Raw genomic sequence first — 72,089 nt, 5'->3', positions numbered from 1 at the left:
GTAAAAATGAATTTGGAAACTTATCTTGTACCATACACTAAAAATCAACTTAAATGGATTAAATACTTAAATATAAGATCTGAAACCATAAAACTTTTTATTTTTATTTTTACATTTGTTTTTGGAGAGAGGTCTGGCTCTGTCACCCAGACTGGAGTGCAGTGGTGTGATCACAGCTCACTATAGCTACAACTTCCTGGGTTCATGCATTCCTCCTGCCTCAGCCTCCTGGGTAGCTGAGACTATAGGCAAGCACCATCATTTCTGGCTAATTTAAAAAAATTTTTTTTTATAGAGATAGGGGTCTTACTATGTTACCCAGGCTAGTCTCAAACTCCTGGACTCAAATTATCCTCCTGTTTCAGCTCCTAAAGTTCTAGCATTACAGGTGTAAGCCACCATGGCCAGCCATAAACCTTTTAGAAAACAGAGAGAAAAAATTCCTTGGAATTGGTCTTGGCAATTATTTTTGGAATATGATCCCAAAAGTACAGGCAACAAAAGCAAAAGTGAAGAAGCAAGACTGTATCAAATGGTAACATTTCTGCACAGCAAGGAAACAATCAATAAAGTGAAAAGACAGTCTACAGAATGGGAGAAAATATTTGCAAACTTTATATCTGATAGATGGTTAATATCCAAAATCTATAAGGAACTCATACAACTCGATAGTCAAAAGCAAGCAAGCAAAACCCCCAAATAACCTAATTTTAAAATGGACAAAGGACCTGAATAGACATTTTTCTGAAGAAGACATACAAATGGCCAGCAGTATATGAAAAGGTGCTCAGCATCACTAATCATCAAGGAAATACAAATCAAAATCATGAGATACGACCTCACACTTGTTAGGAGGGTTATTATCAAAAAGTCAAAGATAGTACGTTGGCAAGGATGTGGAGAGAAGGGCGCACATGCACACTGTTGGTGGGAATGTAAGTTGGCAGAACTATTATGGAAAATAGTATGGAGCTCCCTTAAAAGGTTAAATAAAACTACTGTATGATCCCACAATTCCACTTCTGGGTATACAACCAAAGGAAATAAAATGATTGCCTCAAAGAGATACCTGCACCTCCATGCTCACATCAGTATTATTCATAACAGCCAAGATAGTGAAAGAACCTAAGTGTCTGTTCGCTGATGAATAAAGAAAATGTGTTATGCATGTATGTTTTTATGATATAGCTATTTAATAGGATATAATTTGGTCGTTGAAAAACATGGAATGACCCTGAAGAACATTATGTTAAGTGATAAGCCAGACACAGAACGACAAATACTGCAGTATCTCACTTATATGTGGAATTTAAAATAGTCAAACTTACAAAATCAGAGAGTAGAAGGGTAGTAACCAGGGGTTGATGGGGACACAAGAAGTGAGAACATGCTGGTTAAAGGATACAAACCCTCAGTTATAAGGTCGGTAAGTTCTGGAGAACTAATATACAGCAGAGGGAAAATGACAATAATGATATATGGTACATTTGAAATTTGCTACAACAGTAAAATTAAATATTCTCACCATACACACAAAAATACTTAACCATGTGAGGTAATGGATATATTAGTTTCATCGTGGTAAGCAGTTCACAATATATAAGTGCATCCAAATATCACTATGTACACCTTAAATATACAGTGTTTATTTGTCAGTTATACCTCAGTAAAGGTGCACAAATGAGGGAGAAAGCAAAGAGGGCCTAATTAGCCAATATTGTCTTATTTTTCTGTCTCTGAATCCACTTTTACCTGGAGTCAGCTCTACTGTCAACTTTCTTAGTTTTGATAAGAACCAGTCTGGCCTCTTGGAAAAAAAAATTCTGTTTAACATATCTAACATCTGCGAGGCATTGTTACTTTACACTTCATGAGATTTGTTTCTTTGGTAATTAGACACATGAGCATATGTGCACCTGTGTGCGCACGCGCGCGTGCACTTACACACACATGCACACACACACACCACTAACAATGAGGCCATCAGGAAAATTTATTTGGCAATAATAACTTTGATATTTAATTTATAACACATCTTCAACTTTCCTTTAAAACTCCGATTTTATAAAACAAGATGTTTTCACACCTAAAAGAAATTAAACACGGTTTAAAAGTACTTTTTTAAAAAAGCCATGATTTATTACACAATTAATATGTGCCAAAATCTATGCTAAGTGCCTTTCATTTTCAAACTTCACACTAACTGTTCAAATTCAGATAATAGTGAAGCGAACTAGAACACAGAAAAATTAAATAACTTGCCCAGGGCCACCCAGCTAGTAAATGCCAGATATCAGTATACACTCCACAATATTAAAATAATTAAAACCAGGATAGTCACTCAGTAAAACTTTAATACTTCACTCACTAATTATCAACTGTTGCAAAGTCGCTTTTGCATTTCCTGAAGATGAGAAAAATAACTTAGCTTGTTTTGGTTTATCTGTATCATTATTCACATATATTCTTCAATATATATATGACTTTACATAAACCTAATCATATTTTGAGCTTATGATATAAGGAGAGCTTTCTATTCTATGCTACACTATGCGATTCTATCACATTTTCAGTGTGTCTGAACATTTAATTCCAAGAAGGTAAAGCAATTGACATGATATGTAGAATCCACACAGACAAAATTGGCCGTGAAGCCTCTTAAGAGGCAAAAGACATTTTTTATGCTTATTACTGAATTCCTGATGCCTACTTTGATCAAGAAGGGTTGAATACTTTAGATAAACATTATTTATATTTTGCATTTCAAGAAAAGTCATGTTCCTACTTGATGTTACAACCACTAACTTGTATATTTTGATTATTGATCATTCCAGTTTCTCCTTATTATGTATGCAAATATTCTTATCATAACAGCCTACAGTGCTGATATGACTTCTTTGGGGTTTAGGAAAGACAGTAAATGTATCCCTCATGGTTATTCAACATAGCTGACAAGGCCTTACTCGAAGAATGACAGCTTACTCCCGAAGAGATATATCCCATTTGTCTTTATGATTCCCATCTGCACTAACGAGGATTTGAAATAGCAGATGGCAACTTTACAAGTTCAGTATGTGAAAAAGGCCTCGCCCCTCAGAAACTTCATTTCAGCACAGTCGTATTTCTTGTAACAGCAAACAGAGCCAGTACAATTTTCACTGAACGCTAGTTCTGAATAACAAACTCAGAATTTAATAACATTTCACATTTTCATTTATTTAGAAATACCTAGTTAACATTTATTAAGTTAGGCACCAGCGGTGTAAAGATGGAAAAGCCACTGAATTATGAGAAAGCTGGACATAAAGACAAAAAAGTGACATGTAACCAGTGCTCCTGCAAAGGCCGCCACACAATGCCATGAGCTCACCTAATGTAAGGAGAGCTTTCTATTCTATGCTACACTATGCTATTCTATCGAAGGATAGAAGAAGGATCCAAGAAGAAGAAACTGAGGAGGCCACAGGTCTTCAAGGAATCTGGCAGCCTGTGGAGTAGAAAGTCATTCCAGGAAAAGAACAGGCAACAATGAATCCTCCCAACGTAACTTCATAAGGATAGAAGTCATGAAAGGTTAGAGGGGACAAGAGCTGTTAGGCAGGTCTGGAAAGTGTCCAGTGAAAAGTTAGGCCAGCCTGAACCATCAAGTGGCAATGGATGATACAAACGGCTCGTGCTTGTCTGCCAGCTAGGTACAGTGTTATTTCATGAAAAAAGTCCTAAGAAATACTACTGAGATTCAAGTCCAGAGCTAGGCAGTTTCAGGCAGTGGTCATCACTGCAGGTGTCTCCAGTTCTCCCGGGGTGCCATAGTAAGGGACCCCTTGAACACAGGAGTGTGTTCCTGCAGGGTGGACGATGGCTGGGGAGTGAAAGTGTAGACTGTCATTGAAAAGCAGCAATTTCAGCCTCAAAGCACTTGTGGTGGTGGCCCTGGCACTGATGGCAGCAAAACTGGGGGAGCTCCACCTTCCAGCAGCCTTCATCCCAAGCGAGGCTGGAGGCTATTCAGTTGGTGCAAAAGTAATTGCGGTTTTTGTCATTTAAAAGTAATGGCAAAAACCACAGTAACATTTGCAGCTACCTAATAGAACTTGCTCTGATCTGGCCCCTTGGCATTTTCGGGAAACAGCTTAGTGTATACATGTGTGGGGTGTGTCGAGGTGGGGTGTGTGTGTGTGTAGTGTGACTCTAGAGAGCTATGTCCCTGAAAAGCTGTAACTTTGAGAGTCCGGAACGATGGTAGCTGACCTGTCCCTAAGAAAAACTGAAAAATGGGCATTCACTCTGGACCTCAGTTGATCTATGAAGTCAGCGGATAGGAAAAACATCAGGCTCATGGGTCTCCGGAAAAACTCCAGCAGTTACAGAAGTAGCCGGAGAGAACAGGACTCATTCCCCCACTAGGAAGGGTTGTCAGTTTTCCCTTCCACAAGCGCAAGAGACAGGGGTACTTCCTCACTGTGAGGAAATGCTCCAGGGTTTCCTGTGGTTCTAATTGGTCAGGGACTCCAGGCAGCAACAGCGTTTTCAGAATGGCCTCATTGTATTGTTAAAAGAAGTATGACCTCTTTTGCACCCTGTGCTAGTGAAGATCACATGTCGTTTACAATGGCAAGCCAGGACAGAGGTGATGGAAAGGGGCAAAAAGCTTGACTCTCATGAACGTTCCCCATCATGATTTGCAGGGACTGTGGGACGTTAGAGGGAGGATTCAGTGCTAAAGGAGAGTGTTTATGGATCGCAACTCTGAGTCTCATAGGAGAATCAGGAACACAGTATGTTACTGTGGTGTGTAGATGACTATTTCATGGTAGATTTAGACAACATAGAGAATCTGTCGCTTTTACTCAGAAATTGGCACGGGCCTGGGAAATATATTCATTTATTCCACAAACACTTGTTAAGTGCCTGCTGTGTACCAGGCACTGTTTCAACTGCCATAGGGAATAATACTACTCACAATGAATGATACCTATAGTGAATAATACATGTAGTGAATGATAGCAGTGAATAATATAGTCAAGCCTCTTTAATAATCTATAAACCTTTTCTTGGGACGCATCCGTGCTACATAATGAAGTAGAAAGAAGTTGGGAGAATAGTAAGGAAGCATTTGTAAGAGTCCATGTGACAAATCACAATAATTTGAATTACATAGAATAAGAACTTTGGAAAGATGCTCTGAAAACAAGCAATAAGAATGTATTTCTGTAGAGAGGACCTGTGTGGCTGGAAGTCAGTTGTGAGCGACAAGATGTTCACTGTACATAAGGGGATGAGAGCAGTAAAGAGAGAGACTGGGCCCCTTCCAGCCTATGACTTAAGAGCGTTTCCATAAAGGTCTGCATGGTCTATGGTTGTGACTTAAAACTAAGGGTCAGGAAAAGAGAGGAGAGGTAAAGACTCAAACTGAAGCAAAGGGCTACTTGTTACAGTTTTGTGGGTGCAGTGACTCCAGAGGCAAAGTCCATATATGAGGAGGATATAATGTGTTTGGGGGCATGGCCATTGGACTCTTTAATTCATATTCTAGGCTACACAGATTTTTTTTTTTTTTTTGAGACGGAGTGTTGCTCTGCCCCCCAGGCTGGCGTGCAGTGGTGCGACCTCGGCTTACTGCAACCTCCGCCTCCCTGGTTCATGCCATTCTCCTGCCTCAGCCTCCCAAGTAGTTGGGACTACAGGCACCCGCCACCACGTCTGGCTAATATTTTGTATTTTTAGTAGAGACGGGGTTTCATCATGTTAGGCAGGATGGTCTCGATCTCCTGACCTCATGATCCACCCGCTTCCGCCTCCAAAATGCTGGGATTACAGGCGTGAGCCATCGCCCCCGGCCCGCTCCATAGCTTTTATGTCCAAAAGGGTCTGAGCTCCAGGACAGCTCTCTTGTAGGAAACAATGCCAGATGAGGTCACTAGAGAAGGACTTGCTTTACCACAGGGAAATGGTACCATTTCTCTCAGGTCAGTTAGGAGCTTTCAAAGAGAAATATCATAGATAAAGCTCCAATGTTTCAAGGCAGACAAAGTACAGTCAGGTGCCATCTACCATGCTGTGAGGGGATACTGGCATTGATGGTAAGATTATAATATTGACATTGAGAGCCAAAAATATTGAGAAATTCTATCAAATATTTTCTGGCTCTCCCAGGTATTAGTCATATAACAAGAATCCCAGCCAAAGAACAAGGGGTGGCTTGTTGTACAGTAATTAATTTGGCTGATCTTTTTCCCTGGGACCTGAGAGGAGCCCTCTAAACCCCTGAAGTTTCCTATGATAGGATTATATTTTGTTACAGATGGTGGGTCTGACAATATCTGAGTTTATGCTGTGGAGATGACCCAGGATGGGGCCCATCATGCCAGAAGGAACAACTGTGTGATTCGAGGGTTGGGCTTTGAAGCATGTGCTATCAGCCCAGCCTTCTGGGAGGAGAGAGAGGCTAGAGGCTGAACTCAATAATGTGGCCAAGGATTCAATCAGTCATGTGTCCACAATAAAACCCTGATAAAAACTTTGGCCACGGAAGCTCAGGTGAACCTTCCTGGGTAGTGATACACATTGATGTGTCAGGAGGGTGACTTGTCCTGAGGAACCGGAAGTTGTGTGTCTTGGGTCCTCCTAAACCTTACCCTAAGGCTTTCTTTCTTTGGCTGATCCTGATTTGCATCCTTTATTATAAAACTGTAATTATAACTACAGCGTTTTCCTGAGTAATGTGTTATTCTAGCAAAGCTGTGTATCCAATTTGAGTGGGCAGTGGGAATCTCCAACTTTGCAGCCAGTTGGTCAGAAGTGTGTGTGTCTTGGAACCTCCCCCTCCCCTGCTTGTAGCTGATGTCTGAAATGAGGGAGGTCTTTTGGCGCCCTGTGCCCTTGGCCTGTGAGGTTTGACCTAACTCTGTGTCGATAGCATGACAATTGCATCGCATAGGACAGATAACCACCCCACAATCTAAAAAGAGAGGTGTAAATAAAGAGACACTGCAACTGATAAAGCCTAGAGATGCGCTTCAGACAGCAGAAGCCTCTAGAGCTATTGGTCGAAACAACGAAATGACAATTTTAACAAATTGCTGGAGGAGGAGTTTCTTAGGAGGCTCCTTCCAGTAACCTCACCATGTTTTTATGATAAGAATCCCCAAAAGATCCCTTCATGGCCTTTGCAGAGGAAGGAAAGAGTGACCATTGTGAAATGTAACCAGAGCCTTCTCCAGGGGAAGGACTTCACCCGAGCTCTATTCTGATACTTGATCCAAGCTTGGGAAAGGAATCCCCCTCACTTCAGGTTCCTTAAGCCTTCTTTCATTACATAAGGGGAAAAGTAATCGTCAACAGAGAGAGTGCTTCATGGAGATATATTGGGAGCTCTGCAGCCAGGGAAAGGAGCTGGAGGGTGAACATGCTACTGGAGGAAAGGCAGACACAGCTGGGATAGCCACAGCCTGAGCTACCGGCCTAGGAAATGACCCACGCTTCATCAGAAGGTTGGAGAATCCTTATGGTTTTCCACATCAATGATCACTGTTATAAAGCTTGAGTTTAAAAACAGTGACCACAGCTGTTTTCAGCGGAATGAGCTGAAAGACACAGACTTACTATGAGGAGCAGTGCAGACACAAGCCACGAAGCCAAGCGGGGAGCCAAAGACAAAGACACTAAAGGAATTTGGAACCTCTGATATTTACGGCTACAATAAACATTAACCATGGCTTAACTCTCCACCAAATTAACGCGCAGTCTCACATAAAGGCCTATTTACCTCCGTTGTCACTACCTAACGCAATATCTATCTTTTAACAAAAAATTATAAGACATGTCAAAGGCAAGAAAAAACACAGTCTGAAGAGAAAACAATCATCAGAATCAAACTCAGATACGACACAGATGTTGGGGTACCAGAGAGGGAGTGTAAAAATAACTGTGATAAATATGTTAAGGGCTCTCCTGAAAAAAGTAGACAATGTACAAGAACAAATGGATAATATCAGCACTGAGATGGTAGCTTCCAAAAGCCAAAGAAGAAATCTCACAAAGTGTTTCAGAATAAATGAAAATGAAAATACAACTTATCAAAATGAAAATAATTTATAGCACTGTTTCTGTATGCATATATCAGAAAGAATTAATATAATATAAATATTATATTAGAATAATAAATATTATAATAATATAAATATTATATTATAATAATAAATATTATAATAATATAAATAATATACAATTTTTATTAAAAATTATTTATAAAAATATAAATAAATTATGCTTGCCCCTTAGGAGCTTGATAAAGAACAGCAATTTAACCCTAAAGAGAACACAGAAAAGAAATCCATGCAAATTAGAATATACATCGGTAAAATTTTAAACAGAAAAACAATAGAAAAATTCAACGAAACCAAAAGCTAGGCTTTCACAAACATAAATAAGATTGATAAACCTCTTCCCAGGCGAGAGTGTAAGATGAGAGAAAGAGAGAATACAAATCACCAACATCAGCAATGAAAGAAGAGTCATCACTACTGATTATTGATACTGTGCACTTTTAAAAGATTCTAAGATTCTACAAGCAACTTTATCCTCATACATTTGATACCTTAAATAAAGTGGACCAATTCCTTAAAAGACCCAAACTAATAAATTCATGCAAGGAGAAACAGACTAGCCCTATACATATTTTCTTTCTTTTTTTTTTTTTTTTTTGTGACAGAGTCTCACTCTGTCGTCCAGGCTGGAGTGCAGTGGTGCGATCTCAGCTCACTGCAAGCTCCGCCTCCCGGGTTCACGTCATTCTCCTGCCTCAGCCTCCCAAGTAGCTGGGACTACAGGCGCCCGCTACCACGCCTGGCTAATTTTTTGTATTTTTAGTAGAGACTGGGTTTCACCGTGTTAGCCAGGATGGTCTCGATCTCCTGACCTTGTGATCCGCCCGCCTCAGCCTCCCAAAGAGCTGGGATTACAGGCATGAGCCACCGTGCCCAGCCGGCCTATACATATTTTCTAAAAATTAAATTAATATTTAAAACTTCCCCAAAAAGCAACAGGTTCAAGCTCAGATGACTACACTGGTGAATTATACCAGTGAAAAAATTATTCTCCGTATTTTTTTCCAGAAAACAGAAGCAGAGGGAAAACTTCCCAACTCTTTTTATGATATCATCATTACTCTAATCCCCAAACCAGATAAAGACATTACAACAATGAAAAGAAACTATACATCAATATCTCTTATGAACCTAGACACAAAAGCTTCCACCAACTACTAGCAAGTCAAATCCAGTAACGTAGAAAAAGAATAATATATCACAACAAAATGGAGTCCATTTCTGAATATAAGAAGGATTCAATATTTTAAAATACATCATTGTACTTTATCATATTAACATTAATAGACTAAATAAGAAAAATAACACAATTGTATCAATAGAAGCAGGAAAAGCATTAAACAGAATTCAAAACCTGTTAATGACAGAAACTCCACAAAGTAATGTGAACTGTGGATTTGGAGTGATAATTATGTATCAGTGTATGCTTATAGTTTATAACAAATATACCACTCTGGTGTGGGAGGTTGACAGTGGAGGGTACTGTGTGTGGTGTATATGGGAACTGCATGTACTTTCTGCTCAGTTTTTCTGTGAACCTAAAACTGCTTTAAAAAACAATAAAGCCAGCCAGATGCTATGGCTCATGCCTGTAATCCCAGCACTTTGGGAGGCCGAGGCGGGCGGATCATGAGGTCAGAAGATGGAGACCATCCTGGCTAACATGGTAAAACCCTGTCTCTACTAAAAATACAAAAATTAGCAGGGCGTCGTGGCCTGTAATCTTAGGTACTCAAGTGGCCGAGGCAGCAGAATTGCTTGAACCCAGGAGACGGAGATTGCAGTGAGCTGAGATGGCACCACTGCACTCCAGCCTGGGCTACAGAAAAAATGTAGGTGAAAGTAATACCTACCTAATATTTGAACTTAAAGTATATATTTAAAAAAATGTATCCTTATCCTGTTGCCATTTTGAAGCTGCATTTGCTTGTCCAACCCTGGCTTTCAATTTAAAAGAACTATACCTAAAAAGTTAACAAAACAAACGCTGTACTTATGACAGTGTATATGCTGTGCTGAGAATGGTTAGGTTAATGAACCTAAATTAGTTCATTTTCTCCCTTTTACCAGCCCCATGAAATAGACATATCTTCCTCATTTTACGTATGAGAAAACTGCAGCACTGATAAGTAGAAGAATCTACCTGAGTGGATTCTTAAGTTTAAAGTCTGTAGGTTAAAATTAATTCTACCTATTTCCAAAACTTGTGACTTTTCATCTTGGCAACCTCACCTCAATCATCTACTATAAACAATAAGCTTCCACTGTTCTTCACCTCTTCTTTCTTTAAATGAAGGTTCCATCAAAGAAACACCTTGGAAGCTGAACATTTAAAAATTTATTATACTCTGAGCTAGTCCTGATGAATAAGAACGAGACCATCACTACTTTAGATATTTTTTCTCAAAACATAAACATATTAAAATATGACTTGCTGAAGGATAACATTTTTTAGTTTAACAATTGCCACTGGCCGGGCGCAGTGGCTCAAGCCTGTAATCCCAGCACTTTGCGAGGCCGAGACGGGCGGATCACGAGGTCAGGAGATCGAGAACATCCTGGCAAACACGGTGAAACCCCGTCTCTACTAAAAAATACAAAAACTAGCCGGGCGAGGTGGCGGGCGCCTGTAGTCCCAGCTACTCGGGAGGCTGAGGCAGGAGAATGGCAGGAACCCGGGAGGCGGAGCTTGCAGTGAGCTGAGATCCGGCCACTGCACTCCAGCCTGGGCGACAGAGCGAGACTCCGACTCAAAACAAACAAACAAACAAACAAACAAACAAACAAACAAACAAACAAAAAAACAATTGCCACTTAATTCACATACTGTAAGTATATATTTTTTTACCTACTGAATGCATTTTGTTTTTAGTCTGTGGTTTTAGAATTCCTTTTGAAATGCTGAAGCTCTTTAGGCTGTTTCTCAGTCATTCCTGGTCTTTCTGTGTCTTTGGTTGCCATCCAGTGGCAGCAGCCATGTACTTCAGTTGAGTAACAGAAAAGAGAAACCCTCTACTTTCCAAGCTGACTGTTTTCTCATTCAAAAGTGAACAATAGGTGTATTAGTCCATTTTCACACTGCTATAAAGAAATACCTGAGACCGGGCCATGTATAAAGGAAAGAGGTTTAAACGACTGACAGTTCTGCATGGCTGGGGAGGCTTCAGGAAACTTACAATCATGGTAGAAGGCAAAAGGGAAGCAAGGACCTTCTTCACATGGCATCAGGAGTATGAGAGAAGAGCAGGGGAGACCGCCACTTATAAAACCATCAGATCCCGTGAGAACTCACCCACTATCACGAGAACAGCATGAGGGAACACTATCACGAGAACCCCCATGATCCAATCACCTCCTTCCAGGTCCCTCCTGTGACATGTGGGGATTACAATTAGAGATGAGATTTGGACAGGGACACAGAGCCAAACCGAATCAGTAGGTATTCATTTTGTGTACCTGATTTATGAAACTTTAGCCTAAAATTAGTTCAGTATTTTCCCTTTTACCAACTCTATGAAATAAGTGTGTTTTCCTCATTTTATATGTGAGAAAACTGCAGCACAGATAAGTAAAAGAATCTACTCAAGTTTGTATAATTATTAAGTTTCAGGGTTATGGGTTAAAATGAATTCTGTTTATTTCCAAAACAGATGCCTTTCTTAAGGAAAGCAACACACAGATAAAGTAAGTAAAAGGTAATATGTCTTATGTTTCCTTCATCAAGAAAAATGAAAGTTTTTTTCCTAACATTTATTCTGTTTGTGGCGTTGATTTTGAAAAATATAAACTTGAATTATAAATATAACACAATTTGAAGACAAAATTTAAAGATAATAAGAAATTATATGCACTTGGTGAAGTAAAACTTTTGTCCCCACTGAGTCCAATGAAGATACACACATATCTAGATACTGACAAAAGACAGTTCTACCTAAATTTAAAAAATAGTTTTTATTTTATTTATTTATTTATTTATTTATGCATTTTGAGATGGAGTCTCACTCTGTGGCTCAGGTTGGAGTGCAGTGGCGCAATCTTGGCTCACTGTAACTTCCTTCTCCTGGGTTCAAGTGATTCCTGTGCCTCAGCCTCCTGAGTCATAGGCATGTGCCACCACACCCGGCTAATTTTTTTTTTTTTTTTTTTTTTTTTTTTAAGTAGAGACGGGGTTTCACCATGTTGGCCAGACTGGTCTCAAACTCCTGACCTCAAGTGATCTGCCCGCCACGGCCTCACAAAGTGCTGGAATTATAGGCGTGAGCCACTGCACTCGGCTATTTTTTTGTCAGAAAATACATAACCAACATTTTCCCCTTCAAAAAATCATTAAAGTATTCATGTTAAAAGTTCTGCTAAAGTCAATAATTAGCACGTCTGTATATCAGTGATTAATACCGTCAAATCAAATGCTAGCTTTCCCACATTTTTCTCAAATATGATTTCTTACCAATGGCAGGGCCTGGGTGGAGAGGTTAGTATAAAGGTCCTAAAAGAGAATTTATAATCATAAAATGTGTTTAGATAATGTCTTCCCAGATGGACAAGTTGTAGTCTGTAGTGTAGATAAATTTTTTAGGAAGTACTTTAAAGCAGAGACATATTAAAAACTATGAGACATATTAAATCAGAGACAGATTAGAAACTCTGTGAACAGAGGTGAGAAACATGTACTGCCATAAAAGAAAATGAGGTTTATTTAAGCCACTAAAAGTAAGGATACAAAATGGACAATACTGATAGTTAAAAAGTTTAGTGTTCATCCACCGGGGCCTGTCATGGGGTAGGGGGAAGGAGGAGGGATAGCATTAGGAGAAATAACTAACGTAAATGTCAAGTTAATGGGTGCAGCAAACCAACATGGCACATGTATACATATGTAACAAACCTGCACTTTGTGCACATGTACCCTAGAACTTAAAGTATATATATAAAAAAAGTTTAGTGTTCACCTATTCAAAATATAGTATAATTTTATTTGAGATTGTCTTTTTTTTAAGTTTGAAGATTTAAAAAATTGGTATCAAAAGAATTATTTGAAAAACATTCTTCATCTGAGTAAAAAGTCCTGTGTCTCTGGGTAGATACTAGTTTTATTCCAGTTGATTTAAAACGTTGTAAACTGGAGAGTGGGAGGAATAAAGCAGGAAAAAGTTATCCCACTTAAAATTACCTATTTGATTAGGATGTCAGAGAGTAGTTGATGAACTATGCTATGGTTATAGCCATTTATGATTTTTAGTTTCAGTTTGAATTCAAAGGTTGGCAATAATCAGATCAGAAAACGTATCATATGTTGTTGAACATTCAGAAGTTGCTTTCACCTCACACTGCTCTACCAAAACTTGTTTGTTTAATTGTCACCAGTGACCTCTGCATTGCTAAGCCCAGTGGTTGTTACTTGAGTATCTTTTTATTTGGCCTAGCAGCAGCATTTGACACTTTTTATTTCTCTCTGTTTTTTGGTACATTTCTTCTCCTGGCTGAAGGGATTCCACATTCTCTTGGTCGTGATTCTCACTGGTCATCCTTCCTAACCTCCATTGTTAATTTCTCCCCTTCTCTCCGCCATCTTTAATATTGGTGCACCTGAGGACTCAGGCTTTGGTTCTGTTCTCTTCTCTTAGAAACCCTTTGAAGCAGGCTTTCTAAGCTACGGCCCTACTGACATTTTGGGTCAGACGATTCTTTATATGGGGGGCTATCCTGTGCATTGTAGGATGTTCAGCAGTATCCCTGATCTCTAATAGCCTCTACCTATTAGATGCCACTAGTAATTCATTCCCCAACTGTGACAACCAAAAATGTCTTCAGACATTGCCAGCTGTCCCTTGGGGAAAAACAATTGCCTTCAGCTGAAAACCACTGACATACTCTTTGCAGTCTTCGGGATATCATTCAGACTTACGCCTTTAAATATATCAATACAATATTAATTAACATATTTATTTTATGAACCCAGTCTTTCACAAATTTCAGGGTTGTATATCCAAATGCTTACTTGGCATATTCAGCTTAATGTCTATAAATATCTGAAACTTCAGGCCGGGCGCGGTGGCTCAAGCCTGTAATCCCAGCACTTTGGGAGGCCGAGACCGGCGGATCATGAGGTCAGGAGATCGAGACCATCCTGGCTAACACGGTGAAACCCCATCTCTACTAAGAATACAAAAATCTAGCCGGGCGAGGTGGCGGGCGCCTGTAGTCCCAGCTACTCGGGAGGCTGAGGCAGGAGAATGGCGTAAACCCGGGAGGCGGAGCTTGCAGTGAGCTGAGATCCGGTCACTGCACTCCAGCCTGGGCGACAGAGCGAGTCTCTGTCTCAAAAAAAAAAAAAAAAAAAAAATCTGAAACTTCAGATGTTCAAAACAAAACCGATCTCTCCTAAACCCTTGATCTCAGTCATTAACACATTGTTATGCTAATTCCAGCTTTCAGTTCCCCAGACTCAAAATCTTGTCTTCAATCTTGACTTTTCACCTTATCCACATTCCACATTAATCTGCATTCAGCCCATCTGCACAGATCTTCTAAATACATTCAGAATGCAGCCATCTTTCACCCTGGTGTGGTACACTATCATCTCCCTCCGGGATTTCTGAATTTTTTGCTGAGATTCCATTAATTCCAACTGCTCTCCCTACTTCCACCCTTCCTCCTCTGCTCCTCCCTCTGCCCTGTGTAATCTGTTCCTAACAAAGCGGAAGTCTGTGTCAGGTCTGTCACCCTCTACTACAATAATTCACAATAATTCAGTCCCTCCTTACCTACCCTCCCTCCCTCCCTCCCTCCCTCCCTCCCTCCCTCCGTTCTTTCTTTCTTTTCCTTCCTTCCTTCCTTCCTTCCTTCCTTCCTTCCTTCCTTCCTTCCTTCCTTCCTTCCTTCCTTCCTTCCTTCCTTCCTTCCTTTTCTTTCTTATCTTTCTTTCTTGACAGAGTCTTGCTTTGTCACCTAGGCTGGAGTGCAGTGGTGCGATCTCAGCCCACCACAACTTCTGCCTCCTGGGTTCAAGTGATTCTCCTGCCTCAGCCTCCTGAGTAGCTGGGATTATAGGCGCTGCCACCATGCCTACAGGCGCCGCCACCATGCCCGGCTAGTTTTTGTATTTTTATTAGAGATAGGGTTTCGCCATGTTGGTCAGGCTGGTCTCGAACTCCTGACCTTGTGATCCACCTGCCTCAGCCTCCCAAAGTGCTGGGATTAGAGGCGTGAGTCACCCCACGCCCGGCCCCAAAGTTTTTCTATTTCTCAGAATAAACTTGAAAGCCTTAGGATGGCCTAATAAGTCCCGCAGTACTTGGTTCCCAGTGACCTCTCTGATCAACTTCCCTCCTGCTCTCCCTTCCTTACTCACTTTGCTTTTTTGCTACCTGTACATCTTTTTGAGAGTGCCTATTTGATTTTTTTAAATAAGGTTTTTATTTATTGTTGAAAGGTTTTCATATACATTATACGTTTAAAAAACCATTTCTCTAGGTTTGTGGCTTGCCTTTTCACTTTGTGTATGTGTTGTGTTGTGTTTATCATATTAAGAATTTTTATCATACCAATGGTCGTAAATATTTCTCCTTTTTTTTTTTTTTTGAGACCGAGTTTCACTCTTGTTGCCCAGGCTGAAGTGCAGTGGCACCATCTCGGCTCACTGCAGTCTCCGCCTCCTGGGTTCAAGTGATTCGTCTGCCTCAGCCTTCCCCAGTAGCTGAGATTACAGGCATGTGCCACCACGCCCAGCTCATTTTGTATTTTTGATAGAGACAGGGTTTCTCCATGTTGGTTATTTCTCCTACATCTTGTTCTGGAAATTTTTCTTCTTTAATCTATAATATTTCTGTCAAGAATCCCTTTCAAATTATGTGTTATATACAGTGTGAATTAAGGATCGAAGTTCATTTGTTTTTGCATTTGATTATTTCATTGCTTGGGGGAGAATTGATCTCTTAACTATATTGGGTCTTTCAATCTATAAATGCTTCTCCATTTATTTGGGTTTTCATCATTGTTTCTTAGCAATGTTTTGAAATTTTCAGTCCATAGGTCTGGCACATCTTTTGTTACATTTATCCATAAGTGTTTCTCTTTTTTTTTTTTTTTTTTGAGGCTATTGCAAATGGTACCATTACTTTTATTTAAATTTTCAATTATTCATTACTAGTATATAGAAATATGACTAATGTGTTTATGTTGATACTACAAAATTGCTAAAGTTTCTAATTAATTTTAATGTCTCCTTTTTAGATTCTATAGGATTTTCTATGTAGACAATCATATTGTCTGTAAATAAAGACAGTTTTGCATTTGCTGTCTACTCTGAATGGCATTTATTAATTTTTCTTGTTATTTTGAACTATTTAGAACATCAACTAAATGTTGGATAGAAGTGGTTAGAGTTGACGTTTTTGTCTGACTTTTGATTTTAAGGGGAAATCATTTAGTTTTTAATCTCTAGCTGCAATGCCACGTATATGGTCTCTATGAGCCTTTTATAAGATTCTTAGTTTGCTTGGAGTTTTTATTACGAATAGATTTGGGATTTTTTTCAAATGTTTTCTCTGTATCTGAGGTGATCATATGTTTTTAAAATTTGTTAATATAATGAATTACATTGACTGGTTTATGAATGAACCAACTTTGCATTCCTAGGATAAACACCACTTGATTTTGATGTCAACATTTAAGTAATATACTCAGTGCTAAAGTAGGGGGAGAAATAAGTTCTCCAACACTGCTGATTGGGATGGAAAGAGGCAAGACATTTTTGTAAGACAGTTTTGTCTATGTATCAAATGGCTTATACATATTGGCATCATCTCATCCAGCAATTCTGTTTCAAGAATTTGTAAGGGAAAAAATCAACTGTGAATAAATATTTATAAACATGTATATTTATGTAAAATTATGAAAAACAGAGATGTAATTTTTCAATAACAGAAGAGGGCTTAAATAAGTGACAGAGAAATGTTATTAACATTCTATCATTTTGTAATGATAAATTAAATATAAATTAAATGACAGTACTTATGTTTAAAATCACATGTATAATATGACCCCCTTTATATAATAAGCATGCATATATTTATGCATAAAAGGAACACTGAAGAATTTACCAGCTAATTTTAACCATTTTTATCTCCTGAGAGTGAGAGCTTTGTTTTAAAGCTATAATTTCTAATTTGTATTTGTATGTTTCAATTCTTTCCAATAAAAATGTATGCCTTAGACTACTTGGCCTGCTACAACAAAGTATCATTGACTGGGTGACTTAAAATAGCAAATATTTATTTCTCACAGTGTTTTGGAAGCAGGGCAGTCCAAGAACAAGGTGCTGACATGTTTAGTCTGTAGTGAGGGCCTTCTTCTGGTTTGTAGAAGGCTGCCTTCTTGCTGTAGCCTAACATGGGCACAATAGATTGATGTCTCATTTCTTCCTCTTTTTATAAGGACGCTAATCCCGTCATGAGGGACCCACTCTCATGACAAAATCTAACCCTAATTACTTCCCTAAGTCCTCACCTTTAAGTCCATCAATTTGGGGATTAGGGCTTCAACATATTGGGGAGACATAAACATTCAATCTGCAGCAATGCATTTTTTTTTTTTGCATTGGGAAAAAAATAAGAAACAAAAAATATTTTTTCAATGTAGCTAATTTGGATCAATTCATCTCCCATTTTGGTAACTGTTTTGCTGCATAATCCTTGATGGGGAATCCAGAATTATCCTAACTTTACATTACTTTGCTACTTGCTAAACAGTGATATCCACACGCTATTATTCAAAATATATCATTTTTGAGGTCTTTCTGGATTTTTAACATTTTTCATAACTGGGAGAGGAAAATTTCTGAGAAAATGTTGTTGAAGATCAAGAAATTGTGAAGTGTGTAGGTAGAGGCGGCTGGGCCTTGTTTATTACGTTTCAGAATATTGCACCAGTGGTAACACTTAAATATGCAAAACAATACATTTGGGGGGAATAAGAGGAAACTTGGTGTTACATGGTGCTGTTAATTTTTGAATATTAATAGCTTTTATTCTATGGTACAGTGCATATTGAAATCTTACTTTTAGGCCAGGCATAGTGGCTCAGGTCTGTAATTCCAGCACTTTGGGAGGCCGAGGCAGGCAGATCACCTGAGGTCAGGAGTTCATGGCCAACCTGGCCAACATGGCGAAACCCTGTCTCTACCAAAAATACAAAAATTAGCCGGGCGTGGTGGCACGGCCTGTAGTCCCAGCTACTCCAGAGGCTGAGGCAGAAGAATCGCTTGAACCTGGGAGGTGGAGGTCGCAGTGTGCCAAGATCGCGCCACTGCAATCCAGCCTGGGTGACAGAGCTGGAGTACGTCTCAAAAAGAAAAAAGAAATTTAAAAAAAGAGAAATCTTACTTTTAAGGAAATTTATGCATAATTAACTTATAAAGGTTAGTAAGAAAGTTAATATGTTTAAGAGTACTTTAATGCTTTCTAATTTATCAAATTAGAACTGTGTGTTTACTCAAAAAGCCCTTTGATAACATCATAAAAAATAATATTGGTCTGGCTGCTCAATAGGTCTGATCTTAAATAGTATTTATAATCTATCAAGGTGAGGTAGAAAATGAAAACAATTTTTCCAGATAATTGGAACTAAAAACACACAGTTATTTAGCATTAATTTTTTCCATTGTGAGAATTTTGGAAAGGAATAAAATCATTTTTTCCCCTGCTAAACTTGGCTTTATTCCCTAAGAAATGAAGAAAACACTAGCAAAACATTCAGGTAAAAATACGTGCTGACTTTCTACTATACCAACAATGTAAATGACTTCAAATTTTTAATGAAAATTATGTGTACGTGTTTTAGTTCATTTGTGTTGCTATAACACAATACTTGAGACTGGGTAATTAATAAACAAAAGAGGGGTATTTGGGTCACTATCCTATAGTGAGATAGGATAGTGAGTTCCTACTATAGGCTGGGAAGTTTAAGCTTGGGCAGCTGCATCTGGTAGCTTCTAGTACGGGCCTTGTGCTGAGTCAAACAAAACACAGCGGTGTAATAGAAGGGAAGCTAGGCGCTTTCACAAAAGGGCAGAACACACGAGACACAACCTCAGTTTGTAACAACCTATTTTGGGGGAACTAATCTATTCCTGCTAAATTAAGCCAGTCTCCAGAAAAAGACATTAATTCCTCTTAAAGACTTAATCACTTCTTAAAGGCACCACCTCCCAACATTCGCCACACTGGAGGCCAAGCCTCAGTGTGAGTTGTGGTGAGGACAAACCATAGTCAAACCATAGCAGTAACATTAGACAAGATTATTCAGTCAGTATATATATATATATGTGTGTGTGTGTGTGTGTGTGTGTGTGTACACATATATGTATATACACACACACACATATATATAGTTGTTGTTGTTTATTTGTTTGTTTTGAGGCAGAGTCTCACCTTGTCACCCAGGCTGGAATGCAGTGGTGCAATCTCAGCTCACTGCAACCCCCACTTTCCAGGTTCAAGCAATTCTTGTGCCTCAGTCAGGCACCACCACGCCCGGCTAATTTTTTTTTTTTTTTTAGTGGAGATGGGGTCTTGCCATGTTGGCCAGGCTGGTCTCGAACTCCTGACCTCAGATGATCTGTCCACCTCAGCCTCCCAAATTGCTGGGATTACAGGCGTCAGCCACTGTGCCCAGCCCAAAGTCAGTACAGTTTTATTGAAAGAACTTTACATACTGTGATTCTTTCCACTGACTGTCAAGGTCACCTTAGTTCCTCAAAAGCTTGAGTCATGATTTATCTTCAAGATAGCCCACAATTCTTTTATTTGGTCTTCTTTGATCTCCATTTCAATATGGACATATTGATGACATCTCCATTTGAATATGGACATGTTGATGACAACTTCAAAAGATTTCTAGTTCCCCAACTAGAAATCTTTGGTATCTAATTCTTTTTCATGAAATTTACCATAGGATCTGTTTTTAGTGTCAGAGTAGATAGATCTGCCTGGTTCTTGATTTCAGGAACCCTAAGACTCTTAAGAGTCACCTTAAAATGAATGACTTCCAGTCACATTTATCCCTCAGGTGTCATACTCAAGAATAGGACAGATGTGTCAGATATGTCAATACTTACAGTAAAAATAAAAATTATTAGGCCATTTGTGCTTCTAGCACTCTATGTTGTAGTTTCTTTCCATAGTTCTAACAAAGAGCTCTGTGAATAAAGCAAAACCACAGAGTTACTCTAAAGGTGTTTCCCATGATGGACATTTAAAGTGATTTATTTATTCATCTTTTTTAACTGAGGAGTAAAAATTGTATACATTTATGGTATACATCATGATGGTTTGATACGGGTCTACAATGTGGAATATCTAAACCGAGATATTTAAAATAGCGCATTACCTAAAATACTTGTTTTTTTCATAGTAAGAACACTTAAAGTCTACTCTGTTAGCAATTGTCAAGCATACAAGATATTGTGATTTTATTTTATTTTATTTTATTTTATTTTATTTTATTTTATGATGGAGTTTCACTCTGTCCCCCAGGCTGGAGTGCAGTGGTACTATCTAAGCTCATTGCAACCTCTGCTTCCCGGGTTAAGCGATTCTTCTGCCTCAGCTTCCCAAGTAGCTGGGACTACAGGTGCATATCACCACACCTTGTTTCTATGAGGCTGTCTTTTTCACACTCCACATGGATTATGCAGTGTTTGTGCCTGGCTTATTTCACTTAACATAATGTCCTCTGGGTTCATTCATGTTGTTGCAAATGACAGGATTTCCTTCTTTTTAAAGACTAAGCAGTATTCCATTGTGTATATATATTTGCCTCTATTCATGTATCCATTACTGGATATTTGTGTTGATTCCATATCTTGGCTATTATAAACAGTGCTACAAAGAACATAAGAATGTAGATATCTCCTTGACATACCGATTTCATATTTTTGGGATCTATACCAGGAGTGAGATTGCTGGGTCATATGGTAGTTCTATATTTGATTTTTTGAGGAACTTCCATACAGTTTTACATAATGACCATGCTAATTTACATGCCCACTAGCAATCCATAATGCTTGCCTTTCTCCATATCCTTTTTGACAGCCAACATTCATCTTTTATATTTTTTATAGCAGCCATTTTAACAGGTATAGGGTGATATTTCATTGTGGTTTAATTTTCATTTCTCAGATTATTAGTTATGTTGAAGATTTCTTGATATACCTGTTGGCTATTTGAATGTCTTCTCTTGAGAAATAGCTATTCAGGTCATTTGCCCAAGGCATAAACTCTTAATACTTTGTCTCAGAATAGTATTTTAGATGTAAGTTAGTGATGCTTTTCTTGCATATTCAACTTTTTCATTCATTTACTTATCATTAGCTCTTGCATTCAGACATTTGTTCATGCAAACGTGTTTATGTTTCTACTACAGGCTACACCTTCTTCTAGTTGCTGAAGATACGGCTTTGAACAAAACAAACAATGCTCCTACCCTCAGGAGCTATATTCTAGCTTATGTTAGTCGTATAATGTAGGTGATGATTTCTATGGTGTAAATCAGGACTTTAAATTTTCTATGATATGTTCAAAACATTTATTATTTCTTTGATAATCAAATAAAAAACATCTGATACAGTCTGATAAACTGAGAACTTGTAATTACTTCTCCTCAGTCCAAATATTTAATGTATATTATAAATGCAGTAGAATAGCCTCTTTGTGGTAGCAAGCTGGTTTTTGGATTCTTGAAATACAAATATATGTTAATGTATTCCAAGTAGCTATTCATTTCTTTTTTACACATTTCCTGGGATAAATGGCTGTGCTAACAACATAATCTGAGATAACTTTGTCTGAAATGCTGGTATCCTCCATACCTGTGTTTCTTCTCATTTCTTGGTGCTTACATGATCTCAAAAAACTTTACGTAAATGAAAGTGTCTTTGATAAATTTTAGAAAGGAGTGGCTCTCCTTTAGCCAGACTTGTTAACAGAGACTGGATTATTGTTTTCTATCCTCACAGTGTCAAACACAAGGTACTCACTTGTTGGCTGATTTTAAAATTAAAAGCCATGAAACCCAGAACAAAAGTGGTTCACAGAGACAAGGATTTCTATATTCGTAAAATTTTCATTTCTCTCTAACACTAGAACTGGTGGAACAAAGAGAAGAGATGGCATTATTGGAGCCCAGGGCCCTTCTGAGGAACCTGGGCTCATATTGCGTGTGCCAGGTGGAAGTCAGGAAGGAATGCCAAGGTAGAGCCAATGCTATAGGAACTGAAACCATGGAGAAGGCAGCCACTACCCAGATGCCCCCTGGAAAATGAGAAAAATAGAACTATATAACTTTATCTACCTTTATATACATGCTGGCTTCTCACATGCTGTAGCACTCCAGTATCCTCTCAGAGTCTCTCGTTGGCTACACCTACCCAGAAGCCAGCTTGCAAGGAAGCCTAGGAAATGTTGCTTGCAGGGTGGAAATGCAAGTATTAGATCTGAGATCAGGGCAGTAAAGGACTAGTGTGACCCAACCGTATTGTAGCTAAGCTTCCATTCTCATATTTCTGCCCATATTTAATTGCTTTACATCAACAATTACATGTTGATGCTTAATCACATCAACAATTACATGTTGATGTTTAATTACGTCAACAATTGTATGAGGCAACTCTCAATTGTATAATTGAAAATACTCTTTTTTTTCCACTACAAAACAGGAGAGGTCCAGCACCCTATCAGTCACCACATACATCTCAAAGTCCAGCATCTCTCTCTCTAGATGGTTTAGCAGATCTGTATGTTGTTACTCAGGACTGGATCAGGGGCTTATAATTTCTAACCCTAGAAATCAGACCTCTACTGTCTCTCTAGTCTAAGGTAAAAAGTCCTTAGTTCAACTTTCGGATGTTGGAATTAAATAAGAATTGAATAAGAGATTTACTTCAGGGAAATTATTCTTGAGGAATATGGATCAGAAGGCAGATAATGAAACAGAAGAATAACGCTGAGGCATTATTACATTACTAATAATTCTGTATAGTGGAATTTTTACTCAACACTGAAATACAATAGATACTATATTCCTAATTAAGGTACCAGACCCAAACGCAAAGTTTTTAGCAGAAAGTCTCAAACCCTCACAAGAGGGGTGATATGGTTTGGCTCTGTGTCACCACCCAAATCTCATCTCAAATTATAATCCCCACATGTTGAAAGAGGAACAAGGTGGAAGTAATTGGATCATGGGGGTGGTTTCCCCCATGCTGGTCTCATGATAGTGAGCGAGTCTCTATCTCTCACTATTTAGACTTATAACTAAATCTTAAAATAGGGTGATATAAAATAGAAGAATGTCAAAGGGAAAAATAAATAATTGGTTAAAATATGTATGTATATTCATAACTTTAATATGACACTTGTTTTTAATAGTCCTTGGTTTTTATAATTGGTTAAAAGTCCTATTGATAACTATCACTTTCTTCCTTCATAACCAATTCCATGCTTTCAGACAGTGTCTCAGGGAGTAAGAATTTTTGCTTGATTGGATAACTCAACTTTTATTCTTGAAGATTTCTCAGTGTTCCTGGCTTTATTGAATTGTTTTAGTCTTTCATTACCTTTTACTTTTGAACATGGTTGTAATCAGGGGTGTCCCCGTGAAACTGCTGGTTACAGAAGCAGTCTTTCCTGACTTCACTGTGTAGCAGCAACCCAGTCATTTCTTGATCACCAGGATCAACCAATCCATCTAGTATAGTACACATGTTAACTATGACTATTGGTTTAGTAACATAGGAGGAAGACAAAATAGCAAAATGATAGTCTCAATTTGCAATTAATTAAAAGCTCTGTGTCCTCTGGTGGTAGCATTTCTCCCATAGGGATTGATAAGTCCTAAACAAGCAGAGCCTCTGATTATGGGATTACAATGCACAAATTCTGCTGATGAGGCATTAACTATACTAGAGTAACCACTCTAACGTTCACCCTTTCATTCCTAGACCCATGTATTTTGGCTGTGAGTGAAATAGTATCATTTACTGATGGCTCATTCAAAGTATATTTCTCAGGCCGGGCACGGTGGTTCAAGCCTGTAATCCCAGCGCTTTGGGAGGCCGAGACGGGTGGATCACAAGGTCAGGAGATCGAGACCATCCTGGCTAATACGGTGAAACCCCATCTCTACTAAAAAATACAAAAAACTAGCCAGGCGAGGTGGTGGGTGCCTGTAGTCCTAGCTACTCGGGAGGCTGAGGCAGGAGAATGGCGTGAACCTGGGAGGTGGAGCTTGCAGTGAGCTGAGATCCGGCCACTGCACTCCAGCCTGGGCAACAGAGCGAGACTCCATCTCAAAAAAAAAAAAAAAAAAAGTATAAACAAAGTATATTTCTCTTCTCTATGATCACATCTCAGCCTAGCAGGGTATTGTTTTTCTAACCTGGAGCCACAGTTGTGTCTTCAGTAGCTATTCCACTGTTAGGTTAGGTCAGCTGTTTCTAAGTGAGAGTTCATGGTAAAACCAGCAAATTCCATGGACATGAGTTTTCTGCATTTCTTTGGCTTCAAATGAATTCTTTGATCAAAAGCAATTCTGTGTGGTTGCTGCATTTTGTACAGCATGTGGTTGCAGTTGCATTTTATACAGCAAGTGATTGCATTTTATGCAGCATGTGATTGCTGCATCTCTCTGAATACCACTATACTAAGTACCCTAATGTGGACAGATGACCCTCAACAGTAGTGGGATCTAGAAGAGCTTTGAAGGAAAGTTCATCTTTTTGAGGTCATTCATGTTAAACCCTTCAAGTAGTCCCATTGAAACCCTTCCCACTAGGCTAATGATAAGGAGATGTATTAGTCTGCTCTCATTCTGCTGATAAAGACATACCCAAGACTGGGTAATTTATAAAGGAAAGAGATTTAATTGACTCACAGTTCCTCAGAGTGGGGGAGGCCTCAGGAAACTTATAATCATGGTGGAAGGGGAGGCAAACACATCCATCTTCACATGGCAGCAGCAAGAAGAACTGCAGAGGAACTGCCCTTTTTAAAATCATCAGATCTTGTGAAACTTACTCACTATCACAAGAACAGCATGGGAAAAACCCGCCCCCATGATTACTGCCCATTCCAGGTCCCTCCCGTGACACATAGGGATTATGGGGGCTACGATTCAAGATGAGATTTGGGTGGGGACACAGCCAAACCATATCAGGAGGTAACATTCAACCAGCAACATGTAGCTCTCTCCAAAGAAATCTTCCTTCTTAAATCTTTTGTCAATCTTTCACATTATGGAAACTCTTTTATAAACTCTGCACAGTATGAGGGGTTCCAGAGACCCTTTTAGTAAAGCATAGCACCCTTAAATAAACCCACTGAGCATCTGTTATCCCCTTATATTAGTCCATTTTCACACTGCTATAAAGAAACTACCCAAGACTGCATAATTTATAAAGAAAGAGGTTTAATTGACTCACAGTTCCACATGGCTGGGGAGGCCTCAGGAAACTTACAATCATGGCAGAAGGCAAAGGAGAAGTAGGCACCTTCTCCACAGGGCAATGGGACAAAATGAATGCAAGCAGGGGAAATGCCAGATGCTTATAAAAGCATCAGATTTTGTGAGATTCACTCACTATCATGAGACCAGCATGGGGGAAACCACCCCCATGATCCAATTACTTCCACCTTGTTCCTCCCTCAACATGTGGGGATTACAATTAGAGATGAGATTTGGGTGGTGACACAGAGCCAAACCATATCACTCCTCTTGTGAGGGTTTGAGACTTTCTGCTAAAATCTTTGCATTTGGGTCTGATAGCTTAGTTAAGAGTACAGTATCTATTGTATTTCAGTATTGAGTAAAAATTCTACTATATAAAATTATTAGAAATGTAATAATGCCTCAGCATTATTCTTCTGTTTCATTTTCTGCCTTCTGATCCGTATTCCTCAAGAATAATTTCCCTGAAGTGTAGATCTCTTATTCAAGACTTATTTAATTCCAAATTTCCGAAGTTGTACTAAGGACTTTTTACCTTAGACTGGAGAGACAGTAGAGGTCTGATTTCTAGGGTTAGAAATTATAAGGCCCTGATCCAGAACTGTAGTAAACTAATTGTTTTGTTTTAAATGAGTCTTCCCTACCCTCCACAGACATATCCAATGCGCCCTCTGTGCCTTCGCTGTCAGCAGATACTATCTCAGCCTGTCACACGATTCTAACACCTATAAACCTCCAAAAGGGACAGGCTGTGGATTACCACCTTCCAGGAAGCTTTCCTCTTCTGGGTATTGGTTAGGGCTCTCTACTAATGTCTTCTGATTTTCTTAAAGATGTTACGTGTCTGGATGCTAAGGAATTTTAGGAGAGATAGCTCTTGTTAATTTTGGAAAATATGCTATTAATTTGCTAACAAGTAAGTGACTACTTGCTAAAATAAATATTTAAACAACTACAATAAATTGGGTTTAGCATCTAGCAGGTGAATCTTCCCTTTAGCTATAAACTCTGATTCAAGGACAAATCCTGAGTCTGCTCAAACAGTGCAGTGGGCCACTTTGAAATGGCAGTTTTCAACATACTTACTGTGATTATTAGTTTATAGGGATGTCTTCCCTATTATCCAGTGAGATAATTAGGGTAAGTAGTTTGCATTATTTATCTTTGTGTTGTAGAATCTCATTTAAAGGTCAGCTGCTGAATACAGAGTAAATTGATTACAGAATGCATGTAAGCATAAACGAAGGGAAGGAGGAAGGAAGAAAGGAAAAAAGGAAGGAAGGAAGGAAGAAGGGAGGGAAGGAAAGAAGGGAGGGAGGGAGGGAAGGAAGGAAGGAAGGAAGAAAGGAAGAAGAGTTAATTTTATTTACTGAAGAAATTTGACAAGATCAAAAGTCACTGTCTTTATGGATGAACCACAGATGTCTGCTAAGATTAAATTAAAATGAGAATAAAGGTATAAGAGTTCTGCCACTGTATGGATACTTATATATATATAGTGTTTTTATGATCACAAAACAATGAATATTTATTGAAGTTTGGCTCAGGCATTAACCGTTGATACATCTTGAAATTTAGGGAACAGATTTTATTTCTTTAAAAAAGTGTATATGGATCCATCATTTTTATTTTTTATTTTTATTAATTTCATATAAGCCATGAACCTAAAAAAATGAAATAGCATTGAAGGGTTTGTCATGGAAAGCAACAATTCCCCTGACTTACCTCACCCTAATCCAATAGGCAACAAACTGTAGCTTTCTGTTTCAGGATCATTTTGTTATATCTTCATATTATTAAATAGATACTTTTATTGCTATTTCTTGGTATATCTATTTTAGCCATGATTTGTTGATTGCTTTTGGAAGGATGCAAAGAAAAACGCTTACCTCCTTAGATCCCCTTTTTACCTTTGCATGTTTGATTATAATATGTTGACCTTTTCTAGGGTATCTGAGTCGCTTCAGTTGCTTTCAATAAAATGCTTACTTACACCTTTATTTTCTGGCTTGCCTACCATGGGTCATAGCTTGCGAGTATACTTGGCGAATGAGGTGTTGACCCTGCCCTTCCCTCCCCTACCCTGCATCCTGCGTGTTGAAAACTCACCCCTCCTTGGCTGCAATCCATTCCATGAGCATTCTGGGCTTTCTCTACCTGCTTGACTGGGCACCACTGTTCCACATGCTGTCTTTATGAAACTTGTTACAATTTTCTCTTTGCTGTTAGTGCATTCCTTATCTCTGTATTTGTGAGTTTAAAACATAATTATTTCTGTACTTCCATAGTAATAAAGTATGGGAGGAAGAGAAAGTAAATGTCTTCCTTTGATTAGATTAAACCAGAGCTTCTTTTGTTTCTTTCAGCTTTTATTCAATATTTATTGGTTTGCTTTAGGTTTTATCCTTTTTTCTGCTGTATTTGAATGGTACAGTTTGACTTGATGTTTTATCTTCTTCCAAGGATAAGAAGGCTTAATTTCTTTTGCAAGGGCATATCTAGTTTTAAAATTAGGTATTTTTCCTTTGTGTTTGTTACCTGTGCTTGGTAAGTTTCAATTTCATCCCATATATTATAGTATTATTCTACTTTAATATGTTGAGAGTAACTGTTTAACCATAATTTCTTACCTTTATAAAATATTTTATGCCACAGAGTCACATAAAGTATTCACTTTTTAAAAAGTCATTTTGATATTTGCCTAAAGAAAAACTTCATACTAATCTTTCCCTCCCCAAGGTCAGCTTAGGTATAGAAATATTACTGACCTCCAGAATCTTCATTTTTAGATTACTTCCCCTTCCTGTGTACTCTCATTTTAATATTATATCATTTAGAGGGTACTAGTTTAATTATAGTATTGTGGCAAAACTCTGTTAAAGTTTACAGACATTGTTATTACAAAAAGTAGTGGCATTTTTGCAGATGTTGAAAAACTTATTTTTTAGCAGTTCAAAGAAAAAAATTAATATAGAGAACACACCTCCCTCATAGTCTATATTAATAAACAAATAAAATTAAAATTCTGAATTTTTATTTTCCAAATGAATCATCTAAGGTTATTTGGACAAATCCCTGATCTTTAGGAATTTCTTAACTAAGGCAGATAACATTGATTTGGCCAAGATATTTAGTAAAAAGATATTTAACATATTTAACATCTAATTTAGAAAGCAGATTCTTGAAAGATGAAATGAAGAGCTCCACATCTGCCTCTATGATCCGAGTCAGCGGTTTGAATGAGTTTCAGCCACATTTGATGGCGATGGAGTGCTTTTTCTGCTAGGTGAGCATCCCGAAACACAAGGAAAACTGTGATGGTGAGGCAGAGCAGGCGCCATGCTGACAGCTGAGATGCCTGTGATACCTTCGCTGGCCCTGTGGTCTTGTTATTTGGTTATGTTGACATCAAAAGAGCACCCATGAGATTCATCAGATTGACAGCGTGGTTGACACATAGCTACAGCTTTTGTAAATATTTATATTAGGCCTCAAGGAAAAGGCTAAGTAACTGCACATTGTTGGGTGCAGAGTAAATAGGAAGGTACAGGTGAGGGAGATTATCTTGCTTTTCTGAGTAACTGACACAGGATTTCTGTGAAAGGAGTGGTTCCAAAAGTGTAGGATAATCTGGAGTATGATGAACAAATTTGCTCAAGAAGGGAAAGAAGTTGTTGTTTTAGCATCTTAACATTTTACTTTACGTATACATTTCATTTAAAAATTTCCAAATTCTTTTTCTTCAACTTCTAATTTAAGTTCTGGGGCACATGTGCAGGAAGTACAGGTTTGTTACATAGGTGTGCCATGGTAGTTTGAAGCACAGACCAACCCATCACCTAGGTATTAAGCCCAACATCCATTAGCTATTCTTCTCAATGCTCTCCCCTCCCTTGCCTCCTTCCCACAGGCCCCAGTGTATGTTGTTCCCCACCACGTGTCACAGACCAACCCATCACCTAGGTATTAAGCCCAACATCCATTAGCTATTCTTCTCGATGCTCTCCCCTCCCTTGCCTCCTCCCGACAGGCCCGAATGGATGTTGTTCCTCACCACATGTCCATGTGTTCTCACCATTCAGCTCCTGCTTATAAGTGAGAACATTCGGTGCGTGGTTTTGTGTTCCCCTGTTAGTTTGCTGAGGATAACAGTTTCCAGCTCCATCCATGTCCCTGCAGAGGACATGATCTGGTTCCTTTTTATGGCTGCATAGTATTCCATGGTGTATATGGACCACATTGTCTTTATCCAGTCTATCACTGATGACCACTTAGGTTGATTCCATGTCTTTGCAATTATGAATAGTGCTACAGTGAACATACATGTGCATGTATTTTTATAATAGAATGATTTATATTCCTTTAGGTGTATACCCAGCAATGATTATACACCCAAAAAGATACCATTTGACCCAAATTGCTGGGTCAAATGGTACTTCTGCCTCTAGGTCTTTTAGATATTGCCACACTGTCTTCCATAATGATTGAACTAATTTACACTTCCACCAACAGTGTGAAAGTGTTCCTTTTTCTCTGCAACCTTGCCAGCATCTGTTGTTTCTGGATTTTTTAATAATTGCCATTCTGACTGGCATTAGATGGTATCTCGTTGTGGTTTTGTTTTGCATTTCTCTAATTATCAGTGATGAACTTTTTTTCATATGTTTATTGGCCAAATGAATGTCTTCTTTTAAGAAGTGTCACATACTCTCATATGTTCATCACCATACTATTCACAATAGCAAAGACATAGAAACAACCTAGGTGAACATCAACAGTGGACTGGATAAAGAAAACGTGGCACATATGCACCGTGGAATACTATGCAGCTGTAAAAAAGAAAGACATCATGTCCTTTGCAGCAACATGGTTGCAGCTGGAAGACATTATCCTAAACAAATTAAGGCAAGAACAGAAAACCAAACATTGCATATTCTCACTTATAAGTGGGAGCTAAACACTGGGTACTCATGGACATAAAGATGGGAACAATAGATACTAGGGATTACTAGAAGGAGAAGAGAGGAAGGGAGGCAAGAGTTGAAAATTAACTGTTGGGTACTATGCTCACTATTTGGGCAATGGGATCCAATCATACCTCAGACCTCAGCATTACACAATATACCCATGTAACCAACTTGTACGTGTATTCCCTGATTCTAAAATACAACTTGACATTTTTTTTTAAATAGAAAAATTTCAAAATTTATTTACCTCTCAATGCATATGATTTTTTTGTTTATGTCTCCTTACCCCTAGACTATAAAATGTTTTATAGCAGGATCTATAATAAGTAACACCTGGATATATCATAGAATCTGTACTAACTGTGATACCTTCTATAGTCAATCCATATACAGCATACGATGTAGTTTGGTGTTTTGAACATTATAGATCTTCCAACAGTATTTGTTGAATACATGTATTAAAGATAATAGGTTGTTTGCAATAGATTCTAGGTAACATGATTGCAGTTTGAGAACAAACTCAATTTTCTGTTTCAGCCCGTGTTCTACTGAATACCAAACACAAAAATGAACACTATTGCTACCATAAAGGTTGACAACTTTTATAATATTTAATAATTTGTTTTTAATGGTTCAAAAAACTATGGGAATGTTAATATTGAAAACACAACTTCTTCACTCATGTTTTTCATTAGTATTAAAATGAAAGCATCAACCCGTTTTTCTTATTTCTTTTACATCTAAATAATTAAGATCCTTTCACAATTTTCTAAACATAATTTATTAAATAACAAAGTCACAGCTTTGAAATTCAAGGAAATTGACATTTTAAGCTCTGATTTATGATTTTCTTGCAGACAGCATTGGTAATCTGATTTTTTTTACATTGATGAAAAATAGTTCAATGAGAAATTTACTCAGACACTTGTACCTTGACATTATATGTAGAAAAATAAAGATAAGGCCGGGCGCGGTGGCTCAAGCCTGTAATCCCAGCACTTTGGGAGGCCGAGACGGGCGGATCACGAGGTCAGGAGGTCGAGACCATCCTGGCTAACACGGTGAAACCCCGTCTCTACTAAAAAAAATACAAAAAACTAGCCGGGCGAGGTGGCGGGCGCCTGTAGTCCCAGCTACTCGGGAGGCTGAGGCAGGAGAATGGCGTAAACGCGGGAGGCGGAGCTTGCAGTGAGCTGAGATCCGGCCACTGCAGTCCAGCCCGGGCGACAGAGCGAGACTCCGTCTCAAAAAAAAAAAAAAAAAAAAAAAAAAAAAGAAAAATAAAGATAAAATATTTGTAAATTTGTGTACCTGAAAGTGAAAAATATTTGCTTTGGATTAATGAGATATGAGATTAGTTCATTTAAATAGCTGTGTAAATGTCTGTCTCATCTAGTTTTCCTATTGTGTATTTCCACATAAAGAAACATGCACCACTATTGCTACCATAAAGGTTGACAACTTCTCAAAGGTCAGAAGTCTAAAATAGTAAACACATGTCACTCAAATTCATGATACACTCTACTAAAACCCAGAGAAAGGAATCTGTAGGAATCCTATAGATCATCTCCTAGTACCCTTCTTTATTAACTCACAGCAATCCAATTTCCTCTTATAATGTCTTCACTGTTTATGTTTTCGATCCTCTAATCATTAGTGTGGCTATTTTTGTGCAGAGTACGTAATATGCTTAATCTCTTTTGTTAATAGAGATTTTTTAAAAGACCTTTTAGATGTGGGGTTCATTTTAAAAGCAGATTGTGCAATTTTTCTCCTTCATGTATTAAAAGTGTTTTAATAATGTTTATTTCTAAAGGTTTGGATACACTTGGCAGATATTTAGACATGTAAATCTAGAGCCATGTTTCTATTTAATATTTTCCACTTTATGTGTAATAAATATACTTTACACATTTCAAAGTTGTTTTCTCATCTGTCTCCATAGTGTCTTTATAACGTAAATGGTTGGCGTATCTTGAGCTCCTAAGTATAATGTTAAATTTTGTTTCTTTTAATATTTTCAAACCACATTAACTTTTTATATTGTCATATATTTATGCTTAGACAATCTACATTCTTGTTAAGTTTCAGTCTAGACGCCAATTTTTCTGCCCTTTTCTTTTAGCTTTGAAATTCTCTTAAATAGAAGTAATGTGGGAAGATTTTCATAGCCTAGTCATTACATAACAAATATCAAGACCATTAAAAGTAAGAAAGCATGTGTTTAATCTCATCACCACTCTCTTTATGGTTTTATCTAAATCCAAACCAGATGTTGATCAGGACTAACTCCCTATGACATCCATACTTTGTGTGTGTGTGTGTGTGTGTGTGTGTATTTTCTTCAGAAATCAAAATGTTTGATCTGTTTAATTTTGTTTTTTGAAACCTCAGCCATCTGACATGGTGAACACGTTTCAGAATTTCAGAATTTACAATTGTTTTTTTGGCCTGAATAAGATCAAATTTTCTACAGAATTCATAATTTTTCTTGGCACAATTCTTCCTTGTGTTTCTTATACATGTTGTTCCCTTCTGAAAAAATTTTCTGGCTGTATCAAAGATACATATCTTTGAAATTATGGATTGGATCATGTAGCTGATGACAAAATCAAATTGATGGTTCACCAACAATAGAAACCCAAGTGGTTAATTGCTATATATCTTCATGTCACAATTTTTAAAAGCTACATAGCTACATCTTGACAGTGGAAATATTTCTAATAACCAACATTAATTGAATGCTTCCTATGTACTCAGCATTGTGGTAATATTTTGTGGCAGGGACATATATTGTCACTATTCACTACTGCTAAGTTGATGTGGACAAAGTCACATACCAAATAGTTAGTTGTACCAGGATTTAAATTCAAGTAGTTTCACCCCAATATCCACATTCCAAGTCCCAGCATACCACAGTGCCACAGGGAGGTGACAGCTCTCTGTGGCTGGACCCTTCATCATACCACATTTCTAAACAAGAAGATTATATCTTCTTTGTTGCATTTTCTGCCTTGGATTTATAGGCATGGTTAAAGCAGATGTCCCTATGTACTAAACATATAAGCATTCAATCACAGAACTATTTATTTGTGTATTTACATGTCAGATCTTATAGAGCAATATTTAAGTTATAAAAAGACATAGCATGCAGTCCTGAGTATTAGCATGATATTAAAGAAAGAACCTTGGACTTGGCAATGAAAAGGCATGGACTCATTCTGTCTCTTCTACTTGAGAAATGAATATTTTAAATAAGTTACCTGAGCATTATTGGTTCTCAGCATCCTCATTCATAAAAAGAAGATAATAATATTACTACTAATGCTTTTCTCTGACTGGATTGTTACAAAGATTAAGGGGACTAATTAACACAAAAGTAAGAGTAAAGATTATTGCAGAAAATAAATAGATGATGGTGCTTTTGCTTCCTTCTTACCAAGTAGATGTTTTAAAAATAGTCAAAATAATCTGTTGCAAGTACCCAGAACTCAAACTATTTGATGATGGGTTGCTTAACTTTTAGTAATTATGATGGAAACAAAAAATCATAATCAACTAAATGATTACATCATTTCATATTATTGGTGAGAAATCATTTTAGTACTGTAAGTATTGAGATGTTAATTTAAATGATTCACCCTGTTCATAAAATTTCTGAAATGAAGATAGTTTAAACATTTTTTAAATTTTAAAAATCACAGTCTGATTTTCAGCCGGTGAAGATGTGGCCTATTAGAGAGTGATGAAATCAATGTACATCTTATTTTAGAAAGAATATTTACATTTTAATACAAAAAGGGAGTATATCACTCATAGTTAACCTAAGTATTACTTTTGTGAAATTTTCCATTTGATTTTATACACACACAGACATACACACATCTGTATCTGGTCATATGTATGTACGTGTATATGTATTGGTTTGTGATATAAATGTTATTTCTTACCATAAATTTCACTATTTAAAAAAAGTTACTCTCCACAATGCTAGCTGTCAGTGTCCCATACACAGGATGGTGTGTTTAAAACATATGCATGTTACCCAGGCTTGGCCAATCAGAATCTTTCCTAAGATTGTTAAATTAAGTTTAACAATTGTTAGATTGTTAAATTAATTTTTAAATTAATTGTTAAATTAAATTTCCTGAAATTGTTAAATTGTCTCTTGTAGACATTCTAGAAACGTATATAACAGAGACAGACACACACATACAAACACACACACATGCACAGAGGGAGAGAGATAAGATAAGATATGAGGTGATAAGGAAGAGAAATGCAGAATAATAGAGATATGCATGAAGAAACACAGAGATAGAAAAATGCAGATACATAGTGACACCAAATTAGAAAAATAGACAGAAAGGCCCTGCAGCGAAAGAGACACAACAGGGGGACAGAGACAGAAAATGCAGAGAGATATGCAGAAAGAACTATACAGGGGCAAAGAGACATGGAGAAAAGGAGACAGATGTACAGATACAACAGAAACAGAAGAGAGATGAAGATCTCATTGAATATCTGGAACTAGTCACTTCTGAAATCAACTTTACCCTAGGCTTCCTTGTACCATGAACAAAATATATTTGGTTTTCTATCATTTAGAACCAAAAATAGTACTTTTATTGCTGGTTATGCTTTCTTAACAATAAAAATTATTCTCAATTTTTTAAAAAAGTCACTCTTGTGAAGGACTGTTAGTTTCTGATCAGGATGTTTGCTGCATGTTTCCCCCAGAAAGATGCAGTAGTATTGCTATAGGTATCATCTGTACTCACTCATGGATTTTGCTCCCCCAACATCTTAGCACATCCTCTACAATTATGACATTGGTTTTTATCCCAGTGCTCACCAGCTTGCTACCATAACACACAGTTTGGAAGAGTTTCTTGACATCTTTTGCTTAAAGCTAATGGTTTTTTTAACTGATGCAGGCTTTCTGTTACTAGTTGCTGTTAGCCATCAAAAGGAGGCTTGGCGAACTTAAAACAGAGAGAGAGAGATGAATTAATCTTTTTTATTTGCTCATTTCCCGATAATTCTCGCTAATTTTAGTGGGTTTTGATGTGCAAAAATGATCTCCTGAGAACAGTTCAATCATTGCAGAGCACATTAAAATAACAAGGCATTAGGCCGTCTTGAGTCCCTCAGAGAGGCAGGTTTGGCAGGGCAAAAGTGCGAGAAAGACCCGCCCATCACAGTGAGATTTTACTGGAGATGTGTGCATGTGAACTTCACTCAGGTTCTGGCAGCTGAAGGGAAGGAGATGAAATCTCAATACCAGACCTGGCAGGCCAGGTTGACATGAGGGCCATCTGGTTCCTCTCACGAACGTCAGGCAGCAGAATGAACAGAGAGTGAAAGCGCATTGCTGAGACCTGGTTCATTGTGAACTGATTTAGAGCTGTGGGAAAATTTTGCTTCTATGAACCACATGGCAGAACATAACCTTCACACATCTCCCTCTGCCTTTAGCAAACTGGGCAGAGGAGTGGGTGGCTTGAAAACAATGACAGAACGGAGAGGGAATGGTATGGTTGACGTTTTACTTTTAAACACATTTTTAAAGAGTATAGCTTTACAAAGTCCTCCACTGCCAACCCTCAAATTCCACCTTCCACCCCTCTGTAAAACTGAGCTGGAAATAATTAAATCTACAGCTAAAAATGAGAGGCGGGGAGGCATGTTGCGTGTGAAAATAGGGCTAAAGAAGCTTTGCTATTTCTTTGAATCCCGTGATACTTCTTTTATGCATATACTTACGAGTTGTTAGAAAGAAAAATATAATATAATATTTTATTTTCTAAATTAAAGAGTGTATTTGCTGCCATTAAGATACCATGGCTTTGCTTTATTGGATCGCTAATTTGACTTTGAATGGTCAAAGGATGTAAGCATGTATCTTGCAACACACAAGAGGTGTATATTAATGAAAGACTAAAACATACCCTGGAGTCTCTTTCTGCCTTATTAAAACATTTATAAATGGGACTTTAAAGTGCTGCTAAAATGAAAATGAAATGTTGTGTTGATTCTCGTGCCAGATGCTCTTTAGAAAATGCAGTGTGTGTGTTATTCCCACTTCAAATGATAACTTCAAATCTGACCTAGACATACTTAAAGATAATTATCTGAAGACAAGATATAGCATATAAGGCAATTAAACTAAGTCATTCAGATTTCGAGGATGGCTTTTGTACACTAGGTGGCAAAGGCTTCTAAGAATATCTCTCTAAAGTACCAGGGTTTTGTTTAGCTTTGCAAGCTCAAGCAAAACATTCATGAAAATGTTGTTCTTCAGCAGTGGACGTTTTTTACTGAAATTTCAACAGCGTGTTTTGTTCTGTGTGAACCTTCAACAGTGCAACACTTGTTAACTTTTTTTTATTTTTTGGAGACCGAGTCTTGTCTCTGTCACCCAGTCTGGAGTTCTGTGGCGTGATCTCGGCTCACTGCAACCTCCACCTCCTGGATTCAAGCGATTCTTGTGCCTCAGCCTCCCGAGTGGCTGGGGCTACAGGCACCTGCTACGATGCCTGGCTAATTTTTTGTGTTTTAGTAGAGACTGGGTTTCACAATGTTGCCCAGGCTGGTCTCAAACTCCTGAGCTCAGACAATCCACCCGCCTCGGCCTCCCAAAGTGGTAGGATTACACTCATGAGCCACCACGCCTGGCCAAATGCAATACATTTTGTGTTTAGTGAATTTATTTTTTCATAGAATAGCAGAATAGGGTTTTGATACCGTTAATTTTTAATTTAATTCAACTTTACTTTGGTTTAATTCATTTTTAGAAGCTTTTTTACTTTAACACAATAAAAAAATTCTTAAATGGCATGATTCAAATGAATGCATGGTGGGGGTAATGCCTCACATTCTTACAACACCTCTTTATTTTTGAAAGATTTTCATGTGCATTTTTAAATTTGATCCTTAAAATAACACTGTACTGTATTAGCACAATTTTACAGGACAGGAAGTAAATTTCAGACAAGGTGAGTAACTTCTCCAAGATTAAGTAATAAAGTGCTACTGTGTTTTTCCTTTCTGTTGGAGCGCAAGAACATTCAACAGAATTTTCACTAAAGAGGAGCTGTAAGTATATTAGTGGGAGTGGGAAGTGGAAGTGTCATCTACTTTTTAAAAGGTGGCAGATCCACAATATTTAGCAAGAAACGGGGAGAAGGAAAAGCCAAAACAAATGAACTGATTTATTTAAAAACATTATCAGCATTACCCTGAAACTTATCAAAATCTTATATGCTATATCAATGTATTTTTGGAACCATCTTATGGAATTATCCTTAACAGAGTTTGAATGCATTTCATGCATGCTCTTTTTTCCAGGTGTCCAAAGAGAAGTGCACCTTTTGCAATAGATTGATATTTCTCCAAGCTTGCTTCCCACACCAACTAATATCAGATTCACTTGAGTTTATTAAGAATAGACTTCTAGCTCCTACTTCCAACCAAATTCATCATAGTTTTTGGGAACTAACCCAGGTATCTTCGTTTTCAACCAGCATCTAAGACTTGACTAGTAAATTGTGAGAACAGATTTTACTTTTTTTGATATGATGTAGATGTAGGCAGAAATATCTAAATAGGGTTATAATCACCCCAAATATTTTTTTTCAATTATCATAAATTACCACAAAAATTTTGTTCCATGTGAAAAGATTACCTAATGAATGAATAAGTAACTTGGAACTTTAAATAAAGAAAATGGACAGACACTCATTCACACACGTACATAGAGGTGCATTGCAGTAGAAGAATTTCTTTTCTAGATTAATGGTTGCAAACGACCCCAATCAAATATTAGTTAATAAGGCAACACTGTCCTTTGAAAAATAATTTGAGAAATGACAACAATTTTATTTCTACTACTAATTTTTACCTCTGATTGCTAAGTGATCTAACAACCACCCATCGTTCTCCCTGTGTTTGTTTTCTAGCGTAAATTTGGTAGACGTAATTACAGGTGATAATAGCAGCATTTTTGAGGAATGACAATCTGTTGTGCATTTTCATGCATAATTATAAAAGCACTCTTGACAAATGAATTGATCACCTACACAAAATAGGCATGGGTGTAAGTGCAGGTCAATCAAATGGAAGATCAGTCATGTTAAGCAATATTTTCCAACATTTCTTTTGGGAGATATTCAGAGAAACAGCAAGGAAAGTAAGTTTTAAATGATCTTAGAGATGCTATATTTTAAAACATACTCAGTACTTTTTTGTTTGTTTTTAACTACAAGATTTCTTAAAGCAATGAACAGACCAATGTGCAGTGAATTTCTTGGAGGCAACTGTATAGTTCACTGTTGAATGTATTTGGCAACAAGACATTTTTGTAGTTATCTTGTGGGACTAGGATAGTATGGGATGGATTCAGAAAATCTGAATTTAAGAGTATACAGTGCTGATGAACCACATTATCTGTTACTTCTAGCCTGTTTAAGATCTGTCTTTCTAGGGGAAAAATAAAAATGAATTTGAGATGATTTGTATACTACATGTGGTATGGCCTATTGTAAAAGTTTAAAAACTTTCCTTTATCCTCCTTCTTCCCAAAAGCGTATATAACTCTTTTGCCTTGAGAATGAATAATGGTTTTTCTTCACTTCAGACATGATTGAATAACCTACAAAGACCCAAATACAATGGGAAAGACAGAAGAGAGTACCAATTCATTGGTTATTGATTATTGTTCTGCTGATTTTGTGCCTTCCCATCTTTGTCATTTTTATGGGTTCCAACATATTCCATTTCTCTGTGCACCTATTTCTCTGTGTCTTTGAGCTGACACTGAACACGTGGACTCTAATTAGTTCTTTTACAATTTCCTGGAGTACGTTCTTACCTGTTTGTTTGAAATCTCATGGCCTCTTGACAGCTCTTTACTATCTAGGTTGTTATACATAATTCAAAGACAGAGAAACACAGCGAACATTTAGATTAACTAACTCATGCTACAAAAGAGGAAATACAACATATCACTTCTTATCTACTCCTGCCCATGAGACTTTGCAATGTAATAATGATTTTTTGAAACCTCGCTGATTTCTACAGCGTCTCCACACCTAAATTCTCCAAAGTGATGTCTTCAAACTACTGCTTAGTACATGGCCTGTCCCTGGAGGAGAGTGAGGTACTCCCCAATCCCCACCACTCACATAGAAGCGTTTGTGGGACTAGGACTAAGCTAAAAATTTCATGAGGCAATAAACTATTTCTGAGCCAGTGATAGCATTGTTTCACATCTCTGTATTCCAGGACTTAGCTTTGCAGCTGCTGCCTAACATAGAGAAAGCCCTCAGTATCTTTGTGTTAGAGGAATAATCAGAAAATATAGATTAATAAATTGAAAGCAATGGCTAGAGTAAATTATACAATCAGAGCTAATTGTCAACAATACAAACTGTATACCTTGAAGGACATGGTCTAAAATTTATTTTTTTAAGGTAGAAAAAGGATTATCTTACTATGTTTCTAAAAAGCATGATTAAGCCCTCATCAATTTCTGTGCCTGTGAATGTGCTTTGGCATTATACTTACACAGCATCAGATATTTTATACTCTGGATAATTAGTGGACAGTTTTGCACCTTTGATTTGATATTATACCATCAGTATTCAACAGTCATTTTTACCACTACTGAAATATTTTAAATCCACTGCCATTTAATCATAGTAATTATCCTGTCTGCCAAAGTTTCCAGTGACAGAGAACTACTCTGTGACTGACAACCAATGAATAGTTTTTTTCTGACACTAAGTTTGGCTAACAAGTAAGTGAGGATCCTTCACATTTTCTTTGCTTTGCCTTGCCAAGTGTCAAAACTGTAAGTCCTCTGGCTGACATTTGACTTGGTGAAACTATAATTGTCTCGTTGGTTATGGCTCTGTTAGAGAAAAATTATATATATAATCAACTGTCAGCTCAGATGAATTTCTCAGCTATATTGCTTACTTTTGTTTGTTGCAGAATTAACTGGAAAATGTATTTTCCTCTGTAATCTCCCTTAGAATATACTAATTGAATTTTCATTTCCCACACATAAAACTCCCATCTCCTGCTTTTTTTTTTTTTTATAGAGAAACTTTAGCACAGAATACATATGGCCCAAAGACATGTTGAAACATATACTGAATATACTCTACAAAATTTTAAATCTATATGTGAAAAATTCTCATGAATATGTGACATAAAAGGTAAAATGAAAATTGACTTTTTGTAATATTAATCTGTTAAGAAGTGGACATTAGGAAATAGTTCATTCTTTTTTGATACATATGGTAATGAGCCTTTAGGGAAGGCTATGGTGTGAAATCTAAGATTCAGGGATTCAGATTTTTCTCAGGGAATTATGTGCAATTAAAACACAAGATTTAATGGGTGTGGTATAAAATTGTCTTCAGTGATTCTATTCTAAGGGGAGAAAATCACATTTTTTTTTTTTTTTTTTTTTTTTTTTTTTTGAGACGGAGTCTTGCTCTGTCGCCCGGGCTGGAGTGCAGTGGCCGGACCTCAGCTCACTGCAAGCTCCGCCTCCTGGGTTTACGCCATTCTCCTGCCTCAGCCTCCGAAGTAGCTGGGACTACAGGCGCCCGCCACCTCGCCCGGCTAGTTTTTTGTATTTTTAGTAGAGACGGGGTTTCACCATGTTAGCCAGGATGGTCTCGATCTCCTGACCTCGTGATCCACCCGTCTCGGCCTCCCAAAGTGCTGGGATTACAGGCTTGAGCCACCGCGCCCGGCCAGAAATCACATTTTTCTGACATTGAAACTAAAAGAAATTTGGAGAGAATTCAGGAAATAGGAAAACAATTTAGTTTCAGAGAATTAATTGCTGTAATACCAGAATACTAAACCTGGAGTTTCAAGTGCGTTGTGTATGATGACCAGGCCCTACGATGTCATTTTTCTTACCTTTGGTAGGATACAAAATGACTATGATGGCTTGTTTATTATCTTACTAGATAATTATGTAAGTTGTATTATTTAATGCTTCCTACAAGTCAAAGAGATATTATTATATCTCTTATTTTGCAGATTAGGGCACAGTATTTGAATATTAAGTCATAATACCTAATGTTATAGTGTCGGGGAATGGTTAAACTTGAAGTCCAATCTGAATGCAAAGACATTCTTTCTACAAACTCTTCAATTATATAGTCTGTATAAGAGAATTCTCTCTTTTTGCTGAATTAATCAATTTAGTTACTAGAGTAAAGCTGGTATAATTTAATTTCTCAAAGACCGTGGCTTAATACAGGAACATAATAAATTAAAATAGAGTAAAAATATCTTGAAATAACTATGATGTGTCTCTCAGGATAATAAAAAAGGGAGGATAACTTCAAGGTCCAATAGTAGTTGGATGATTAAACAAATTATGCTATGTCTGTATAACAGGTTATACATATTTTAAATCATTACTTTAGTTGTACAATATAAACTTTTCCATATTTCACCAGATATTATAGTAAAACATTAAGGGAAAATAATACCAATGAAGGGAAATCTTAACTTAATATTTAATACTTTATCACTTAATAGGGTTTTGAGGAACACCTTTCTTATTTCTTTGTTCCTTTTAACTTAGAATCACAGAGATTTTGTATAACTGAAAACAAAATGAACCCAGTAAATATTTTACATGTTCTGAAAGTTCTCACATTCTCAACATTATTTAGAAAATGTATGGAAAACATTGGCATAACACTAACTTGTGTCTGCCTTATTAAATTTCAACATCTTTAAAACTGTCACAACTTCCTTAAAGGTAAAATGACCTATTTCACAATTTAAAAAATAGTCTGGGTGCTAATTGAATCTAGAATTAAAGCTTGAATCTTTGAGTGTCTTGACCCTTAAAATAATTTTGTTTCTGAATACCAATTAGAATTTGACCTAAAGACATCTGATATATGAAGGCTATTTAATTTTTTTAATTTGCATGAAAGTAATAGTAAGCACACTAATTCTAGTTTTCTGACAGAGAAAACAGATAAGTGTTGCTTTCTGTGAGGTGTTTCTCTAATTTTGATAATTTCATATCATATATTTTAAACGGATGTTTTAGGTTTGTGTTCACTTGAATTTTTTTCTCAATTATGTTATATAACGATAAACAGTCTATTAACAGCACCTTAACAGAAAGAATTCTTCAGAGACAATGGAAGAACCTATAAGCTCTATTGGTGGTGTAATTTTTTAACAGGTGTAAAGTGTGTTATTACAACATTCAGTTGTTATCCACTTTATTTAATTTTATAACCACTACTATCCTGATAGCATGAACATAAAGCAACTTTAGAGTATTTTTGAGAGATCACTTCTTGTGGAAATTACATTAATAGGTCATTGATTTCTCTGGTACAAATGACCTTGAACAAAATGCTGCCATGGGCAAAACAAAGTCATTATAACTATCCACTACACTGTGGACTGTGTTAAATAATCATAATCCAAAGAAGAAGCTCCAAAATGTTGGTCTCTGGTATGAATCTGTAACTTAAAAGCAGTCACACATTGGTAACATCTTTCCTGAGTTATGTTACTACATCACAGCAAAGGTCTAAATGCAGAGACATTTCAACACTCAGAACATTTTCTCAGCATCCCCACAACGTGGAGCTGCAGTGTGAAGGAGTCAGACCCATGCTCTGAAACAGGTTGCTGAGTCTAGTGACACAAAATACACTAGATGGACTGTGAATAAAGTGGTGGGTAGTACCTGAAAGCTTTGCCTTAGGCTGAATTGGAAAGATCTAAACTTTCACTGAAGAAAATATTTATGAATGTGTTACCTAAGACGAAATTAACTAGCACAGATTCAGACTAACACTTGCAGAAGCCCAGATTGTAAATATAAAAATGTCTTTGTTTGTAAGTTGATTAAATCTTCTTGTTCTATTTCTTAGAACTGTTAAGTTGTGCCCCTCTATATTTATGTGCCTGTTTTTTAAAACACGTAATTTTATTTTGCTTTGAAAGTAGGGAATATAACGGCCGGGCGCGGTGGCTCAAGCCTGTAATCCCAGCACTTTGGGAGGCCGAGACGGGCGGATCACAAGGTCAGGAGATCGAGACCATCCTGGCTAATACGGTGAAACCCCGTCTCTACTAAAGAATACAAAAGGCCGGGCGCGGTGGCTCAAGCCTGTAATCCCGGCACTTTGGGAGGCCGAGACGGGCGGATCACGAGGTCAGGAGTTCGAGATCATCCTGGCTAACACGGTGAAACCCCGTCTCTACTAAAAAATACAGAAAGCTAGCCGGGCGAGGTGGCTGGCGCCTGTAGTCCCAGCTACTCGGGAGGCTGAGGCAGGAGAATGGCGTGAACCTGGGAGGCGGAGCTTGCAGTGAGCTGAGATCCGGCCACCGCACTCCAGCCTGGGCGACAGAGCCAGACTCCGTCTCAAAAAAAAAAAAAAAAGAAAAGAAAGTAGGGAATAAAGGAATACTGCTAGGAAAATAAAAAAGCAGGAAAACTTAAAATACGGTTTATTAGAAAAATATTTATGAAGCACTTTAGCATACTAGCTGCTTTAGTGAAGTGGCTGGAACATGTATGATGGCTCATGGTTTCCAAATGGGGAAACAAGGACTCAGACAGCTTAAATAACTTCCTAAATGTAAATCTTGTAGTGGAATCTACAATAATGTCCAATTTGTTCTCTTCTAATTCCAATCCAGCATTTTTCTGGCACATACTCATTTTTGTTTGGTATATTCTTCAGTATTCCACAGTTTCCGGTGTGGTTTGAGTTCTTATTCCGTACTTACTTCCTTCTCTCAGCATTGTTGTCCTATTCACCAGCAGAGAGAGTAGCTTTCTCGATTTCTGTTAATCTTCATCACCAATCACTTAACTGTAGGAGTAACATAAACCTAAATAGCAGAAATGAAGACAACATTTGAAAAATCAGAAAGCTCTCGCTTTTTCTACCTTCTGACCCAGTTTGCAAGAGTATATTGGTAAAAATATCTTGACATCTTTGGAATGCTGTCAAGAAACACAGAGCCCAAATGAAGTCTATATTGTCTCTCACATACATTTTGCCTGTTAAAAATACATTTTGTGCAGTTTAAGCCCAAAGTGTCACAGAAGTACTACATTTCTGTGACTTGAAATTCCAAAGTGAGACATTTCAATCTTCTTTAAACTGGAAACAATTCTTATGCTTGTCACCTCTTGTATTTTATACATGTCTCTTTTGATCCTCTTGCAGTTACTTGCTGAATATTGAAAGGGGCTTTTTTTTTTTTGACAAAAACAGGGTTCATGTGTGCATGTTTAATTTTATGATTTTTATTTGTTGCTAGGTCCAAGAAGCCTTTTTCTCCCCTTGGCATTACTTTGATGCACCTGTTATGATCCTGCTGAAAGCTCTTTTGCTTCTTTGGAGCACTGAGAGGAGCTTTGTACCTTTGACATTTTCACTAACTTTTGACTAGCTGCCAAGATTTTGGCTGCTGTGGTGCAGTACAGAGGCAGCCATGCGTTGAGCTGCCAAGTCTCAAACTCTTGTTTAGCATGACAGCGAGAACCTCCAGATCTCACTAAAGAGAATCTGCAGAACAGAACTGTATTCTTTCACAAGGGGATTGGTCCGAGGCCGGGTTGGTCTTTGACAGAGCAGAAGCCAGGATGATCAATATCAGAAGCATCCTCACACATGGTTTTCAGGTCAGGAGTTGGAGTTAGGGGCAAATTTCGCCAAGTATTGGATATAATGGGGGATATTTAGAAAAGGTGCCAGGAATTGAACTGATTCAAATTTCTCCCAGTATCTACTCTTCTTGTAAAAGCAATTAAATTTTGAATTGGAAATAACCTAATTAGTTTAGAAAACGAAATACATAAAAAAATAAGCATAGCTTTTTAAAAGGCTTAGCTATTTAACATTTAAAATACCTTCTCTCACAAAAGTTAAACCCTGTTCATGTGTACACTGGTTTTGATGAGATAATGTTTAGACTGATGTTGGATTATCCTAACTGAAAGTTTTAATATAACTTTCAGGGATACTTCATGTACTCTTGAAACTCTATCACATATATTTGTATTTATATGTATGTCTATTGACGTCTCTCTCTGTATACATAGATACATATCCATATCTAGCTAGCTAGCTCCCATTCGCAGGTTTTGTATATTCAGTTCCAACAGCATAGAAGGGGAAAAGGAACCTGAGACCATAATATTCAGTATTTTTAAGAGTAGGATATTAAAATTCATTTGCAAGTTCTTAGTGGAACGCAGTAGCTTTTGATGATACGTATTCTACTGCAACTTTTTTTTTTTTTTTTTTTTGAGACAGAGTTTCAGTCTTGTCACCCAGGCTGGAGTGTAATGGTGCGTCCTTGGCTCACTGAAACCTCTGCCTCCCGAGTTCAAGCAATTCTCCTGTCTCAGCCTCCTGAGTAGCTGGGATTACAGGCACCCACCACCACGCTCGGCTAATTTTCATATTTTTTGTGGAGATGGGGTTTCACCATGTTGGCTAGGCTGGTCTCGAACTCCTGAACTCAGGTGATCCACCCACCTCAGCCTCCCAAAGTGCTGGGATTACAGGCATGAACCACCGCGTCCAGCCACAACTTTATTTTTTAACTGAATGCTGTTATACATGAGAGTAGCAAACACCTACGGTCGTTTCTCTATGCCATTTGGGATATTTCAAGAACATTATAGACATAACTTGCATTCTAATTGTTTAAAGAACTATAAATCTGAATGTGGAAATTAGCCATTGTTTTCAATGCTAATTTTACAAGACCAATAAGCCTGCAATAGAATTATTAGGAAGGCTACTACCTTCATTAAAGACAGAAGCTGGGTGTGGTTGGTCACACCTCTAATCCCAGCATTTTGGGAGGCCAAAGCGGGAGGATTACTTGAAGCCAGGAGTTTGGAACTAGCCTAGGCAATGCAGCAAAACCCCATCTCTACAAAAAAAATTTGAAAAATTAGTGGTACACACCTGTAGTCCCCGCTACTCAGGAGCCCTGAGCTCAGGAGGTCAAGACTGCAGTGAGTCATGATTGCACTACTGCACTCCAGCCTGGAAGACAAAGTAAAGTCAGAGACTACAGTCAACCAGAGCATGCATTGTTCTTGGTGGATAAGTGAAGCAAAACAATGTATACTGTTTACTCCCCTATTTTCCTTTCTTTCCTTGAATTCTTCTAATATTTGTATTTTTATAGCATTGTATCCACAAAAAAATGACATAGATGGTGTGATAGTCAGTGTGCTGCTCCACAGGCACATAAATCATCTGATCAAAGAAATGACATTATGATAGAAATGACATTATGATTCCTTACTGAACATGATGTGATATTTCCTCCCTCCAGCTGCTGTCAATGACACCACCAGGCTCAGCTCCGGCTCCCGCGGTGCCTCCACACCCTGCATGAGACTCAGTTTCTCACTTAAGACTAAAACGGTGCTTCTATCTAGAACTGTGTTTTTCTACCATTTCAGTTTAGTTTCCATGTACATAAAGTTCATTTCTTCATGAGTTAGACATATTTTATTTTTCCTAAAAGCAAATAATTCAAATGAAATCGCCTCTTTCTCCACTTTCTTCTTTGTTTGTCTACTCCTTCTTCCTTCCCTCATGCCACTCCTCCCTCCCACTTCCTCTGCTTCCCCCGGAACATCATGAAACACTGTACTTGTTGATATATTGTATTTGATTATGTTAGGAGAGCAAAGGAGTATAACATATTGTTCCATTCCCTTGGAAGCTTACCTAGCTAGATAATATTACAGAATTTTAAGTGTTCTGATCCTCAGAGAGATGAGAGGGAGAGATCATTAAGGCCTAGGTTAGCAAAGAGAGACTTCATTTAATAAATATTTAATGATTTACTGTGTGTAATTTATTTGCATGTTGACTGCCCTGCCTCCCAGCCCCTCACCGTTCTGCTACTGTAAGCTCTTTATATGCAAGTATTGCGTTTGTTTTGTTCAAAATTGTATACTGTCTACCTGCGATACTCAAGGTGGGCACTGGAAAGTATTGTTGAGTGAATGCGTAAAAGAATGGCAATTGGAGAATTCCAGGTTGTGCTTCTTTCTTTCAAGGAGATGGTACTTCAGTAGGGAAGCATCACATGAAGAATGTGGTGGATTTGCTTTCAGGGAGGGAAAGGATGCACTCAGTTGGGGTCACTCATTGCTGGTTCCTATTTTATGTAGTTTAGAAAAGGATGAATTCACCCAGCACTGAAATCAAGTGGAAGGTAATTTACTACTTAGTCATTTATATGTTTTTATCCCAACATCCAGTTGTTTCCTGGATCATATTTTATTATAATTTTTATTTATAGTATGTCTTTGCAAGAAAAACATCCGGTGCAGCAGGGCTTAGCAGTTGGTGTGTAATAATGTGTATTTTAAAGCTACATAGAAGACACTTTTTGCAAGTTTCCCTAGAACAGTGAGAGTATCAAATCCCCATCTCCATTTTTAAAGCTGTGAAGGATTTCCTCTGAGATTTATGACTTTGTTACAATGGAAAGTGGATTAGACTTGAGGTTAGCGATCATGTGTCTGAATCTTCACCTTATCACTTCTTAGCATTGTGGACTTGGTAAATTAATTAACCTGTGTGTGGCTCAGTTAAAACTTGCCTCACAAGTGAGAAGGTATGAGAGTTAAAGGAAAAAAGATGTCAAGTGTCTGTACTAAGAACATATCTTTTTCTTTCTCCGTCTCTTCAGTATGGACAATTTTTGTTCTGGAAGTCTATTATTACAACTTAGGAAATAATTTAAATTATTTTATCTGCACTAATTCTGAATTTTAGCTTCATTTTAAACACTTTGTAGGAATGCCCATATTATATACCTAGTCAATTTTATTTTGTGATTTCCCCCCAAAACACCAAAATGCAATGCCAGCTCTCAACATATTGTTCTGTCTTTCGACAGGGATTAGAACGCTCTTGGATTATAAATGCATGGATTGCACAGAGCATTTTCATGGTACATAATGGGAATGAATAGTTCTTCAAACTTATTTTAGTCCAAAAAAGAACAAATGTTACAAAAGAATCAGGATAATAACTACATCTTTTGGAATCCTTCCTTACAGCATTTATTTTCAATCCTTTCAGAGAAGCTCATGGAAATGCGCAGTCATGTCTGTAGATGGCATCCTTGTACCAGATGAAATAAAATGATAATTAAGTATGCGAGATCTTTCCCAGAACAGTCAACCTGTTTAGTGTTAAGTGCAAGCTTAGAATCCATGATACCCACTTTGGGAGGCCGAGACGGGCGGATCACGAGGTCAGGAGATCGACACCATCCTAGCTAACACGGTGAAACCCCGTCTCCACTAAAAATACAAAAAATCAGCCGGGCGTGGTGGCGGGCGCCTGTAGTCCCAGCTACTCGGGAGGCTGAGGCAAGAGAATGGCATAAACCCGGGAGGCGGAGCTTGGCAGTGAGCCGAGATCGCCGCTGTACTCCAGCCTGGGCGACAGAGCGAGACTCCTTCTCAAAAAAAAAAAAAAAAAAAAAAAGAAGAAGAAGAATCCATGATAACAGTTTTTGGAATTGGGAAATAATGCATGGGAAGTTGATATGTATTTTTGGGAAAAAAAAGTAGATCAAATACAAACTGATGGGTTCTATAGTAATTGTGTGTGTGTGTTTTTTAAGTGTCTTAGAGGAGAAAAGTTGAAAAAGGGTCAAGATGAAAGGCTTCACTTTGATTTTCTGGAAGTATTTGTTTAATTAAACCATAGAGGACCACAACTAATAGGACTGTGGACTGGTCAATGTCACCCCTAAGCCACCCCAAAATAAAATTCTGCAATATCCCCCATTCCTTCAACATACCTTATGTGATAAAGAACTTTTTATACTTTTTAAAAATTCCTTTATGATTAACTTTTTCCTGGTTTATGTAAGCTGTTCACATAGTTTTTCTTTCCTTTTTTTCCTTAAAAAAACAACTATAATTGGATTTTTGTGTTTCTAATCCTGGCCAGGGTACTAATATTTTATTGTTGTATATGTTTCTGTAGTTTATGAAACATTAAGAAAAATTTCACCTAAAACGGTGTTTTAATAGTTTGATTATTGGAATAAATTATTGGGATAAAAGTGCACTCTTGTCCTGGAAACTCGCATCTAGGGAACAGCATTACCTACCACATATGATCTATGAAACATATATGTAGTTTATGCTAAGTTGCAGTTGGTACAACGAGAGTTGAAAACAAGCACTATATTTTTTCCTCTTAAGAACTGTAATTCCTTTGTTTATTTTTGTTTACCAGAGTGTCCAGGGGCCTGTATATCACAACTGCTGGGCTATATCCACTTCCACCACATCAGAATGAGACAAATGTTTCATCAGCTTTCGCTGATGGCAAATAACAGACAACTTTTTATCTCTATTTATTATGAATAATGATAATAATTGTTATATATAACTGATGTTATTAAAAAGACCCTATATTACATAAATGTGGTCATAGCTATAATTATGTAAATGTTCTAGTTCTAAGATTATTTAAATTTAGCTTTGTGTAGAGAAGCCATGTTGCATAGTTTTCTTTTGGTATTCAATGGAGAAAAATATGATATAGACAAATAATGAAATGCTGGGTCTCATTAGACTGGTGGAGATAGCCATGGTAAGATCAAGCATTGAGTAAAATACATTTTAGCACCAGCAAGTACTAAGTTCTGTGTTAGGCCCTGCAGAAGCAAAATTGGGAAAGATGTAGTCCCAGCCCTTGAGGGTCAATAACTCAGTGCAGGGGGCAGTAACATGTAAAACCATAATAAGACAAAGCCAGCATTGTAAGATATATAAATACAGGATGTTTTAGAGACAAAGAGGACACAACTAAGTTTACTTGAATGAATTAGTCAGTCTTCATGTGTTGGAACTAAGTCTTGAAGACAGCCATTGAAAGACTTTTTGAATTTACATTATTTTCCAATGGTTAAATATGACACATAGTGTAAAATACATATGTGCCATTTAATGGATGCATATAGAGTGAACATTATGTAAACACTATCAAGTTAGAAGACAGTGCAATGAAACATCCCCACCTAGAAACATGGGCGTATTAACAGATTGCAAACTCCTGTTTCCTCTCAGATGTAACCAATAACCTGACTTAACTGAGAATCATTTCTTTTCATTAAAAAAGTTAATATGCTTTTTTTTTTTTTTTGTGAGACGGAGTCTCGCACTGTCACCCGGACTGGAGTGTAGTGGTGTGATCTTGGCTCACTGCAATCTCTGCCTCCCAGGTTCAAGTGATTCTCCTGCCTCAGCCTCCCGAGTAGATGGGATTACAGGCGCCCACCGCCACGCGCAGCTAATTTTTTATATTTTTAGTAGAGACGGGGTTTCACCATGTTGGCCAGGCTGGTCTTGAACTCCTGACCTTGTGATTTGCCTGCCTTGGCCTCCCAAAGATTACAGGTGTGAGCCACCACACCCGGCCATATGCTTTCTTAAATAGCAGAGTTTTGCCTGGTTTTGAACAGCTACCGTACTCTATGGATTATTTTGTGTCTGGCATCTACTGCTCAATATTTTGTTTGTAAAATCCATCTATATTATTGCATACAGCTGTGGTTTATTCATTTTAATTGTTGACTATTTTATGAATATAACAGTTTATTTATTTATTTTTTATTACACTTTAAATTCTAGGGTACATGTGCACAACGTGCAGGTTTGTTACATATGTATACACGTGCCATGTTGGTGTGCTGCACCCATAAACTCGTCATTTGCATTAGGTATATCTCCTAATGCTATCCCTCACCTCCCTCCCCACAATAGGACCCCATGTGTGATGATCCCCTTCCTGTGTCCAAGTGATCTCATTGTTCAATTCACACCTATGAGTGAGAACATGCGATATTTGGTTTTCTGTTCTTGCGATGGTTTGCTGAGAATGATGGTTTCCAGCTGCATCCATGTCCCCACAAAGGACATGAACTCATCCTTTTTTATGGCTGCATAGTATTCCATGGTGTATATGTGCCACATTTTCTTAATCCAGTCTGTCACTGATGGACATTTGGTTTGATTCCAAGTCTTTGCTATTGTGAATAGTGCCGCAATAAACATACGTGCATGTGTCTTTATAGCAGCGTGACTTATAATCCTTTGGGTATATCCCCAGTAATAGGATGGCTGGGTCAAATGGTATTTCTAGTTCTAGATCCTTGAGGAATTGCCACACTGTTTTCCACAATGGTTGAACCACTTTACAGTCCCACCAACAGAATAAAAGTGTTCCTATTTCTTCACATCCTCTCCAGCACCTGTTGTTTCCTGATTTTTTAATGATCGCCATTATAACTGGTGTGAGATGGTATCTCGTTGATAACACAATTTATTGAGCTATTCTACTGCTGATGGATATTTGAGTGTTTTCACATTGGGGCTATTCAGAATAATGTTATGGAGAGCTGCCTGTGTATAATAGTTGCATGTGCTTATGTTTCCCTACAATGCATACTGAGGAGAGAAATTGCTGGATTATAAATTTTGCATACTCTCAGATTTACTAGATAATGTCACACTGCCGTTTGATATGGTTGTATCAATTTATATGCTCACGATATGAGATGACATCTCCATATCCTCAGCAACATATAGTATTGTCAGACTGTAAATTTTTTAACCACTCAGTGAGTTTGTAGTTATATTTTACATATTTTGATTTATATTTCCCTTATTACTAATATTTACTGATATTTGCCTTCCCTTTTTATAAAGCATTTGCTTGAATATTTTGCCCATTTGTCATTTATGTAGTCCTGTCTTTATCTTAATATTGGTAAGAGTTTGTCATTGTCGTTGTTGCTGTTGGTGGTGGTGGTATTTTTGTTTTTATAGTTCCTATTTAGTTATACTTAAAAAAACATATTCTCTTACATTGTGGTTTGCATTCACACCATTTTCATGGTGTCTGTGATGCACCAATGTTGTCAATATTTATATAGTGGAATTTATCAATCATTTACTTTATTATTTGTGTTTTTGAGGGGCTTTAAAATTTAGTCTTTACCCCAGGAAATAAAAATATGCTGTTAATTATTTTCACATAGCTTTATGGGCATGCTTTTCACAAAGAGACCTAGAATTGAATTTTATACAGAGGGCCATGCAAGTCCCATTTAGTTTATTTTCTATTTAAATCGATTTCCACTTGGCCCCACATAATTTTCTGCAAAGCTTTTCCCCCCCCACTACTCTGCAGTGCTGATATCTCATTTGTCAAGGGTCCATAAATAAATTGATGTATCTTTGAGCATATTATTCTGTTCCTTTTGTGTATGGGCCTGTCGCTGTGCTACTACCATAGTTTGTTAATTACTAGAGATTTATAAGTCTGCATGTCTAGCTGAGCTTTATTCTTCAAGAATGTACTTTCAGATATATTTTTAAATTATGTGGTCAAATTATATGAAATTTGTTATGGTTTTCGGTGGAATAACATTCCATTCATATTTTTGTAATATTTCAACTTTTAAACAATGAACATAGTATGTCACTTCATTGGTTAACTGTCTTTAATGATTCTCAATAATATTTTGTAATTTTCTTGGAGATATCTTACACATCTATTTATAGTTATTCCCAGAATATCTAAATTGATATTCACTGATGCTATTGTAATTTATTGAAACTTTGTTTTCATACTGTTGTTTATAAATAGGAATGCAATTTAATATGTATGTCAAATTTATATCTAGCAACCTCGTTAAACAACTTAATTAGTCCTAGACGTTTACTTTGCATTCCTTTGTATATTATTCAGTTGTCTGGGAAAAAGGCTTTTCCCCATTTTTTTCGATCCTTGTACCTTGATTTATTTTCTTGTTCTGTTGCTTTGATTAAAACTTCTACAATATTGAATAAAAGTGGAGATATTTCTTCTGATGATGATTCTAAATAAAAGTGATAGTTTTAGTTATTCATCAATAAGTGTCAGGTTTTCTGTAGGGTTGGTATATATTATATCAGATAAAGGTGGTTTCCCTCTGTTTTTAGTTTGCTAAGAATTTTTTGATGAATGGATATTAAATTTTATTACAAGGATTTTCTCAACCTATTAGAAGACATAATGTGATTTCTTCTAATCTTTTCATATGATTATTATACTAATGATGCCGACTAATCATCAAAACTCCAAATCCAACTTAGATATTACATATGATCCTTTTTATATATTGATAAAATCAATGTATTAATTTTTTATAGGATTTATGTATCTGTAACTATGAATAGAATCTGGCTTGAAGTGTTTAAATGTGAGAAAAATTTGAACTAAAGTAAGAATCAAGGTATAATGTGTCATACACATGCAAAATAGAACATATTTTTAATTGTAAAATTGTCTATTTTTCCTAGTAAAATAAAAAGCTTTCACAAAGAATGTTAATATTACCTTGGAATTCTAAATGTTTATTTAACTTGCTTACTGATGATATTCACAAAGTATGTTCAGGTGTGAAGTTTATGCTTTATTTCTTTTCTCATCCTGATTTTGTCTCTTTTCTATATGTATAGCTTCAGACAAAAGTGAAGTAAGTTAAAGTCCATCCTGCCTTCCTTCCAAAGAGCAAAGAGAGTCCATGGAAATTCGTCAACATCCAGGTTTCATTGTCTGTCTGTCTGTCTTTTTCTGACAAATGAATCAGGGACTCAAGTGCTCTAAAGCAGCTCAAGTTAATGATTGATGGCTTATGGTTGACTGTAACACGAATAACACCTAATTTGGGGATGTCTGTGTACTACATGCTTGCTCTTCACTTGCAGTTTGAGAATGACATGTAGGAAATCTCACTCTGTGTTCTCCCAATTCAGTTACACTTGGACTCTACAGTGTAGTCAGAGCTCTGACAATGAATTGATTTTTTCCAAATAATCCAAAAGCACAAAAGCAGTATAAGATAAAGGTTTTCCTTTAAGGATATTAAAAATATACTGGATAAATGATACCTATATAAAACATTTTTAACAAAGTATAAAATAGTATGCAATCTTCTTCCAAAATGGATAATACGGCAAACAAATATGTTAAAAGTTTAGAAAAGTGAAATATTTGTTGTAATTGATAGAACTTGAACTAGGGCTTACTGGATTTTCATGAAAAGATACATAAAGGAGGAGAGTAAAGATGGGGGATATAGTATAAACAATATTCCCTTTTTTCTTATCATTGTAATTGTGTTGGATCTTCAAGGGAGGAATATACTTTGTAGCCGTGATGCTGTGAATGTTTGTGTCCCCCTAAAATTCATGTTGGGGTCCTAACCTTTCAAGATGATGATATTAAGAGTCAATTCTTTGGGAGGTTAATTAGATCATGAGGGCAGAATCATGGTGATTGGGATTAGTGTCCTTACAAAGGAGACCCCAGGAAACTATTTGACCCCCTTCTACCATATGAGGATACAGCAAGAAGGCACTGTCTATGAGGAATGGGCCTTCACTAGACACCAGATCTTCCCTTAGGCTTCCAAGCCTCCAGAACTGTGACAAATAAATAATTTTTGTTTATAATTCACCTAGTTTGTAGCATTTTTGTTATAGCAGCCCAGATGGACTAAGACAGTAACATATTTAGTGATTACTCTTGTGCTAGCCCTCTTCTAGCATTTACATTTAATATCTCATTTAGTCCTTGGAGCAAGCCTGCAAGATAGCACTATTTTGCCCATTTTACAGATATAAAAACTGAGCAATAGAAACCTCAAAGAAACTTTGCAGAGGCCAGACAAGCATGAAGGTATGAGAAAGAGTTGATCCTATGATACTATACATACTGACACTCAGAATTATCATGATATATTCCTACTAAACAATGATCATGACGTTTTAGTCCATTTTCACACTACTATGAGGAAACACCTGAGACTGGGTAATTTATAAAGAAAAAGAGATTTAATGGATTCACAGTTTCACATGGCTGGGGAAGCCTCACAGTCATGACAGAAGGCAAAGGAGGAGCAAAGGCACCTCTTACGTGGTGGCAGGCAAGAGAGCGTGTGCAGGGAAACTGCCCTTTATAAAACCATTAGGTTGCATGAGATTTATTCACTATCACAATAACAGCACAGGAACTCAGCTCTGTGATTCAGTTACCTCCCACCTGGTGTCTCCCACAACACCTGGGGATTATGGGAGCTATAATTCAAGATGAGATTTGGGTGGGGACACAGAGCCAAACCATATCTTTCTGACCCTGGCCCCTCCCAAATCTCATGTCCTCACATTTCCAAACCAAGCATGCCTTCCCAACAGTCCCCCAAAGTCTTAACTCAGTTCAGTATTAACTCAGAAGTCCACAGTCCAAAGTCTCATCTGAAACAAGGCAGGTCCCTTCTGCCTATGAGCCTGTAAAATTGAAAGCAAGTTACTTATTTCCTAGATACAATAGGGGTACAGGCATTTGGTAAATATGCCCTTTCGGAATGGGAGAAATTGGCCAAAACAAAGGGGCTACAGGTCCCATGCAAATCTGAAATCCAGGGGGGCAGTCAAATCTTAAAGTTCCAAAATGATCTCCTTTTACTCCATGTCTCACATCCACTGATGCAAGTGGTGGGCTCCCATAGCCTTGGGCAGCTCTGTCCCTGTGTCTTTACAGGGTATAGCCCCCACTCCTGGCTGCTTTCATGGGCTGGCATTGAGTATCTGTGGCTTTTCCAGGTGCACAGGCCAAGTTGTTCAGGTGGATCTGCCATTCTGGGGTCTGGCCCTCTTCTCACAGTTCCACTAGGCAGTGCCCAAGTGGGGACTCTGTTTGGGGGATCCCACTCCACATTTCCCTTTTGTACTGCCCTAACAGAGGTTCTCCATGAAGGCTGCACCGCTTCAGCAAACTTCTGCCTGGACTTCCGGGCATTTCCATACAACCTCTGAAATCTAGACAGAGGTTCCCAAACCTCAATTTTTGACTTATGTGCAACTGCAGGCCCAATAATATGTGGAAGCTGACAAGGCTTGGGGCTTGGATTCTCTGAAGCCACAGCCTGAGTTGCACCTTGGCCCCTTTTAGCCACAGCTGGAGTGACTGGAATGCAGGACACCATGTCCCTAGGTTACACACAACAGGGAAGCCCAGGGCCCAGCCCATGAAACCATTTTTCCCCCCAGGCCTCTGGGCCTGTGATGGGAGGGAGTGCCATGAAGGTCTCTGACATGCCCTAGGGACATTTTCCCCACTGTCTTGGCAATTAACATTTGGCTCCTCTTACTTATGCAAATTTCTTCAGCAGACTTGAATTCTGTTCCGAAAATGGATTTTTCTTTTCTATCACATTGTTAAGCTGCAAATTTTCTGAACTTTTATGTTCTGCTTTCCTTTTAAATGTAAATTCTAATTCCAAACCATCTCTTTGTGATTGCATAAAACTGAAAGCTATTAAGAGCACCCAAGTCAGTTCTTGTATGCATTGCTGCTTAGAAATTTCTTCTGCCAGATAGCCTAACTCATCTCTCTCAAGTTCAAAGTTTCACAGATCTCTAGGGTAGGGGCAAAATGCCACCAGTCCCTTTGCTAGAGCATAGCAAGAACCACCTTTGCTCCAGTTTCCAAGTTCCTCATCTTCATCTGACACTGCCTCAGCCTAAACTTTATTGTCCATATCACTCTAGCATATTGGTCAAAACCATTCAGTAAGTCTCTGGGAAGTTCCAAACTTTCCCACATCTTCCTGTCTTCTTCTGAGCCCTCCAAACAGTTCCAACCTCTGCCTGTTAGCCAGTTCCAAGGCTGCTTCCTCGTTTTCGGGTATCTTAATAGTAGTACCCCACTCTACTGGTACCAATTTACTGTATCAGTCCATTTTCACACTGCTGTGGAGAAACACCTGAGACTGAGACTGTGTAATTTATAAAGAAAAATAAGTTCAATGGACCCACAGTTCCACATAGTAGGGGAGGTCTCACAGTCAAGGCAGAAGGCAAAGAAGGAGCAAAGGCATATCTTCTATGGTGACAGGCAGGAGAACTTGTACAGAGGAACTTCCCTTTATAAAAACCATCAGAGTCCAGTCTCCAACTCCCAGCGCGAGCGACACAGAAGACCGGTGATTTCTGCATTTTCAACTGAGGTACTGGGGTCATCTCACTAGGGAGTGCCGGACAATCGGTGCTGGTCAGCTGCTGCAGCCTGACCAGCGAGAGCTGAAGCAGGGCGAGGCATCGCCTCACCTGGAAGCGCAAGGGGGAAGGGAATCCGTTTTCCTAGCCAGGGGAACTGAGACACACAACACCTGGAAAATCGGGTAACTCCCACCCCAATACTGCGCTGTAAGCATACAGGCATTCCAGGAGAATATATCCCACACCTGGCCGGGAGGGTCCCACGCCCACGAAGCCTCCCTCACTGCTAACACAGCAGTCTGCCGCGATCTATCCGCAAGGCAGCAGCGAGGCTGGGGGAGGGGCGCCCGCCATTGCTGAGGCTTAAGTAGGTAAACAAAGCCGCTGGGAAGCTCGAACTGGGTGGAGCTCACAGCAGCTCAAGGAAGCCTGCCTGTCTCTGTAGTCTCCACCTCTGGGGACAGCGCACAGCTGAAGACCAACAGGGGAAGTAGCGGGAGCCGGTGCAGACGCGAACGACTCTGTCTGACAGCTTTGGGGAGAGCCGCGGATCTCCCAACGCGGAGGTTGAGATCTGAGAACGGACAGACTGCCTGCTCAGGTGTGTCCCTGACCCCTGAGTAGCCTAGCTGGGAGAAATCCCCCACTAGGGGCAGTCTGACACCCCACACCTCACAGGGTGGAGTACACCCCTGAGAGGACACTTCCAAAGGAAGAATCAGACAGGTACACTCGCTGTTCAGCAATATTCTATCTTCGGCAACCTCTGCTGCTGATACCCAGGCAAACAGGGTCTGGAGTGGACCTCAAGCAATCTCCAACAGACCAACAGAGAGTCCTTCTGACAGTCAGAAGGAAAACTATCAAACAGGAAGGACACCTATACCAAAACCCCATCAGTTCGTCACCACCATCAAAGACCAGAGACAGATAAAACCACAAAGATGGGGAAGAAGCAGGGCAGAAAAGCTGGAAATTCAAAAAATAAGAGCGCATCTCCCCCTGCAAAGGAGCGCAGCCCATCACCAGCAACGGATCAAAGCTGGTCAGAGAATGACTTGGACGAGAGGAGAGAAGAAGGCTTCAGTCCATCAAACTTATCAGAGCTAAAGGAGGAATTACGTACCCAGCGCAAAGAAACTAAAAATCTTGAAAAAAGAGTGGAAGAATTGACAGCTAGACTCATTAATGCAGAGAAGATCATAAACGAAATGACAGAGATGAAAACCATGACACGAGAAATACGTGACAAATGCACAAGCTTCAGTAACCGACTCGATCAACTGGAAGAAAGAGTATCAGCGATTGAAGATCAAATGAATGAAATGAAGCGAGAAGAGAAACCAAAAGAAAAAAGAAGAAAAAGAAATGAGCAAAGCCTGCAAGAAGTATGGGATTACGTAAAAAGACCAAATCTACGTCTGATTGGGGTGCCTGAAAGTGAGGGGGAAAATGGAACCAAGTTGGAAAACACTCTTCAGGATATCATCCAGGAGAACTTCCCCAACCTAGTAGGGCAGGCCAACATTCAAATTCAGGAAATACAGAGAACGCCACAAAGATACTCCTCCAGAAGAGCAACTCCAAGACACATCATTGCCAGATTCACCAAAGTTGAAATGAAGGAAAAAATCTTAAGGGCAGCCAGAGAGAAAGGTCGGGTCACCCACAAAGGGAAGCCCATCAGACTAACAGCAGATCTCTCGGCAGAAACTCTACAAGCCAGAAGAGAGTGGGGGCCAATATTCAACGTTCTTAAAGAAAAGAATTTTAAACCCAGAATTTCATATCCAGCCAAACTAAGTTTCATAAGTGAAGGAGAAATAAAATCCTTTACAGATAAGCAAATGCTTAGAGATTTTGTCACCACCAGGCCTGCCTTACAAGAGACCCTGAAGGAAGCCCTAAACATGGAAAGGAACAACTGGTACCAGCCATCGCAAAAACTTGGCAAAATGTAAAGACCATCGAGGCTAGGAAGAAACTGCATCAACTAACGAGCAAAATAACCAGTTAATATCATAATGGCAGGATCAAGTTCACACATAACAATATTAACCTTAAATGTTAATGGACTAAATGCTCCAATTAAAAGACACAGACTGGCAAACTGGATAAAGAGTCAAGACCCATCAGTCTGCTGTATTCAGGAGACCCATCTCACATGCAGAGACATACATAGGCTCAAAATAAAGGGATGGAGGAAGATCTACCAAGCAAATGGAGAACAAAAAAAAGCAGGGGTTGCAATCCTAGTCTCTGATAAAACAGACTTTAAACCATCAAAGATCAAAAGAGACAAAGAAGGCCATTACATAATGGTAAAGGGATCAATTCAACAGGAAGAGCTAACTCTCCTAAATATATATGCACCCAATACAGGAGCACCCAGATTCATAAAGCAAGTCCTTAGAGACTTACAAAGAGACTTAGACTCCCATACAATAATAATGGGAGACTTCAACACTCCGCTGTCAACATTAGACAGATCAACGAGACAGAAAGTTAACAAGGATATCCAGGAATTGAACTCATCTCTGCACCAAGCGGACCTAATAGACATCTATAGAACTCTCCACCCCAAATCAACAGAATATACATTCTTCTCAGCACCACATCGCACTTATTCCAAAATTGACCACATAATTGGAAGTAAAGTACTCCTCAGCAAATGTAAAAGAACAGAAATTATAACAAACTGTCTCTCAGACCACAGTGCAATCAAACTAGAACTCAGGACTAAGAAACTCAATCAAAACCGCTCAACTACATGGAAACTGAACAACCTGCTCCTGAATGACTACTGGGTACATAACGAAATGAAAGCGGAAATAAAGATGTTCTTTGAAACCAATGAGAACAAAGATACAACATACCAGAATCTCTGGGACACATTTAAAGCAGTGTGTAGAGGGAAATTTATAGCACTAAATGCCCACAAGAGAAAGCAGGAAAGATCTAAAATTGACACTCTAACATCACAATTAAAAGAACTAGAGAGGCAAGAGCAATCACATTCAAAAGCTAGCAGAAGGCAAGAAATAACTAAGATCAGAGCAGAACTGAAGGAGATAGAGACACAAAAAACCCTCCAAAAAATCAATGAATCCAGGAGTTGGTTTTTTGAAAAGATCAACAAAATTGACAGACCGCTAGCAAGGCTAATAAAGAAAAAAAGAGAGAGGAATCAAATAGATGCAATAAAAAATGATAAAGGGGATATCACCACTGACCCCACAGAAATACAAACTACCATCAGAGAATACTATAAACGCCTCTACGCAAATCAACTAGAAAATCTAGAAGAAATGGATAATTTCCTGGACACTTACACTCTCCCAAGGCTAAACCAGGAAGAAGTTGAATCCCTGAATAGACCAATAGCAGGCTCTGAAATTGAGGCAACAATTAATAGCCTACCCACCAAAAAAAGTCCAGGACCAGATGGATTCACAGCTGAATTCTACCAGAGGTACAAGGAGGAGCTGGTACCATTCCTTCTGAAACTATTCCAATCAATAGAAAAAGAGGGAATCCTCCCTAACTCATTTTATGAGGCCAACATCATCCTGATACCAAAGCCTGGCAGAGACACAACAAAAAAAGAGAATTTTAGACCAATATCCCTGATGAACATTGATGCAAAAATCCTCAATAAAATACTGGCAAACCGGATTCAGCAGCACATCAAAAAGCTTATCCACCATGATCAAGTGGGCTTCATCCCTGGGATGCAAGGCTGGTTCAACATTCGCAAATCAATAAACGTAATCCAGCATATAAACAGAACCAAAGACAAGAACCACATGATTGTCTCAATAGATGCAGAAAAGGCTTTTGACAAAATTCAACAGCCCTTCATGCTAAAAACGCTCAATAAATTCGGTATTGATGGAACATACCTCAAAATAATAAGAGCTATTTATGACAAACCCACAGCTAATATCATACTGAATGGGCAAAAACTGGAAAAATTCCCTTTGAAAACTGGCACAAGACAGGGATGCCCTCTCTCACCACTCCTATTCAACATAGTGTTGGAAGTTCTGGCTAGGGCAATCAGGCAAGAGAAAGAAATCAAGGGTATCCAGTTAGGAAAAGAAGAAGTCAAATTGTCCCTGTTTGCAGATGACATGATTGTATATTTAGAAAACCCCATCGTCTCAGCCCAAAATCTCCTTAAGCTGATAAGCAACTTCAGCAAAGTCTCAGGATACAAAATTAATGTGCAAAAATCACAAGCATTCTTATACACCAGTAACAGACAAGCAGAGAGCCAAATCAGGAATGAACTTCCATTCACAATTGCTTCAAAGAGAATAAAATACCTAGGAATCCAGCTTACAAGGGATGTAAAGGACCTCTTCAAGGAGAACTACAAACCACTGCTCAGTGAAATCAAAGAGGACACAAACAAATGGAAGAACATACCATGCTCATGGATAGGAAGAATCAATATCGTGAAAATGGCCATACTCCCCAAGGTTATTTATAGATTCAATGCCATCCCCATCAAGCTACCAATGACTTTCTTCACAGAATTGGAAAAAACTGCTTTAAAGTTCATATGGAAGCCTGTAATCCCAGCACTTTGGGAGGCCGAGACGGGCGGATCACGAGGTCAGGAGATCGAGACCATCCTGGCTAACACGGTGAAACCCCGTCTCTACTAAAAATACAAAAACTAGCCGGGCGAAGTGGCGGGCGCCTGTAGTCCCAGCTACTCGGGAGGCTGAGGCAGGAGAATGGCGTAAACTCGGGAGGCGGAGCTTGCAGTGAGCTGAGATCTGGCCACTGCACTCCAGTCCGGGCGACAGAGCGAGACTCCGCCTCAAAAAAAAAAAAAAAAAAAAAAAAAAAAAAAAAAAAAAAAAAAAAAAAGTTCATATGGAACCAAAAAAGAGCCCGCATTGCCAAGACAATCCTAAGTCAAAAGGACAAAGCTGGAGGCGTCACGCTACCTGACTTCAAACTATACTACAAGGCTACAGTAACCAAAACAGCATGGTACTGGTACCAAAACAGAGATATAGACCAATGGAACAGAACAGAGTCCTCAGAAATAATACCGCACATCTACAGCCATCTGATCTTTGACAAACCTGAGAGAAACAAGAAATGGGGAAATGATTCCCTATTTAATAAATGGTGCTGGGAAAATTGGCTAGCCATAAGTAGAAAGCTGAAACTGGATCCTTTCCTTACCCCTTATACGAAGATTAATTCAAGATGGATTAGAGACTTAAATGTTAGACCTAATACCATAAAAACCCTAGAAGAAAATCTAGGTAGTACCATTCAGGACATAGGCATGGGTAAGGACTTCATGTCTAAAACACCAAAAGCAACGGCAGCAAAAGCAAAAATTGACAAATGGGATCTAATTAAACTAAAGAGCTTTTGCACAGCAAAAGAAACTACCATCAGAGTGAACAGGCAACCTACAGAATGGGAGAAAATTTTTGCAACCTACTCATCTGACAAAGGGCTAATATCCAGAATCTACAAAGAACTCAAACAAATATACGAGAAAAAAACAAACAACCCCATCAAAAAGTGGGGAAAGGATATGAACAGACATTTCTCAAAAGAAGATATTCATACAGCCAACAGACACATGAAAAAATGCTCATCATCACTGGCCATCAGAGAAATGCAAATCAAAACCACAATGAGATACCATCTCACACCAGTTAGAATGGCAATCATTAAGAAGTCAGGAAACAACAGGTGTTGGAGAGGATGTGGAGAAATAGGAACACTTTTACACTGTTGGTGGGATTGTAAACTAGTTCAACCATTATGGAAAACAGTATGGCAATTCCTCAAGGATCTAGAACTAGATGTACCATATGACCCAGCCATCCCACTACTGGGTATATACCCAAAGGATTATAAATTAGTCTACTACAAAGACACATGTACACGTATGTTTATTGCGGCACTATTCACAATAGCAAAGACTTGGAATCAACCCAAATGTCCATCTGTGACAGACTGGATTAAGAAAATGTGGCACATATACACCATGGAGTACTATGCAGCCATAAAAAAGGATGAGTTTGCGTCCTTTGTAGGGACATGGATGCAGCTGGAAACCATCATTCTTAGCAAACTATCACAAGAAGAGAAAACCAAACACCGCATGTTCTCACTCATAGGTGGGAACTGAACAATGAGATCACTTGGACTCGGGAAGGGGAACATCACACAGTGGGGTCTATCATGGGGAGGGGGGAGGGGGGAGGAGGGAGGGATTGCATTGGGGAGTTATACATGATATAAATGATGAATTGATGGGTGCTGACGAGTTGATGGGTGCAGCACACCAACATGGCATAAGTATTCTGCACGTTATGCACATGTACCCTAGAACTTAAAGTATAATAAAAAAAAAAAAAAAAAAAAAAAAACCATCAGATTTTGTGAGACTCACTCATTATCGTGAAAACAGCACAGGAAAAACTGCCCCTGTGCTGTTCTCATGTTAGTGCATAAGGTTCCTCCCATGGCACATGGGGATTATGGATCAGGACACAGAGCCAAGCCACATCGCAGGAAAAAAGGAGAAGTTTGCTGTTGAAGGAGGATGAATATGGTAATCACAGGTACCTCAAAACTAGTATATTCCTGCACTCTATCACTATCACCTGAGTTGGACTCTAAGTCTAGGTAGCTCTCTCTTCATCTTTGTACAGTTTTGGAAACTTCATGTTAGACATGTATTAAATTAATATTATTCTCCTATGTCTATGAATTTTGCTTAGTTTCATTAGTGATTATAAGCATCTCATAATCATTTATTTATACCCAAATAAAGTGTCTTAAATGTTTGGGTTCTGACATCTACAAAACCAGTGTAGAGACTGAGTCAGTATTTCTATGGGATGATGGAATAAAACTAAGAAGGAAAAGCTTGAACCAACAAACTATGTATTAATAGTAAAGGAAATAGCATTTAACATGTTTTAAACTGCTGAACTATGAAAAAGTGGGAGTTAAGATAATGTATTCTATTGCTCAGTTTTGTCAGTGTATGCTGTTGAAAGCTTTACGTGTTATGCCACTATCCCCCAAACTGCCAACACATGGAAAAGATCTATAGTATGGAGATCCCATAGATTTAGACATTCATTCGCCACAGTCTGTGCCTGAGTGCAAAAATATTTTTAACAAACTATGTATTTTTTTGTTTTTTTGAGGCTCCACAGATATGAGCCATGGATCACCAGATGCCTCATGACCAATCATAAATTAGAGTAAAATTACCAAAGAGTATGTGAAATTAAATTAATGCTCCCACTTCAACTTAATCAAATGATTATTTAGTAATGTCCTAACTTCACCTTAGATGTTTGAGGCAGAGCTGAGAAAAGAACTAGTTTCTTCTCACTCCTGATCCAGGATTTACCTTCTTCATATCTCTTTTACTTTCTTTAATTTGAAATGGATATTTCATTTTTATTCTTAGTCTTTTACTAATCTCTTAAAAATTACGGCCAAAATTATCATAAATTGCACAAAACCAATTTTTGCTATAAAAGAGTGAGTGCTTTTGAGTAAGATCCAATGTCATAATCACTCTTTGCCTATTATACTATATATATACCAGTATTTCCACCCCTTATTTGATTGCTATTTCATTTTTGCCTAATTAGGTCTTCCAATATGTCCATAACTAATGTTTATAATCTTATATGTAATACCTGACATTTATAACTCTATTTCTAAGTGTTGGTAGAAAAGCTGAGGCAGGACTTGCTAGTCTGACATAATATAAAAAGAGTCTTGGAACATGTCCTGGGTCCAGGGTCTAAAACCCCTCATGGCCTGTGGAACACCAATTTCTATGCTTAAGGGTGAAAGGCTGCCACACCACACTACTGTCTAAGCCCAGGGTATAAAACCTCTCGTGGCTTGGATGGAATCCAGGGCTCAGGGCATAAAACCCCTTGTGGCCTCTGGAATGTGTCCAGACTTGCTGACTCCTTGCTTCTTGCTCCCCAGGATCGTAAATAGATTGTATCTGGAGTTAGGAGGACATGTTCCCCATTATCTCAATTAGCCAAACATGTTGCATATGCTTCAAAAAAAATGCTAAACTGACACAGCTATAGATCAAATGCTTGATGCACCACTTCCTTTTGACCCCCACATCCTCACTGCCTGGTTCTTTGTTTGGTCACCAATAAGTAGTGTGGGCTCCCACGGCTCAGGGCCCTCACAGCCTCCATACTAGCATTGGCCCCCTGGACCCACTTTATGCACTCTTAAGTTGTCTTGTCTCATTCCTTTGACTCCACTGGACTTCGTAGCCCCCACAGCCTGGTGTTGGGTCTGATCACCCCAACGCTGAGACCATTTTCCTAATGGCTGAACCACTTTGAAATATCAGCATGGTTCGTGGTGTGCCTTTTGCAAAGTTTTCTAATTGAGGCCATTCTTCAGGACTGCTTGAAATCATGGGCCAGTACAGAATGCATTAGCTAGGTAAAACAGTAAGTGGTCACACATGATTTAGTAAAACAAATGCAGTTAAGGTCTTCAGAGAAAGAATAAGACTGTATAAGTCTATTTCATTCCTCTCAATGCATAAGACAGTATAATATGTGATTATGTATTATTTGAAAGGTTTTTGAGCATCATAAAACTAAATTTTGGTATCAATTCAACAAAAACGACATAAATGGATAAAGAAAAGGACAGAAAGATGAGGTTATAATTGGATTATGATGGCATGAAATTTTGAAGGAAGAAAATTAGGGCACTAAATTAAAGACGGTAGAAGGAGAGAGACCAAGGAAAGAAAGTCTAGAAAGCATTTAAACCCCAGAGAGTGCTTTAATAAGAAGAGTTTTAAATGGCTCAGTATTCATTGCACATTCATAATAATCCAATTTTGCAACATGGCAAAGTGAAATGTGATAGGCAGATTAAAATTCCAATACTGGCTGAAATACTTAATGGTTTATGATTTTGGATAAGTTACTTTAAGTTTTTCAGCTTTAGTCTCTTCATCTGTAAAAAAAAAAAAAGGAGTTTTTTACTTTACAGTTTACAGAATGTGTGAAAGTAAAATAGAATCACATATTCAAAAAATGCCTATCTCAGTATTTGGTTCATAGCATACCTCCAGTAAATGTTTCTTTATCCCCTTCCTACTTCATATTATTGAGATTTTTTTTTTTTTTATCTAGCTGTGATAGAGCATGTCTGGCATAAGTATATCATGGGACAATTTCTTTTCCAAGAATATTAAATCCTTAGTATATTTGAATGAAATTTATTAAATAGTTATTATAAAATCTAATCTCTGTTGAACACTTTCTATGTACATCAGATATTCTGCATGAAATATTACATTTCACTCTCACTGCAATTTTATGTGTCACTTCTATCAGCCTGTTTTGTAGATTTGATCATTCATATAAAGAATAAATGGTTATCCAGAAATGAAAACTGTTTGTCTTACTCTGAAGCCTATGATCGCAACCATGAAATTATATTGTTTAATTGATATTCATCAATGATGCTAACATTTACAGATTAAATATATATTTGTTTTCCAGAGAGAGAGAGAGGATGGTGGAGGGAGAAAGAGAAAAAGAGAGACAGAGTGGGAGAGAAAATAGAGAATATCAAAAGAGTATGACATGACTATAATTGATTTTTATTCTGTAGCTAACTTTTTGAACTTGTCCAAGCAGCAACATCTCTCAGTCTTACTTTCTGCAATGTACAATTGGATAAATATGCTTATCTCCAATGTTATCTCTAGGATTAAATGAAATTATACGTTTGTGTGTGGTGTCTAAGCACGTGTTTATGTGTAGTGTATGGCATTGCCCTATTCTTGGCAGAGTAAGAAAATGAGCTGTCCATTTTTATAGATTGAAGATATTTGAATCATGATGCCTTATGATGGTTGAAATAAAAAGTGAACCACTTCATTCCAATTCCAGCAATAGCAGCAGAGTTGGAGCTAAAAATTATAAACTCTGGGGAAAATATAAAAACAGCTATTTGAAGGCACAGGAAAATGACCAAAAGAAAGCCGAAACTGGAAGGGATTTGATCCCTAAAGAAAAGAACTATATTGGGTGAGATTCATGCTCATGTGGCCTTTTGTCAGAGGGCACTCCTGACTCATGCGACACCAGTTGGCCAGAACTGAAGCCAAAAGCCACAGACTTACTGGCTTAAGGAGTCAGATGACGAGGTTTGAGTCTACAAGACAGTCTTGAAAGTGAAAGAGGAATTTAATAAAGGAGGGAACAACAAAGGGAAGAAACCTCTGCATATATAAACTCTTCTCAAATCTTTGGCTCAATCCTCAACAGTACTTGCATGAGGGAGGCTCCAAACATTCCGAAGCAACATAACAACTGGCAGCCTACAGGCTAAAAGAACCAAGTAGTAAGTCTAGCTGCTGGCCACCACAGGCGAGACAGATTGTGAAATTAGTGCAGACGAGTTAACTAAAAATAACATTCTTCAGAGGAAGATAACAGGATCCAGAGTTTAATACATGTCCACAAACTTCAGGTGAAAATAGTAAAAAAATATACGTGCAAGGAAATATGAGAAACAGGACCAAAAGTAAAATTAAAAGGCAGTTAATATTAAATAAATCATAAACTAGAGATGTCTACTTGTTGCATTTGGCAGATAAAGACTTTAAAGCAGTCATATTAAATATGTTCAAGCACTTATCTGTCTCTATCTATCTAAATATCTATCTATCATCTATCAAGAGTACAAAATGGAAATGTGAAATACAGTTTCTATTGAATGCATATTGCTTTTATACCATCATAAAATCATAAGTTGAGATATCATAAGTTGGGGAACATATGCATAGTTAAGAGGTAAATTCTCCCCTAAATTAATGTGTGTTTTCAGTGGAATACCAAAGTCTCAAGAGGCTGTTTTATATTAAATGACAAAATATTTAAAATATCTATATGGACATATAGAAGACAGAATAAGCAAAACAGTCTTGAAAATGATGCCTATAATTGGAGCAGTTACACTATTTGACATTAAAGTTTAAATTAAAGCCAGAGTATTCAGTAGTGTATGGAACTGACATGAGAATAGACAAATAGATCACAAAAGCAAAACAGTAAGTTCAACGAGCTTTTAGCAAAGTTGCCAAAGCAATTCAATTGTAAAGGAAAGCACTGTTGATAAATGATTTAAAAACACTGTTCAATTGAATGCATCTTTGTGTGTGTATGTGTGTGCATGTCACACCATACACACAAATCAATTCATGATGGATCATAGACTTAAACATAAATACAAAAATCTAAGAGTGGAAAGATGGTTACCAGAAGCAGGAATGGGGAGTGGGGAGAGGGAAATAAAGAGCAGTCGTTGAATGGGTAGAAACATGTAGTTAGATAGACAAAGTAAGATCTAGTGTTTGGTAGCATAATAGGGTGACTATAAGTAACAATAATTCTATATTTCAAAATAATTAAAATAGTGGAATTGGAATATTTCTAACCAAATAAATGATACATGCTTGTGATGGTAGATATCCCAATTACCCTGATGTGATCATTATATATTGTGTGTTTATATCAACATATCGGGTGTATCCCATAAATATATACAACTGTTATGTATTGAGAGAAATTATTTTAAAAAGTATAAAACCTGTAAAGCTTTCAAAAGAATGCAAAAATGTATCTTCTTGACTTACAGCACAGTGAAGAATAACCAAAGCATTAAAAATACTATGTAAACTGCATCCAAATGAAAAGTATTCTCATGAAAAGACATTTACAATATGTGCACAGGCACAAATTAGAATAAATATGCATAAAATCTGTATTGGGCAAAGGCTGGTCTAGAATATATAAAGAACTCCTACAGTTTAATTATTAAAGGACAAACAAATAGAAGAACAAAGGACATGAATAGACAGATCATAAAGGAAGATATATGAAATGGCAATCAGTATATACAGATTACTCAGTTATTAGTCACCATGGAAACGTAAATCAAGACCATAGCTCAGTTATTAGTTATCACAGAAATGTAAATCAAGACTGCAATATCATACCACACAAATTAAATCAGCTGAAATTAAAGACTTACACTGATTCTTACTGAGCATATAGAATAAGTCCTGTATTGAAGTTTAGAATGATATAATCACTTTGGAATGTGTTTGTGACACTTTCTTGTAGTTATACACAACCCTTACTCCTTAACTTGGCAATATATCACTAGGCATTTACCCCAGATAAATTAGAATATATCCATATAAAGACTTGTTTATATATACTCACAGCATCATTATTCAAAATAACCCAACATGGTAAATGGAAATATCCATCAACAGCAGAAAAGATAACCAAACTGGTATATTTACACAATGAATTCTGAATATAGTAGAAAGAAACAAACTAGTGATACATGCAACAACATGGCTGAATAGCAAAAGTATTATGCTGAGTGAAATAAGCCAACATACGATTCCATTTACATGAAATACTTAATATTGAAATCGGATGGTGCACAAATCAGAACATTGGTGCTTTGTGTAGAGTGGAAAGATAACTTTCTCAGATTACCTTAATGTTTCTTATCTTTATAGATTATGGGAGTGTGCATTTTCAAAAACTAATTGAATGGTGCATTTAAGATTTGTGCATTTCACCGTATGTCACTACTCATACGGTGTATGAGGGGTGAGTGTTAGTGACATATGATATACAAATAATGACATATAAACAAGTAATGAACAGTTAATAGAATTTTTTTCGTAGTGGTGTGGGATAGCAATCCTGAAACTATTTTCTGGCACTTTAGTTACAATCAAATGAATGAATATATTGAGGATGATAGGAGGGGCTATTCCTAACTGTTAGAGAATGCGTACTAGTATGGAAAAGGGAAAGACAAATTTTAACTTTGTTTTATTGGACTGGAATTGGAACTATAAGCATTAATGTTCTTCCAGTATAGATAGGTAGGTAGGTGGGTGGGAAGATAGATAGAGACACACAGATTCACACACACAAATACTTCCTCGTTCTACTTTTTAAGAGTACCTAGCAGCAATGTCATACTGATTGCAATGATCATAACTATCTTGCAGATCCTGGTTTTCAAATATCATTCTCCAATAAAAATAATGAGGACTCCTTGGATAAATGGATGGTTCCAGGGCCTGGGTGGGGAAACTACAACATCTGCCTAGAATATTTTTTTCCAGAAAGTAAATGCTTTCTCAAAGAATGTTAGATACAGGTGGAAAGCACCCAGGGGCCAAACTGAAGAAGCTCCAAATGTACACACCCCACACAATTTGAGTATCAGAAATGAGTAAGTGCAATACAAGATCATAATATGTTTAATAAAGTAGGAATCTATGAACGCAAACTGATATAAGGAAATGAATAAATGAGAGAGAAGGGAAGTTCTTCCTTGCAATAGAATATCAACAAAATATGCAGAAAAAAAGAGAAGAGGTTAGAAAGTCACTAAATTGTAGATATAATAATAATAATTGCTTCAGCCAAGAATGATCAATATGTGCTACCACTAATGGGTAATATTTTGATAAGGGGCATCATTTTCGTCATCATTTCCAATGGGAAACTCAATATGATGGAGATTCCAAAAAGAAGTAGGCTTTCCTCTTTGAAAATTTTGAAAACTTTGAAAATTTTAAGGGGAAGAATGACAAATAAGAGCAAATAAGAGCAGAGTCTCATATTAGAGACTAAAGCAATATGACAGTATGGCAACTAAATGCAGGATCATGGACCGAGTCCAAGATTGGATCCTATACCAGGAAAAACTATTGAGGACATAATGAGAATGATTTATGTTAATATTAAATTTATTGATTTTGATAATTATTGTGTGATTGAATATGAAAATTTCCTTGTTCTTAGGAAACAATATATACACTAGAGTGTATGTGGGAGAGTGAGAAAGAATGAGTAAATAGAACAAAGTAAATAGAGCAAATGTAAATAATTAGTTCATCCTGGTATATTAGTCGGGGTTCTCTTAGAGGGACATAACTAATAGGAGATATACATATATATATAAATAAATATATATAAAATATACTCCCATATATAATATATTATAATATATAACATATTAATTAATATTAAATATATTATGTCATATTAATTAATATATTATAATAATATATAATATGATATATATGGGAGTTTATTTTATATATATATGTGTGTATATATATAGGAGTTTATTAAGTATTAACTTACACAATCACAAGGCCCCGTAATAGGCTGTCTGCAAGCTGAGGAGCAAGGAGAGCCAGTCCAAGTGAATCCCAAAACTTGGAGTCTGAGGTTCGAGGGCAGGAAGTATCCAGAA

The sequence above is a fragment of the Rhinopithecus roxellana genome, chromosome 5, assembly GCF_007565055.1.
Source record: "Rhinopithecus roxellana isolate Shanxi Qingling chromosome 5, ASM756505v1, whole genome shotgun sequence".
Lineage (NCBI taxonomy): Eukaryota > Metazoa > Chordata > Mammalia > Primates > Cercopithecidae > Rhinopithecus > Rhinopithecus roxellana.
The sequence above is the reverse complement of the archived record's forward strand: the minus strand, read 5'-3'. Positions refer to the sequence as shown.